Source organism: Alligator mississippiensis, chromosome 16 (genome assembly GCF_030867095.1).
Source record: "Alligator mississippiensis isolate rAllMis1 chromosome 16, rAllMis1, whole genome shotgun sequence".
Classification (NCBI taxonomy): Eukaryota; Metazoa; Chordata; order Crocodylia; family Alligatoridae; genus Alligator; species Alligator mississippiensis.
Window position 1 is genome coordinate 12,498,147 of NC_081839.1, and position 63,951 is coordinate 12,562,097.

Consider the following 63,951-nt stretch of genomic DNA (forward strand, 5'->3'; position numbering starts at 1 on the left):
AGAGCCAAGAGCCATGCAGAAGAAAAGGAGAGTGCCAGCTCCAGAAAAAGTGAGTAAATAGGAGTCCCACATAGACACAGGCTGAAGCTGAGAAGAAGGGTTGTAACCATCGGAGCAGGAGGCTCTGGAGCAGGTTCCCCGTGGGAGGGAACAACTCATTTTAAGAAGCAGATTGACAGATTTGAGCATGGGATGATATGTGGGATTGCCTGTGCTGGCAAGGGTGTGGGCATGAGCCAGGAGGTCCCGTCCAGGCCCGTGTTACCCTGTCTGCTCCAGTCCATCTTCAGAGAAAGATGACCCACCCGTTGCACACGGAAGAAGCCCCGAGATGTCGTTGGTGTCACACAAATCCCTTCCCTGCCCGGAGTGTGGCTGCCTGCTCTGTGCCTGCGTGTTACAGAGGAGGAAACTGGTCCGGGGGGCAGTGCTGGAGGCGCTAGGGTGCGGGCGATGTGCTGTTCAGCCGGGAAGGGGCTGGGGAGACGGGGGTGGGCATCGCAGGGAGCACAGAGAAGGCAGGACGCTGCCAGGTCTGTTCTGGGGGGCTGCTCCAGCATTTTGGCTGAGGCCATTCAATCTCTTCCAAAAAGATTTCTGGAGGCAGGAGCATGAGTATTTTGATGGGAAAGGGTCCTGCTGGCTCCCCCAAAGACAGCAATAGACTTAAAGCTCCCTCTCCATGTGCCTTAAATGTGGAGCTCCTTATAGGGCACCCACCAGGGTTGTTGTAGTGTTGATGGGAATACAGCAAGGCCTACACATAAAACCTTTGTGATCAAAGAGAAAGGACTGTACAGAAAGGACAGGTTGGGGAAGAAAGGGCGGGGGGTTGCGCTCTATTTCAGTGAGCAATATACATCAACCCTCATCAAGACAGAATCCAAGGTTGAGGAAGTAGAAGGATTGTGGGTTAGGCTACATGGGGGGCAAGGAGAAAGGGATTTGGTGGTAGGGGTCTGCTACAGACCCCCACACCAAGGGGAAGAAATAGATGCGGGACTCCTGAGGCAAATCTCGGAGACCATAAAAGCTAAAGAGGCGGTAGTCATGGGGGACCTAAACTACCCGGACATCTGCTGGGAGTCACAGACAGCAAAGTCCCACCGCTCACGCAGGTTTCTAACCTGTGTACAGGACCTCCACCTGACTCAGGAGGTACATGGTCCCACTAGGGGGAATGCCATACTGGATCTGGTATTGGCAACGGGAGATGACATGGTAGCGGACCTCCAGATCCGTAGCCATCTGGGGGACAGTGATCACCTAATAATACAATTCCCCATAAGACGTCGAGTGGGTAAGGTAACTAGTAGGGTGAAAGTGCTAGACTTTAGGAAAGCTGATTTCAATGAACTCAGGCGATTAGTCAAGGATGCACTGCAGAGTAGGAGATTTGAAGGGATGGAAGCCCAAGAAGGGTGGCTGTGCCTTAAGGAAACGATCCTTCGGGCACAAAGCAAGACGATCCCCGAGCGAGGCAAAAGAGGGAAAGAGGCCAGGAGGCTTCCCTGGCTGACCAGAGAAATCCAGAGCAGCCTAAGGGACAAAAGGGAAGTACATAAAAAGTGGAAACAGGGAGAGATCACCAAAGATGAATGTACCTCCTCTGCTCGTGCTTGTAGGGAGGCAGTTAGACGGGCCAAAGCTACCATGGAGCTGAGGATGGCAACCCAAGTAAAAGGCAACAAGAAATTGTTTTTTAGATATATAGGGAGTAAAAGGAAGGCCCAGGGAAGAATAGGACCCCTGCTAAATGGGCAGAAACAATTGGTGACGGACAGGGGGGACAAGGCTGAACTCAATGAGTTCTTTGCCTCAGTGTTCCTAAGTGAGGGGCACGACAAGTCTCTCACTGGGGTTGTAGAAAGGCAGCAGCAAGGCGCCAGACTGCCATGCGTAGACCCTGAGATGGTGCAGAGTCATTTGGAAGAACTGGATGCCTTTAAGTCGGCAGGCCCGGATGAGCTCCATCCAAGGGTGCTGAAGGCACTGGCCGACATCATTGCAGAGCCACTGGCGGGAATATTTGAAAGCTCATGGCACACGGGCCATTTCCGGAGGACTGGAAAAGTGCCAACGTGGTCCCCATTTTCAAAAAGGGGAGGAAGGAGGACCCAGGCAACTATAGACCTGTCAGTCTCACCTCCATCCTTGGCAAAGTCTTTGAAAAAATTATCAAGGCTCACATTTGTGAGAGCCCGGCAGGGCAAATTATGCTGAGGGGAAACCAGCACAGGTTCGTGGCGGGCAGATCGTGCCTGACCAATCTAGTCTCCTTCTATGACCAGGTTATGAAACGCCTGGACACAGGAGGAGGGGTGGATGTCGTATACTTAGACTTCAGGAAGGCCTTCGATACGGTATCCCACCCCATACTGGTGAACAAGTTAAGAGGCTGTGACTTGGATGACTGCACAGTCCGGTGGGTGGTGAATTGGCTGGAGGGTCGTACCCAGAGAGTAGTGGTGGATGGGTTGGTTTCAACCTGGAGGGGTGTGGGCAGTGGGGTCCCACAGGGCTCGGTCCTTGGACCGATACTCTTTAATGTCTTCATCAGCGACTTGGACGAGGGAGTCAAATGTACTCTGTCCAAGTTTGCAGATGACACAAAGCTATGGGGAGATGTGGACACGGAGGGCAGGGAACAGCTGCAGGCAGACCTGGATAAGTTGGACAAGTGGGCAGAAAACAACAGAATGCAATTCAACAAGGAGAAATGCAAAGTGCTGTACCTAGGGAGGAAAAATGTCCAGCACACCTACAGCCTAGGGAATGACCTGCTGGGTGGCACGGAAGTGGGAAAGGATCTTGGAGTCTTAGTGGACTCCAAGATGAACATGAGTCGGCAGTGTGACAAAGCCATCAAAAAAGCCAATGGCACTTTATCGTGCATCAGCAGATGCATGACGAATAGGTCCAAGGAGGTGATACTTCTCCTCTATCGGGCGCTGGTCAGACTGCAGTTGGAGTACTGCGTGCAATTCTGGGCGCCGCAATTCAAGAGGGATGCGGATAACCTGGAGAGGGTCCAGAGAAGGGCCACTCGTATGGTTAAGGACCTGCAGACCAAGCCCTACGAGGAGAGACTGGAGAACCTGGACCTTTTCAGCCTCCGCAAGAGAAGGTTGAGAGGCGACCTTGTGGCTGCCTATAAGTTCATCACGGGGGCACAGAAGGGAGTTGGTGAGTATTTATTCACCAAGGCGCCCCCGGGGGTTACAAGAAATAATGGCCACAAGCTAGCAGAGAGCAGATTTAGATTGGACATTAGGAAGAACTTCTTCACAGTTCGAGTGGCCAAGGTCTGGAACGGGCTCCCAAGGGAGGTGGTGCTCTCCCCTACCCTGGGGGTCTTCAAGAGGAGGTTAGATGAGCATCTAGCTGGGGTCATCTAGACCCAGCACTCTTTCCTGCTTATGCAGGGGGTCGAACTCGATCTATTGAAGTCCCTTCCGACCCTAACATCTATGAATCTATGAAAGACGACCCACCCATTGCACACGGAAGAGGCCACAAGAGGTCATTGGTGTCACGCAAATCCCTTCCTTGCCCGGAGTGCGGCTGCCTGCTCTGTGCCTGCTTGTCACACAGGAGGAAACTGGTCCGGGGGGCAGTGCTGTAGGCGCTAGGGTGCGGGCGATGTGCTGTTCAGCCGGGAGGGGGCGGGGAGACGGGGGTGGGCATCGCAGGGAGCACAGAGAAGGCAGGATGCTGCCAGGTCTGTTCTGGGGGGCTGCTCCAGCGTTTTGGCTGAGGCCATTCAATCTCTTCCAAAAAGATTTCTGGAGGCAGGAGCATGAGTATTTTGATGGGAAAGGGTCCTGCTGGCTCCCCCGAAGACAGCAATAGACTTAAAGCTCCCTCTCCATGTGCCTTGAATGTGGAGCTCCTTATAAGGCACCCACCAGGGTTGTTGTAGTGTTGATGGGAATACAGCAAGGCCTACACATAAAACCTTTGTGATCAAATTAAAACAACAGTGCATCTTGCACAAAAATGCAAGTGGCAGCTGGGACCATGCTAAATAGTGCAACCCCAATTGGTCTTATTCTCTGTGCTAGATTATGTCAAATCAAGGAAATGGTCAACAGAGAACTGCCACGCTCATCACATGTACGCGTGTCTCAGAAGCCAGTAAAGGCAAGAAAGCTGCATAGACAGACAAAAAACTAGAGCTCTTCCTTCCAAAATGATATCTTTCATTACACCAACTGGAGAATCACAAGAAAATTGTCCTTTTCTGCAAGCTTTCGGGATCAAAGTCCCTTTGTCAAGCTCTGGGAAAAGTATAGGTGGTACAAGATGGTAAGGAGTCCCTATAAGTAGGAAATCAACTTCATTTTTGCACAGAGGGAGTTGGAGATGGAAGACTGTCCCTCTGGGTCCGTGAGAGTGTCTTTGTGAGCTGTGCCAAGTAGCTCTTTGCTGTGTTGATCAGGTAGGACTCCTTCCCTGGAGGTGTCAGATGGCAAGCAGGGAAGTAACAAAAACTTCCTTCTTATTCTGCAATGAAGTTTAAAACCCCAAAAAGAAAGCTACATACACATTTCAATTGACATAGCAGCTACAGGGAACAAAAGGCTAAATACGCATCTCAACAGAAACTTGTAAAAGATACAGAAAAAATGTTCTGTATGTGACAAACACTTCTCCCAACAAACATCCTAAGGGGTAAGGTGTTCAAAATGTCTGAACCATTCAGTGCAGGTGTGGAGTTTGAAAAACAAACCATCGCCTGTACACGCTACTGCAAATGTGCCCAGCTGATATACAGATACCCCAAGACAGGTTTGGTGACACCTCTAAGTATCCTGTCCAACTGCTCAGGCCCATCCAAACGCTCAGACCTACAATTATAGGGTCTGCAGAGATGCACAAGTTTTACCCCTAGACAATGCAAGAATAGGAGCCAGGCAATTACTAGTTGTGATATGATGATCAACACCCTTTTCTCCCTGTTTGTCTGGACTCTAAGTGGCCAACTATCAAGGAAAAATGATTTGAAGTTATACAATGAAACAATATAAGAACTAACAGAATTTGCCATCAAAGTGTGCACTCCAGGAGAAGCAGAGAGAGATCACTGCTACATCGCAACCAGCTTAACCAGCAACGGATCCTGCATGGGGAAAGCTGCAAAACTGGACCAACTTCCTTCGCCGGCATTGGTGAGAGAACCCTATTGCTGCTAAATATGTACTAGGACTTTGTGCAGTAGCTCCTTTTATTTTGGGAAGGAGTCTTTTTCTGTCATTTGGTTTGATAAGTTTGCTTGTGGTATTGTTATTAAAGCCTTTCTGCTATTGAACAACCGGGTGTTGTGTCAATTCTTGGGGCACTAGGTCTAAAAACCTGCTTTCTAAATGCAACAGTAGTAATTCTCTCTGTACCCGTGGTGCGCAGGTACCCATCTGGTTCCCAGAGATCAAGCCATCTGGGACACGTATGGTGCCTGCGATCCCACAGGGCGCGTCTCTCTATGTGCAAGGGGATCGATGGCTTCTGAAATGGAGCCTGCTGCCGCGTTCGAATGAGAGCAGCCCAGCAGCCTTGGCATCGCATGTATGTAGTGTCCTCACATTTCAAAATGGTTGTGGGACCCCTTTCACTAAAATTTCTTCAACAAGGTTTACTTAAAGAGCCCCTGTTGCCATTTCAAAGGCCAGGATGCTGACTATATGAGACATTGCTGGTGTTTTATTTAGGGTGGCTCTTGAGAGCCGCTCTAATTCAAATCCTTCCTCCCCCACCACTCCATTATCCCAGGGCACATATAAAGATGCCCAGGTGTCATCACATATGCAGTCAGGTCTGAGAGAATTGGTAGACTCCAGGGCCATGAAGTCTGAAATGGAAAACCAAAGCCAGTTCATCCCAAAGATCAGAGCAAATAAGACCCCTGTTGGCCCCATTTGAATGAGCTGTCTCAAGTCCTCTTCCTTCAAAGATGGCATTTCCTAAATTCCTTCTTGCACCAGCATGTCTCCCTTGCTCTCACCACTGCGAAGGGCTGGGGCACATCCCCTTTCTGGGATCATGGTGGGGTCCATGCTGGAGCTTTGCCCCTGGGATTTTTTCCTACCAGGAAAAGGTGTGAGTTTGGCCACTTGTTTAATATGTTGTATTTATTAATTTATTAGATGTAAATGGCGCCTCTCTCAAAAAAGACTTCAGGCAACTTACATAAAGAGGAAAAATCCTCCCGTGCTCCACAGGACGGTGCAGGGCTGGGATCTTGCCTCCATTCAGATCCCCACAGATGCACGTACCCTTCTCTGCAGAGTGGGAGAGCTTTCTATAAGCAAATCCCTGGAGCCCATTAATGAGAACATAACATCAGAGCAACAGATCTGTGGGGAGGCATGAAGTTTCATGTCAGATCGGACATGCTTCTGTTCTGACTCCCTCTCTGAACCACTTCTCTGCCCACAGTTGGTTTAAAGGGAGGTAAAATGGGTGGGCGTGGGTTGCTGCATGGCACTGGAATGGCAAATTGTTTCTAAGCCAAGAAAAAAACAGTCAAAACACGCAGTGGTGCCCTGAGCTGTACACCTGTGCAACACACCTCTGTGAGAGCTTGTCCTGATGGAAGATGGGCTTTGGTTGGCCAAGGTTTTGGGAGGCTATGCTTGAATTCAGTGCAAAGGTGCAGGAAAGAAGCAGGTAGATCTTACTCTATGGGTAGTCTTTGGGGAGAGGATAGCCTCTGGATAATGCATGCATCTGGCTAACCAGCTCTTGCACTCTGTGTCCTACACTGTCATAATACCAGAGTTTGTTCCTATTTTCACAGTAACATGGAGGCATTGGTGGTAGTTTTAGGAGTAAGAGCAGGGAAGGACTGGCAGCAGCAGCCAGTGAGCAGGGGCAGATTTGCACTAAGGGGCTGATCTCAGCGGTGGGGATTTAACAGATGAGAAGAGGGTCCCAGCCACAAACCCACTTGGCTGGGGAAGCCGAGCTAGTCTGGATTCCTGCCATGGCCTGGGCCCCGCTCCTCCTCGTGGTGCTCATGTACTGCTTGGGTAATCCATAAAACACTTCTGCACATGTCTGCATTGCTTTGCTTAATTAATTTTCATTGTTTCATGCCTTTATCCTATTGTAATGTGCTGCATAATAGAAGTGTAATTATGATAATAGATTAATGGCTATCTTCCTTCCAGGTTCCTTCTCGCAGCCCACCCTGACACAGGCGCCCTCAGAGTCTGTGACCCTGGGAAACACCTTTAAACTCCCCTGCACGCTGAGCAGTCAGTACAGGAGTTACAGTGTTGGTTGTACCAACAGAGACCTGACCAGGCCCCACGATTTCTATGCTATGGTTCAGACAGCAAAGGGGATGGAGCCTCAGATCGATTCACTGGCTCCAGCTCCGGTGCTATTTGCTATCTAACCATCACCAACGCCCAAGCAGACGATGAGGCCACTTACTGGTGTGGTGTAGATGATAGCATTAGTGGCAATTTTGGGTTTCACAGTGCCACTGTGAGAAACCCCTCCCCTGCCCTCCCTGCGGCTGTGCTCACATCAGAGCTGGGCTCCAGGCAGAGCTTCGAGTGTCCACAAAGGAGCTGTATCTGGATCCTGGCATGCAGCTTCTCACCCCGCCCAGGGCCCATCATGTCCACGTCTGCTGTTGCACTCCCTACGTGTGGGCAGAGCTGCTTATTAGTTTTGAGTCTCCCAAGATGTCTATCAGGGCCTTACGGAGACGTGTCCTCTGCCAACTTGCCTGCAGAAATCTGGAGGCTCAGGAATACTTGTATCAACAAGCCACAGATGGGTTTGTGTTACAGAGAGACACAGCTCAGATTCAAGAGTCATCTCTGCTTGGACCAAACCTTGCCAAAACCTTCTCCACTCTTCTTCCCTGAGACATGAGTTCCCTTGATGCAAAAGTTAAGATCTGCTTGTGTGCCAAGAGCTGGAACTCAGGGACCCATCTGTGAGCACAAAAAAATCCCAGCACGAGACTACTGGGTATAAAGAAGGTCATTGCTCATCCATCTTGCTTCCACACTAGGTGAGGTACCGCTGAAGGGACTGGTGGTTTGGGCAGAGATGTCCCGTGCTGCTGAAGTCAATGCTGACTGTCACTAAAGAAGACTTACCTGCAGGCCTGGCACTGGCTTTTATCTATGGTGCTCTCTATCCATCACATAGGGGTGAAGGTAGATGTAATATTTGAAGCATTTCACTGTGTAGCTGCACTCTAAAATACTCTCAAAAATGGGGTGTTTCTGCTGGGAACAGAGGCAGAGCCCCTGCTGTGCTTTAAAATGTCTCAGGTGCCCTGCAGCGGCTTGCTGTCTGCACTGGGATGCAGCCATGGGATGGAGCGACCTCTGGCTCTGTCCAATGCAGGGAATGGGGGAGAAGCAGAGTGGCCTGTCGTTGTGGCTCTGCCACCGCTGGTGTCCTGGGGACAGTGGCTCTGTGCGGCCTCCTCAGTGGCTGAGGGGGATCATAGAGCTGATGTCTGTGAGCAGTCTCCTATCCGCTTTGCCTCCATTGTCTTGGGAAACCCCCATTGCCAGATCTAGGAGACCAGGGGACAGGAGGCATCCACTTCTGGAAGGATGGCAGCCGTGTGCGACTGGAGCCCCCCGTGTGCCAGAAGTGGAACGAGTCCAGACAAGACTTCCTGGGCTGATCAGGGAAATGTGGAGCTTGCTGAACGGAAGAGAGTGAAGGTACTGGCTTGTTCATCCTAGTGAGAGGCAGGCTGAGAAGGGAGCTGACTGCTCTCTGTAAAGCCATCTGAGAGGGAGGCGAGCCATGCAAGTGAAAGGCCAATGCCACTGGGCTCAGTGCTGTGGTGGTGGGACGTGGCGGTGGCACAGCTGGAGCCATGTTTGTGAGACCTAAGCTATGTTAGCCCCGGCCTTCCACCACCTATGACGATGGGAAAGGGTCCTGCTGGTTGCCTCACTGACACCAGTAGAGTTAAACCTCCCTCTCCATAGCCATTAAATATGCAGCTGTTTCCAGGTGCCCTGAGGGCACGCTTCAGAGCCTGTCTGTGCACCTGGTTGCGAATCACCACCTTCCACAGAAGATGTACTACAGATCTAGTATGTCTCTAGCTACCTGGCTGGTGTTTGCATGGCCTATGTCACTGATACATGAGCTTCTCCTGCTTTTACAGACTTCTTGAATTGTTTGTGCATATTTAGGAGTCAGAGCGGGAGGGACTGGCTGCAGCAGCCAGTGAGCAGGATCAGGAATACTTTTATCAACAAGCCACAGATGGGTTTGTGATACAGAGAGACACAGCTCAGATTCAAGAGTCATCTCTGCGTGGACCAAACCTTGCCAAAACCTTCTTTGCTCTTCTTCCCAGAGACGTGTTCCCCTGATGTAAAATGTAAGCTCTGCTTGCGTGCCAAGAGCTGGAACTCAGGGACCCATCAGTGAGCACAAAAAGATCCCAGCGCGAGACTACTGGGTATAAGGAGGATCATTGCTCAGCCGTCATGCTTCCACCCCAGGTGATGTAAAATGGAAGGGACTGGTAGTTCAGACAGAGATGTCCTGTGCTGCCAAAGTCAATGCTGGCTGTCGTTCATGAAGAGTTTCTTGCTGTCCTGGCTTTGTCTTATAGACAGTGCTCTCTAGCCATCACGTTGTGGGTGCAGGCAGATGTAGCATTTGAAGCATTTCCCCGTACATGTGTACACTGAAGGCCTTCAAAACCAGGGTGTTTCTGAAGTGAACAGAGGTATGAGCCCTGTTGTGCCTCCCAGCTGGAGAGTTTGAAGTCGCTCAGTCTCCCTGCAGTGACTTGCTTTCTGGACCAGGATGCAATTGTGGGATGCAGTGACCTCCAGCTCTGCCCGATGCAGGGAGTGGGGGGAGAGGCAGAGCAGGCTGTCAGCGTGGCTCTGCCACCCTGGTCTTCTGGGGGCTGTGGCTCCACGCAACCTCCTCAGTAGCTGAGGGAGAGATCAGAGCTGGTGTCTGTGAGCAATCTCCTCTCCGCTTTGCCTCCAGTCTCTTGGAAAACCCCCATTGCCTGCAAGTGATGTGCTAGCTCGATGTACCTGCTGTATGTACATGCTATATATACGTACAAGTGATGTGCTAGCTCGATGTACCTGCTGTATGTACATGCTACATATACATGCAAGTGATGTGATAGCTCCCCTTCACACACAGCATAGGCCTGAGTCCCCAGCATTGGGAATGTACAGCTGAAAAGCATGCGCACAAAAGCAGAGGCAGCAGTGCAGGCAGATGTGAGACATCTGTTTGTGGAAGGAAGTCGGTCGTGTGTGATTGGAGCCCCCACGTGCCAGAAGTGGAACAAGAGCAGCAGAGACTTCCTGGGATGAAGCGGCTTGTTCATCCTAGGGAGAGGCAGGCTGAGAAGGGAGCTGACCGCTCTCTGGAAATACTGCTGAGAGGGAGAAGAACCACACAAGAGACAAGACAATGCCAGCCCCAGGAGAAGTGGGGACATAGGGGTCACACATACAAATAGGCTGAAGCTCAGAAGGAGGATTGTAACCATCAGAGCAGGAGGCTCTGGAGCAGGTTCCCCGTGGGAGGGAACAAGTAGTTTTAAAATACAGATTGACGGATTTGAGCCTGGGATCATATAGTGGGATTGCCTGCACTGGCAAGGATATGGCCAAGAACAACGAGGTCCCTTCCAGTCCCATGTTTCCTTGTCCTCCCCAGTCCATGGTCTGAGAAAGCCACGGGTCAACACACCATTTACACCCAACCGAGGCCAGTAGATATCACTGGCGTCAGACAGATTTCTTCTCTGCCCAGAGTGCAGCTGCTGTCTGTTAAATAAACCCCCCCCGGGCATTGCTGCAGGCATGGGGGTGATGTGCTGCTCAGCTGGGTGGTCATCACGGGGGGAGAGCACAGAGAAGGGAGGATGCTACTCAGTCTGTTTTGGGGGTGTCTGTTCCAGGATTGTGGCTGAAGTCACTCGATCTGCCACAAGAAGATTTCTGGAGGCGGTAAAGTGACTCTTATGATGAGAAAGGGCCCTGCTGGCTGCTCCAGAGACAGCCATGGAGTTAAACATGCCCCTGCACAGGCCTTAAATGTGGAGCTCTTTCCAGGTGCCCTGAGGGAAAGGGGCTGGGGCTGGAAGTCCTCTTTGTGATGCGGACAGGGCAGCCGCCAGGTTTGTTATAATCATTCTTGCTGCAGCCTTGGGGCCTGAAGATCCCTCTGATTCCTGGACATCACGTCATGTGGGACAGGGATGGTACCTGGGATCCTGCCGGGAACATCCTCTCTTATGTGCAACATGGTAAATGGCTTCTAAAAACCACCGCCAGGCCCTTACTGAGGATTTTATTGCCAAGGGAAGACCTTTCAGGTATGGGCTGAGCCTGGAATACACTGGAGCAGACGAAATCATGTCACAGGAGTGGAGGGATCGCCAGGGCCTTGCAGAGGATTTCACTGCACATATCCAGTCTGGTCCCGTCTCCGCTTGAAGACCCCCAGGGTAGGGGAGAGCATCACCTCCCTTGGGAGCCCTTTCCAGATTCTGGCAACCCTCACCATGAAGAAGCTCTTTCTAATGTCCAACCTAAACCTGCTCTCCATCGATTTGTGGCCGTTGTTCCTAGTTACTGGAGGGGGTGCCCTAGTGAATAGAGCATCTCCTAGTCCCTGCTGTGCTTCCCTGATGAAATGATAGGCGGCCACAAGATCACCTCTCAGCCTGCTCTGATGCCGGCCGACGAGATTCAGTCTCCAGCTCTCCTCGTAGGGCCTTGCCTCCAAGTGGGACACTTGTGTTACAGGTTGGCTTAGGGCTGTGTGAGGCTTCGGACCATGCTTCAGATCTGGAGAAGCTTTGGACGCTTCGGCATCCGAAGCAGCATGTCCGGATCGAAGCGCTGGCTTCGTTAGGCTTTCCAAAGCGCTTTGGAAAAGCTTTGGAGATCCGGCCATAGGGTATCATGGGGAATCAATGAAATATCTATAACGCTGTTGTTTTTTGTCTGATTTGGATGTAATGTGCAGGGACAGTACCCTCTGCTAGGACCATAAAGCCTGCTACGTTTCAAGGAGGTAGGTGCAGGGGTTTGGGGGGAACTGCACCCCAAATTCGTGAAAGCAAACTTCTGTCATGTGCACGTGTTGCACCACAGGGCAGTGAAAAGTGCAGGGGTGGTGGCCCCTGGGGAGGCCACAAAGCCTGCCAAGTTTCAAGAAGATCGGTGCAGGGGTTTGGGGGAACTGCACCTCGAGCTGCAGACAAGCCAAACTCATGCCATGGGTGACAGTGTGTGTGTGAAGGCGCAGCAGGGCGATAGCTGCAGGCCTGCGAGCCCCTGCTGCGGCCACAACGTCTGCCAGCTGTGGAGGAGGTAGGGGCAGGGGCTTCTGGGACCCTGCACTCCCAGCTGCGGACAGGCAAAACTCATGCCGTGGGTGCTTGTGGGACTGACTGTCTCAGTCTAGGGGCAGTTGATTGTATTGATTATTCCCTCTCCTTAGTCTGCGGGTTTTTAGGTGTTAATGGTTGCTAATTGACTAATTATCTAGTAGCTACTAGTAGCCAGGTCCTGTGTATTGAGCTGGTCCCTGAGTGAATCATGATTGATTGGTAACTGGTAAGGCAGTAGGTTAGCAGCCAGGACTGCAGTAGTCCCCCCACCCCGTGCCACAAGACAGACACGATTGCACAAGCACCCATGTCACGAGTTGTGCCTGACACACGGGAGGACACTCTCCTATCAAGACTTGCTCCAAACAGTGGAACTGAACAGTTCATCAATTGATTTGTATTTCTCTTATTAAAACAAGGACTGATCACACAAGATAAGGAGAAGATCACAATCCTGAGAAAATGCTCTTTATTTAATGAAACGAAAAGGCTCTGGGGATATCGGTCAGAAAGGACCAGGAGCTGCTGGCAGGATCAGACAGGGAACACATTTGCAAGAAGGAGCTGATCTTCTCTTTGGAGGTCTAGGAGACTCTGAGTTTCCACCAAAGACCACTTTGCCTCGGGAAACGCAGCCTGGGTGTGCTGCCTTGGTCTTAAGCCATTCTTCTTGTGGCTGCGTGGTAGCAGGAAGAGGGTGTCTGCTGTTAGATTTAGTGCCAGTGACTTTTCCAAGCTCTTGGGTCCGTTTCTGATTGCCCTGTCTCAGCAGGATGTATCGCCGCTTGGCTCCCTGCCCTGAGCATGCAGAGGCTTCTTTCTTTCTAGCGTTTTCCTATTTTCCATGGCCCCTGAGTGTAAAGGCAATGTCTCCTCCCCTTCTCCTCCCCCAGCACATACAGTCCATCTAATAGACTCTCATAGCTGCAGTATCCTCCAGGTCATTTTTCGGGGGTGTGCCTCGTTAGGATATTCAGCTTCTGCCCAAGCAGGAGCCTCATTGTCTCCACAGGCCCCCTCATCTATGTCCCAAACACAGTGGTCTGGCCTCTCTTCCACCACCTCCTCCTTTAGGAGTGCCTGCCTTGTCCTCTTCTCCAGCCAGATCCTTCTTCGCCATTTCTTCTCTCCAAGCCTATGCTCTGCCCTCCGCACCTGTGGCGGCCCCTCTCTGCACCAGTCCTTCTGCCTCATTTCCCCCGAGCCATTCGCATGTGGTTTCTCTCGTGACAACTCTACTGTCGAGGAGCTTCTCGCTTTGATGGGAAGTGCTTGGCTTCAGAGAGGGGCTCAGCCCTTGGGCCCTTTTATAAGGGAGCTGCTGGCCAGCCTGGTCCCATGTCATCACTCACTGGGGGCCAACCAGACTTGGCTTGTCCATATATGGCCATCAGAAGGGTCCCCATCCAGTCCAAGCGCCCATATAGGGAACACACAGCTATTATGACTGTGGGCATTGCCCTTACATGGGCATGGGACTCCTGAGTGGTTTTTATGGCCATGTTTGGCCATGTATGTGTGTTTTCTTATATGGCCAAAGATGGCCAAAAGCCATGTGGATGCCTGGGACTAGGACATGGGAGCAGTGGAGACAGTGGATCTGGTGCTCTGGAGAAATATCAGATCCCCTCCTTTCAGTGCAGGAGCACTGCATTCAGCCTCCTGAATCGGAGAAGTGGGGGAGTCAGTGGATCCCCTGAGATGTCCTCTTCTGTTCAGTCATCGCTCCTCTCCGTTCTGATTTCAGCAAATCCAGACGCTTTCTATGGCCATGGTCAGTGCTGACTTCTCACGGGCAAGAAGCCTGCTGCCACTTAAATGATCCCCGTCACAAAAGAACCGAAATGACGTTCCCTGTTGTCACCAAGTGTGGTTCACCTACGCGCTCATCTCTTGCTTGCATCTGAGCTCTCCCTTTACCCCTATCTCACGCCGAGGTCTGTCCTTACCGGAAGCACAGGACGTCCCCCTGCCACAACGTGGCAGCCGCCAACCCCACCTTAGCAAATCCACACTACTACCCTCTGCTTGTCCCTGTCTCCCTAGACATGCCATGTTGTGCTCTTCTCAGGCTCAGCCTGATCCCCAAATCTGACTTGAGAAGTTGGCCAAGTGTCTCTTGGAAGAACAAATGCTAAGAGGGGTTGTGAGGGAAAACCCTCGAGGGAGGTCACTGCAGAGGGCTGCGTGAGGTTGCTTTACTCAGCTGGGATGCTTTGTGACGTACATAAGTGAGCTCCTCTGTTGTACTCAGCTGGCCCGAAGACCCAAGTGTCTATGAAGTCACTGGCCCTGTGTCTTGACTTAGGGGTCTGATGTCAGAGTAGGCTTTGTGAGGAAACTGCCAGGGTGATCTCATAATAGACGAACTTGTGAGGTGTCTCACTAAGGACTGACGGATGGACTGATTTCCTCAGGACTCTCATAACTACATTCAAGTATAAGTCTCAGTAAAACAGCTCACATACCACTGACATATAGGGGCAGAAAGAGGAGGGAGGCAGTGACGGCTCAATGCCAGCTCTCCTCTTGACTTGAGAGAGACCAAAGAGTTGGAGCTTCGTGCTCAGTCCCAAGTCGGTTTGTGCCCAGAGAGGAGGTGGTTTAGGGAAAGAAGAGCTCGTGGGCCCAGGCACGATCCGGGAGGGAAGGGATGTCCCCACAAGCTGAGGGGGACGATGAAATGAATATGGCCAAGTGGGATTTTAGCGTGACTCTCCTGGGAGTGGGTGTTTCCTTTCAAGCCCCAGCTCCTGGAGGCCTGTGATTGTGGCAGAACCGCGCTGCCAATGAGGAGTGGGGGCTGTGCCCCACATGTCTGGAGCACAGCAGGAAACCCCAAAGAGGAGAAAGCCAAAGACAAGGACATTTATGATTACAAGTGTTGGTTGCAGCCAGAGTCCTGATTTTGCAAGGGTGAAAGACGGGTGTGGGATGCACCTGGGCTTTCCCCATTTTCTCACCTGCATTAATTGGGGAGGAGTTGTCCAAATGTGAACAATCCATGGTCACCATACCTGATGGCCATATGTGGACGTTTGGATGGCTATAGGACAGTTTGATGGCCATATATGGATAGAGCCTATGTGATTGGTCGGCTGCAGTCAGCAGCTCCTCTATAAATAGGGCCAGCTGAAGCTCTGGCTAGTGACCCGAGTGGGAAGCTGCTCCCAGACATGGGGTGCTCCCACTGCTGGGGCTTGGTGGCCGTCAGGAGCTTGTCCGCTCATGGCAAGAGGCTGTTGGAGGCAAGACAGAAGTGGAAGCTGTTGCAAATGGTGGCAGGCAGAATGCATCGTGGGAGGCCATCACTGCGGCTGTCCCAGAAGGCTTCTTCCATCTTGACTCTGCAGCAACCGAACAGAGGTGTTGGCAGCATAGGGGAGGAGGACAAGTCCGGGGATCCCATGTCATCTCCTCCTCTTCCTCCTCCAGGAGATCAGTGACTCCACAGCACCGCTGCTTGTCCTCAGGAACAGGGAGATCCAGTGTCTCCACAGCGCTGCTGCTCCTTCCCTGAAACAGGAGGATCCAGTGTGTCTCCAGCACTGCTGTGGCTTTCTCTGAAATGAGGTGATCCTGTGTTTGTGGTGAGACACCGGGACATTCGCTGCCTCTGCTGCATCTCTGAAATGGGGCAATGCAGTATTCCCACAGCACCGCTGCTTGTGGCAAGAAACCAGGACATTCGCTGTCTTGTGCTCGTCCTCCAGGAATGGCCCATGTAGCCACTTGAACTTCTCCTGCTCTGGCAGGTCTGCCCTCCGCCTCCATGCCCTGGGCCATCCTCCATAATGCTGTAGTTCTGTAATTAAGAGAATTAAGTTTAATTAATAAATAATAAATATTTATTTAAGTGCATATCCAGGTGTGTCTTTGACTCGTTGTGTTGGTCTCCACTTGGGCTCATGGGTGGTGCTTGGACATGCTGTGATTTCATGCTTCCCCGTCACTTTGAGTTTGGAGCTGATGGAATACAGTATTCTCTGTCCGTAAAAAGGAGTGAGGCACATCAGTCCCCTTTAGGACCCACATGCTCTGCCCTGGGCTCAGGCCCTGTTTCCCTAGAAGAACCCTCATTCTTTTATTCCAGGGCCAGAGCCAGATCCTTCAGCAGAAATTATCCCATTGCCCATTGGATTAAAGGATTGCAGGCATTGTGAGGCTAAGGTCCAAGAAGCTGCTGCCTGCAGAGTGCTGTGTGAGGTTGCTTGTTAGGAAGCTTTAGTGTGCTGTAACAACCCCACGGGGACAGAGCTTTCCCATGATCACACCCAAGCTCTTCTCCCTTGTGCTGCAGATGTGATGACACTGCTGTCTGTGAGGTTTCTGGTGCAGCCCCTGGAGTTAGCTGGTGCAACGTCCAAGTCCAGGCTTTCTGACCCGCCTGCCTGGGCTGATCTCATCCTAGCAGATGAGTCTGAGAGGCAATTGAGTGCAGAAAGGAAACTTTCTGGTTCTCAGCTAACAGGCAAGGTGATGCTGTTGCTCTTCACAGCAACAGCTGAGAGGGAACATAAAATACTGCCCTTGTTGTGTCCTGAAGCTTTGCACATCACTGTGTGCATGGACCAGGAAAAGGAGTCTGTAAGCAGTCAGGTCCAGCACTTGCTCCACCTATGAGGGGCCTAGGCGGATATCAAGGCAGGAGGATCTGCTCATGCTTTCCTGGTACTCCAACCTACTCCTCCAGGGGTTTTCAACCTTTTTTCGTTTAAGTTCCCCCAGTGGCTGGACATGGAAACTGAGGCAGCGTCAGAAGGTGGAGAGGGATCAGTGGGGTGCAGGGGATGCCAATATTATTTGTGGGATGGACAGAGACCTCCACACTCCCCACTGCACCGGGGGAAGAGATGTAACCGTCGCCCGTCTGCAAGGCTGAGAAGTAGGACTGTGCGAAGCTTCAGTCTTTGATTCGATTTGGTGGAGATCCAGACTGCTGCAGGAAGGTCTATTCACAGTATATTTCTAGGCCCCAGCTTTAGTGCATGTCCCCAGAAACGCTCCCCTAGTATCTCCCGAGCACCGCTCCTTCAAAGGACTCTAACCTGAAAGGAGCACATGTCTGTCTAGTGACACAGCTTAACCACTGGAGAGTGAAATGATGTTGTCAAGATGGGAATTTATGGCCAGTCTCCTGACATTTGGTGTTCCCTTTCAAGCCCCTGCCCTGGCATTTTGGGATGTGGCATGAGATGTGCTGAAGCGAGTGGGAGGGAGGGATGTGTTTGAGAGTGCAGACACAGTGCAGGGGCAAGGCAGGGATGCCCCAGATCAATCTGTTTTAGCTGAACCAGTACAACTGGATATGTAGACAACCCTTGCTTACAGAGAACACAATCGCTTTGAGATTTCCTGAGGCCCGTTCTTCAGACTGCTCATAACCTTCAGGAAAGGGATGCTGAGCCCAATTCTTATCTCACTAAGGGCTGGATTAAAAGCCTAGTGCAGTCAAGGGAGACCTTTAAATCAGATCCGTGCTCGGGTGCACATTAAGAGGGCTAGCATGCAGTGGAGCATGCATGTGCAAGTGCTGGCCAGCTCCACAGCTGCAATGGAGAATGAAAACCTGAACTGTTCTAGGCTCAGCCTAGTCCTTTTCCTTTGTCACCTTTTTTGTCCTTTGATAAACTGAGTCTTTTGTCCATTGATAGACTGATTGTAATGATATCTATCCAGACTGAATATTTCTCGATCTCATTTCAGTCAGCACAACAGGGCCCTGCTCTCAGATGGGTCTCCAGGTTCTTAAACCAACCTTTGAGTGTAATATTAAACATTTTAAACACGAGAGGCAGCCACTCCCTGTGCTGTTCAACCTGCATTCTTTAAGGTACATAATTCCTGATTGACACAAGGCCTGTGTGAAGCTGCTAGTGTTTGCTTCGGATTCGGACTGGGCCAATTCGGGGGGCGGTGATTCGATAGAGTGATTCGAATCACCGTCCCGAATCGATTCGGCTGCTGCCAAAAGAGCCAAATGTCCAAGTCGCATACGCCCCATCCCCCGCCTGCACTCCCAGCCCTGGCAATAGATGCTCACCCGCCCCAGCTCCCAGCTCTTTGAAAAAAAAGCCTGTACTCAGTGGGTGCTGCCCAGTGCGGGGTGGGGGGTCGATCCGCGCTGCCCCCAACTGCCCCCGACTCGGGCAAGGAGCTAAGTACCTGCAGATGGAAGCTCAACTCCTTTCACAGCCTCAGTTGTCCTTCCCACCCCTGGGGAAGCAGCGGTGAACAGGCTGCGCGGACCTTACTCTGGCTACTTAACCATCACCAATGTCCAGGTGGAGGATGAGGCTGATTGGTACTGTGCTGCCCAAGGCAGTGATGTACAGCAGCACAGCGCGAAGCTGAGATGCAGGACTTGACCAAAAACTTGCTCTGCCCTTCCTCCGCCTGTGCTCTGCTTGAGTTCAGTCTGTGCCCGTGCCCCGTGCCCACCAGGGTGATGTCTTGTGTCTCCATTGCTTGCTCTTGCAGTCCCCCAGTCTGGTGGTTTCTAGGATTTCTCAGTCCTTGCACATTTAGGGCCACATTTGGCTCCAATGAAGTCCCCGGGAGATTTCCCATCCACTCCTATTGGGTTAGACTCTCCCCGGCTCTGCTCTTCCTGTGGTGACTGGGTCATGTGAAAACGTGGAAGAAAGCATTTTAAATGTGAGGTGAGAAGGCTTCTCCGGAGTCAGCGTGCGGACGTGCGTGTCTATAATGTTGCCTTCAGGGGTCTGGTCTCAGCCCGTGGTGATCACGAAGCCCTCCGTGTCTCCAGTGTCCCCAGGAGGGGCTGTCACTCTGTCCTGCGGCCTGAGCACCGGAGCCATCCCCAGCAGCAAGTGTCTGTCCTGGGACCAGCAGAAACCTGGCTCTGTCCCTCAGATGCTTACTTGTGAAGTGAAGAGATGCTCAGGGATCCCCACCCAGTTCTCGGGGTCCAGATCTGGCCACAAGTTCACCTTAACCAGGGGCCCCGGGGGTCCAAGCTGAGGCCGAGGCGACTGCTGCGGTGCTGTGTGGTGCAGTGGCAGTGTCGCAGTGCCGCGGCTGGATGCAAAGTGAGGAAAAAGCCTCTCTTGCCCTCCCTCCCTCCCTCCCTCAGCCTGGGCTCTGGGCTGCTGCACAGCTTGGCTCCTGCCTGAGCCAAAGGAGTCGGTGTCTGCTCCTCATCAGGAATGTCCTCCCCTGCGCTGCTCGCCCCCTCCTGCTCCTCCAGCTCTCTGGGACAGGCCAGCAGCTCTGTGCCCACGAGAGCACAGCGCCCGCGGCCCAGGGGCACTGCCCAGGCACCTGGGGACTAGTCCCACCTGCCGCTATGAGAGCCATCCGCCAGTGCCGGTGATAGAGCTGCTGGGAGCCAGAGCAGGCGCCTGCTCCGACCAAGCCTGGGGCTGTCCTGGCCGAGGCATGTGCTGGCCGCTAAGTCAAAATGCAGCTCCTGCTGCTCTTGGCCCTGTCCTGCACACCTCACCTCCATCTGCACTTTCTCTTCATCCCCCATCAGCACTCAGCTTGCAGCAGGATTTGGGTCCTGGCAGGGAAGCGCCTGTGCCCGCCTGCCCGCGGGCGTCCAAGCGCAGCAGCACCAGGGGAGGGACCCAGGCGGGGGGTTGAGTGGAGCAGGCTCCTGGGCACTGCCCGTGCAGACATGGCCGAGCACGTCTCCGTTTCTCTCAGCTCTTCCAGAGCTGCCTTGTATGTCAGCTCCTTCCCCGTGCCCAGCTCTGGGGGGCCTGACAGGGCTCTGTCCTCATCCCTGTCACCATTACCTCCACCCCGACCCTTGGGGTTCACCCCTCCAGAAGGCCTCCAACGTCCCCCTGCTGCATACGGCTCTTTGCTGCTCTCCTCTGCATCTGAGCGGGGCCCACTGCGTCTCCCCCTGAGGACCTGTGCCTGGGCACAGAGGTCTTCCTGCCGTCGCTGGTTAAACATGGCCATGCTGGGGTTTCACTTTGGGCGCCTCCACTTGTTTCCCTTCCCTTCTCACCCCAAAGGCAGGGACCACGGTCAGCATCATCTTTGTTTCGTGCTCCCACCATCCCCTCCCTCCCAGCGGTGCCACCATGTTCCTGCTTCAGCTGCAAAAGGGCTCTTCTTCTGCAAGAGGCCGGTGAAGGGGAACTCGCCTTCTGCGTGTGCTGCATTGGGCTCTGCCTGAGCCCTGGAGGGAGGCTGTCCCAGACGCGACACCCTATTTGCAGTTCAGTCTGGTCCCCGACAAGGGGATGCCGGGCTCAAAAGGCAGTTTGGGAGCCGGGGAGAAGTCTAGCCCAGGGATTGGCTGGCGCCTCCCCTTAAATCGGGATTGTCTCCCCACCCCGGGATGGAGAAGGAGAGGTGCGTGCTGTGTGAGAAGGGCTGGGAGTAGCGGGAGGTGAATTTAACCCCATCAGTACTGCTCTAGCCTTTTCGGTCTGCTTTCTCCAAGGGGATTTTCCCAAAGCAGTCAGGGACGGCCTTTCTCGGTTTCCCCTGAAGTCATTGGTCTCCATCTCAGCCCTGGGAGACTCGGTTTACTTCAGTGGAAACATTTCTGTTAGAAATCCCAGACACAGGTCATTTGGGAACGTAGCTGAAAGATTCAGAAGCCAACCTGCATGCCCCAAGGCTTTCCCAACTTGTACTGCCCCAGGGGTCTCCATTGCCAGAAACCCTTCTCCAAAGGGAGCCGATCATCAGCTTTGCTTCCAGCCGTGCTGGTCTGGTGGCACGTCACCCAGACCGTGGAAACAGAGGCCATGTCCCCCTCCAGAGAGGGGTGGCTCTTAGCGGACGGGGATGTTGGTGTCTGAAGTGCCTCCGTGCAGGGTTGTCCTCATCTGATCACGGAAAGATCATTTTTTCCAGGAGTGATAATTGTGTTCCTACCTTTCTGTACACTTCAGTCTTAAATGACTTGCTCAGGTCCTGCGAGAAGAAGGTAAGGCGTCCGGCCTGGCAGTGCTCGGTGGACCGACTCGTGAGCCAGCAAAGGCAGAGAGAGTGCAGCGGTGCCACGCGCGTGTTGTTTCTGCTAGCAATACTGTTTTCTCCTCTTCAGAATAAAGTGCACGGAGAACTACAAGCCCAGAGACTTGAAAGCCTTGTCGGCAGAGCTGTTGCTTGTTTTTCCAGCCTTCTAAAAGGGGCGGCCAGGTCAGCTCCGTGACGCAGAAACCTCCGTTATCTGGGACGCTGAGACGGTGTCCGCCAGCAGGGACGGCACATGCTCCTGGGAGTCCCGGCAGGAGGGCCAGATCCACAGCGATGCCCACAACAAAGATGCCCCGCCACCGCAATCATCTCTGGACACGTCTTCCTCACAGGACGAGCTAGGACTCCCACCTTGCTGGGTGACTCTAACCACCGCCGCTCTGGCCTCAGCCTTGAGGTTTCTCCTAGACGCTTCGAGAGCTGTTCCCATGGTCTCCTTCTTACCGTCTTGAATGCAAAAGCAAGTGGAGTGGGGCCTGGTCTCCTCTTTCTGGGTCTGGAGTTGAGCCAAAATGTTCCCTGCTGGCAGAAGAGCAGAGATGTCTCCAAAAGCGTAAGGCAAACTGCAGTCCATCCTCACGTGGGCTTGTGCTGTCCACACTCCCGTGAGGCAGGGACCTGGCTCCACGCACGCTTCCTTTGCAGGAATAATTGCAGCAATTCCTTGAATGACGAGTATCTGCCGTTCCTCGTGTCGAAGACTGTATTTGTAAAGATTAATATATAGGGGCTGTGCATGGACAAGCGTAGCGCCTTTCCCCAGTGTTGTCACCATGCTGCTGCGAAGCACTGACTCTTGTAGGTTGGGGGGTTTGTGCCCCTATCCCTGAAAGAAGCTGCAGCTGTCGTGTGTGCGCGCGTGCAAGGGAGTGGGGGTCCTTTCTTTTTCCCTTTGAAAGGATCAGAGTCCAGATGAACGTGTCTTTCCCAAGTGGCCACCTCTGTGTCAACACCAGCACTTCTCAGCCTTGTCTGTGATGTGCCCTGCCCGAGTTCAGGTTTTCTTTCCTGTCAAAGTAGACATTGCTGAATCCCACGGGCCCAGGGGAGGAGGAGGGTGCTTGAAAACCCTGAAACACGTGTACGGGCTCTGGAGCCAAGGCCTTAGCTTGAGAGCCGATGCCTTGGCTTACTAGCACTGAAAGCTAGTTCAAGATCCAGCGTGCTTGTCGCCTCTTATGGCATTTGCTTGTTGAAGAGTGAAGCAAAATCAATCCGATTTACTTCTTGTTTCTTGCAGTTCCTTCCCAATTAGTACATTTACCTAACAAACAGACAAAACAAAACCAAAAACCAAAAAAAGAGAAAAAAGAAAAAAAAAGCTTTCACTCACATGTATAAATCATAAAAAAATATTTCTATGCATTTGGAGCTTAACCAACTTGACAGTGTTCATTGAAAGGGAAAAAAGATGCAAATGTGACGTGTCAGCTCTGCAGGGCGTTGTTTGAGCCTCATGAGAAGTGTGTCACACCGGACAACAAGGCAACTGGGCGGTGCTGTATTTTTACGTCTGAGGAGCAAGCTTATACGTTTTGGGATGAGTTCTTCTATGCTCAGTATTGGCTAACATGTCAGCATGGTAAATCTTCTAGTTTATAAAGTGATCCCATAATTCAGATGATTATAGACTATATAACTTTGCTTTAGCTGATGATAGATTACGTCTTTTTCTGTGCAACATGAAGAGCTGAGGGAAAAAACCTCCTGGTTTTAAATGACTTTAGACCGTGTCAGCTGCAGGGTGATGGGTACATTTGAGTGTGTGGTGACTTTTTATTTTGTGGGGCTTTTTAATAATCGCTGATAATGTTGTGCTCCTTCCTAAAGAAGACATATTTCCTCCTATCAGCAGGTCTGATAATACCTAGATCTCAGATGCAAGGTGTTTGGCTGTGTGTCGTCTGCGTTTGCGTGGCATGGGCTCGGATACTTGAACGCCGGCGTGGTTTCCTCTGACTGAGTGGGGACCGACCAAGGATTGAATTCCCCACGCTGGTCTGGGCCCAACCCCCAGGCAGCATTTAACTACAGCATCTCTCAACAAAAGGAGCGCTCACAAATGGCAGGGAAGCATTTTGGAGCATGTGCGAGCTCTCGCTGCAGGGAAGGGAAACTTTCACTGGACTTTCCAGGGAAGCCAGTCCCAGGATGGGGTTGATTTTGTCTGCATCCAGGTCACACACCGTGCCCAGTCCCTATGCTGCGGACTTCCACATCTGCCACTGTCTTATGCAGTCTAATCCACCTTTTCAGACTCAAGTCACCCCTTGGAAAATGTCAGCTTATGTTTTGACTATGGAAAAATTGAGCAAATCTCTTGTAAAGACCTCAGGCAGACCACAGCAGGCCAGAATGCTTTTGTCACCGTTATTTCCTATATGAAATCTGGGTTTCTCCTGTGCAGGTGTGTACACAACTAAGAGTGGGAATAGTGAGTCACCCTCCAGACCCCTCCCAGGATCTCCTGACACCTTGGCTGAGAATTGCTGGCACGGGGCAGAAGGGGCGGGGGTCTTCCCCGGGCCGTAGTCCATGATTTTGGAGAGGCAGGGGGTTCCCCCTGGGAAAAACTCCATAGCCACAATCAGGGCTCGGTTTTCCAGCCAGCTGTGCTTGCATCGACTGCATCTCCAGCTGGGGCAGGGAGCGGGTGTCAGCGTTCAATAGTAAACTGCTTGCCTTGTAGCATGTTAGAGAACCCAAAAAGCATGAAAATGTATTCAAAAACTTAAATTGAAGCGAGTAGTCTTGCTAATCATGAGAAAGGGCCTGCATGAGATCAGGAGGAATTTTAATGTGGTCTCCAGGACGAGACAATGGAGGCATGTTTGTGCCAGCCACTCTTTAGCAGCATTGAACCAGAATGTCAGGTGGGAGCCCGAACGGGAGCTGAAACTAGGGGGCGGGATCATAGCCGCAAAAACGGGGGAAAGCAATGCAGAACTCAACTTTTTTGCGTAGAGTTGTAGGTATGAACATGGCATGACAAATATTTCACTTAATTTCAGTTTTCCCTCAGAAATGGGATGCCCTTTCAATGCAGGTGGCTTTGCACAGGACAAGTATGGAAATCTTGAGATCAGCACCTTTTCCATTGGGACCATCTCCGTTCCCTTTGGTTGCAGAGGTCAAGCTGCCCTTGGTGAGAACAAAGGCTAGGACACACTGTAGGTTCAACACATCGCCCCTGTACATGTTCAGGGCTGGCACGTCCCCTTCTTGAGGACAGTCAAGAAAACAGAGACCTAGTGCTCTCCCCACCGCTCTCTAGGACACTTATTTCCAACTGCTTTGCCACGACCACTGTCAACCTTCAGTAGTTTTCAGTTCACCTTTCCCTTTCATCATGAAACCTTTAATTGCAGAGAAGGATGTCTTTTGCATTTGTGGATCATGTCTGGGGAACCATTGCTCTAAGATAAGCTGCACTTCCTCTGAATATAGCAGTTGCTGTTGTGAGTACGTATGAGTCCAACGTAACTCTTATTCCTTCCCTAGCCACTTACCTTCTCTCATTGTGTTTGATGATAGCTCAGGCCTGAAGTGCCATGCAGCCATAGCCCCAGGTTGAATGGTTTATGATGAAGGCTTGAACAAATCGTATGCCGTGGTACAGTGCACATAGAGATACTGCTTTGCAACCAGTGGACACTAAGCTATGTGCACTTATTTCCCAATGTTTTGCAACGACCACTGTCAACCTCCAGTATTTTACAGTTCACCTTTCCCTTTTCTCATTCTGCATTGGGGCTGGCAGAGCTTCCCACGGTTTGATCCACTCTCTGGTGGGCTTGAGAGACAGGCAGGCAGGGCTGGGGCATCCGCAGGGGCTGCTCAGGCAAGAGATGAAGCATGGCACAGGCATGTACTGCAATGAATGGCACCCAGCAGGAGACGGACCCCGGGGTGCCACCTCAGCAGCCCCTGCTGCCATGTGCTGCAATGCCCCCCGGTCCTGCAGGCTGGATCCCAGCACGGAGCGGGCTGGAGGCTGCCAGCCCCTGTCCTGAACACCAAGACCCCAGGGGCAGGTTTCACGATGCACACGTAGTCGGTCCCCCAGGCCCTGCACAGCAGGAGACGAGCTCAGCAAGGATGTCTGCTGTTGTGCGTGGATGTAGGACAGTGATTCGTGCCCCTTTGAAGCCTTGATGCCAGAGCTCGCCCGCAGTGGGAATTGGCCTGAGTCAGGCCAGCAAGACGAGGCTCTCAGTGAGACAGGAAGATCGCTGTGTGGGCTGTGCTAAATACACTTGAGTGACCAGAGAAAACTGCCTGATCATTTCTTGGCCATGATGTAAGTGCCTGCCTTACACACTCATGCACACAGCACACGCAATAACCTCTGGAGCACGACTGAGCTCCCTGCTCTCTGTCAAGGCAGAGGTTTCCCACCATGGTCTGCTCAATGTGCTGGACAATGGGAGGCCTCTGGTTTGGCAAGTCACATTTTAAAATTCAGGCTACACGGTGCACCCACCTTTGCATGTAAAACACTTCATGTGGAGAAGGGGACCGAGGTGGGATAACGTGTGATAGATGAAGACCAAGCTGTTAAAAGGGTGAGGAGGAGTCTTAGTAAGCATAAAATTATAGCTGTTAGTCGTGTTTCAGCTCTTGCAGCAGTCGTGCCTTCCTAAAAACAGAACTTTTAATGATCCTTGAGAAATGTCTGTTCTCCATTCCCATTACAAGGATGGGAAGGACATGGGACTGTTTAATGCCAGGAAATGAAAGATCTAACCTTGTATAATTTAACACAGAAAAGCACTTACTCTGTGGAAATTTGATTAGGGAAATCCTGCAGTGCGTCTCCACCTCTCCCTGCAGAACGGCACCGATTCTTCCCATACTTCTCCCTAGTTCATCTACTAGCTGAGTGGGAACAAGGACATCTCCAGAGATGATGAAGTGCCAGGATGCAGGACAGGGACATTTCTACCTGGGAGAAGTGGGACAATCTGTGCCTTCTCCTTTGCCTGAGGAAGGGTGAGGGAGCCCAGTAGCTTACAAATAAAGAAGTTTTTTTTACAACTATTTACTTGGTCTAATAGAAGATACCACACTGTAATAGCTGGTATAAGCAAGTCTTTTGGGTCTGGACCTGTGGTTCTGGTCATTAGAGACCTTCATGTAAGCACCAAAGTTCATCAAGGATGAGCCTTTTTGCAGGTAAGAGTACATGGATTTGGAAATTGTGGGTGGGTGCAGCAACCAGGCCACACTTTAGAGGTCAGCTGAACTTTGAGATGACTTAAGAGTTCAACATGTCCACTCCAGACACTTCATAGATGAGAAAGGGCCACGGGGTGGTGGGGACAGAAGAAAGGGAAGGTGACGATTTTACTCATTCCAAAACTAGGTCTTACTTTGTAAAGCTGTATTTCTGCTAGGAGTCCCTACCCTACTCAACCTTGAGTATATCTATATCTGTATCTGTAGCTATATCTATATCCTCCATAATGGCCCAAAGAATTGTGGAGAAAACTCAAACGAATTGGAAATCGTTGGGTATTCGTTTCTCTGAAGTCTCATAAGTAGGCTGCTCGTTCTCCATGCCCGCTTTCTGCTGGATTTGTGTCCCAAATACCAAGTGTTATCTCTGAAAAATCTGAATAGGAACACATTGTAAAAAAGGTTCTCTATTTTCTTCATTTCCTACTGCAGTTTTCTGAGCAGCGGGTTGGGGTCCTGTCGCTGGAGTCATTCAAGAGCTAACTGTCTGCTTTCATAGCAATTCTTTTCACTTTCCTGTGGGATGCCTAAACACCTGATGGCTACTTGAGCATCCCAGGGCCAGTCATGTAAAAAAACACCATCTAATTCCTAATTCATAGATTCATAGATGTTAGGGTCGGAAGGGACCTCAATAGATCATCAAGTCTGACCCCCTGCATAGGCAGGAAAGAGTGCTGGGTCTAGATGACCCCAGCTAGATGCCTATCCAACCTCCTCTTGAAGACCCCCAGGGTAGGGGGAGCACCACCTCCCTTGGGAGCCCATTCCAGACCTTGGCCACTCGAACTGTGAAGAAGTTCTTCCTAATGTCCAATCTAAATCTGCTCTCTGCTAGCTTGTGGCCATTATTTCTTGTAACCCCCGGGGGCGCCTTGGTGAATAAAACCTCACCAATTCCCTTCTGTGCCCCCGTGATGAACTTATAGGCAGCCACAAGGTCGCCTCTCAACCTTCTCTTGCGGAGGCTGAAAAGGTCCAGGTTCTCCAGTCTCTCCTCGTAGGGCTTGGCCTGCAAGCCCTTAACCATACGAGTGGCCCTTCTCTGGACCCTCTCCAGGTTATCCGCTCCCTCTTGAAGTGCAGCGCCCAGAATTGCACGCAGTACTCCAACTGCGGTCTGGCCAGCGCTTGATAGAGGGGAAGTATCACCTCCTTGGATCTGTTCGTCATGCATCTGCTGATGCACGATAAAGTGCCGTTAGCTTTTCTCATGGCTTCGTCACACTGCCGGCTCATGTTCATCTTGGAGTCCACTAGGACTCCAAGATCCCTCTCCACTTCCGTGCCACCCAGCAGGTCATTTCCAGGCTATAGGTGTGCCGGACATTTTTCCTCCCTAGGTACAGCACTTTGCATTTCTCCTTGTTGAATTGCATTCTGTTGTTTTCTGCCCACTTGTCCAACCTGTCCAGGTCTGCCTGCAGCTGTTCCCTGCCCTCCGGCGTGTCCACTTCTCCCCATAGCTTTGTGTCATCTCCAAACTTGGACAGAGTACATTTGACTCCCTCGTCCAAGTCACTGATGAAGACACTAAAAACTATCGGTCCAAGGACCGAGCCCTGCGGGACCCCACTGCCCACACCCTTCCAGGTCGAGACCGACCCATCCACCACGACTCTCTGGGTGCGACCCTCTAGCCAATTCGCCACCCACCGGACTGTGTAGTCATCCAAGTCACAGCCTCTTAACTTGTTCACCAGTATGGGGTGGGATGCTGTATCGAAGGCCTTCCTGAAGTCTAAGTATACGACATCCACCCCCTCCTCCTGCGTCCAGGTGTTTTGTAACCTGGTCATAAAAAGTGACTAGATTAGTCAGTCACGATCTGCCTGCCACGAACCCGTGCTGGTTTCCCCTCAGCATAATTTGTCCTGCCGGGCTCTCGCAAATGTGAGCCTTGATAATTTTTTCAAAGATTTTGCCTCTTATGGAGGTGAGACTGACTGGCCTATAGTTGCCCGGGTCCTCCTTCCTCCCTTTCTTGAAAATGGGGATCACATTGGCCCTTTTCCAGTCCTCCAGGACTTGTCCTGTGTGCCACGAGTGCTCAAATATTCCCGCCAGTGGCTCTGCAATGATGTCGGCCAGTGCCTTCAGCACCCTCGGATGGAGCTCACCCGGGCCTGCCGACTTAAAGGCATCCAGTTCCTCCAAGTGACTCTGCACCATCTCAGGGTCTACACGTGGCAGTCTGGCGCCTTGCTGCTGCCTCTCTACAACCCCAGTGAGAGACTTGTCGTGCCCCTCGCTTAGGAACACTGAGGCAAAGAACTTGTTGAGGAGTTCAGCCTTGTCCCCCTTGTCCATCACCAATTGTTTCTGCCCATTTAGCAGGGGTCCTATTCCTCCCTGGCCGTTCCTTTTACTCCCTATATATCTAAAAAACAATTTCTTGTTGTCTTTTAATGTTATCATAATTTCAGTAAAATATTAATAAATGTTGAATCGAAGAAGCATTCTGCCTTTTGAAAAGACATCTTGTTCAGGAGAGTACAACTGATTAAAAAGATGACCTTTAACAGGACTTTTTAACTAATAAATATTTAATTGTCTTAAATAATAGGAACATAAATGTTTTAACTATATACAATTTGTCATCTCAGGAATGGAGGTTGTACAGCCATTCTGCAGACACTGTCCGGGTGCACGTCTGTGCTTTTGCCACGTTTAGATGAAAACTGGAACTGACCCAGGCTGGGGGCTAAAAACCTGATCCTGCCAAACCTTCCCGGACCCCAGAAATCCCCTGCAGATCCTGCATCCCCATAATCCCTCCCATGGATCATGCTTGCCCCCCATCTTCCCACAAATTGTGCCAACCCATTCCCCACCCAACCCCCCATGGACTGCACCTGCCCCCCCACCGGCACCCCCCTGCAGACACCCCCTGCCCCCTGCCCCTCTGCCGATACCCCCCTATCTAGGGTTACCAGGGGGAGCAGGGAGCTGTGGGTTGGGAATGAGGAGCACCAGCAGCGCTGGGGGGTGGGGAAGGGGCCACGTTAGTCAAAATTGTTCTTGGGAATGCTCCCCGGGGGAGACGTGGGTTCATGCCCATTGTGTTCTTGGGAGCCAAAGACCTGGACCCTCCAGTGAAGAGCCAGGAGGTAGGAGCCGGGTTGAGAGAGAGGGCGAGTGAGCACAGGGGCGCTTGTAGGGGGCTGAGGAAGTGTGAGCGTGTGTGCGAGCATGTGTGTGCATTTGTGCTTGTGGGGCCGTGCTGGGCAGGATATGTCAGCTGAGTGGAGCCCGGGAGGGAAACCCCCCTGCCCAGGTCCCTACTTAGTTGAGCCCCCCGGGACCCCTGCGAACAGAGAGCACAAGCAGGTGCAGCCCAAGTAGGGAGCAGCGGTTTGCACGGGAGTTCGTGCAGAGGGGCGTGCAGAAGGTGCCCAGAGGGCTGGGCCGAGCAAGCGGCCTGAGCCCAGAGGCCTGAAGAGCAGCTGATGGCTGATCTACGCACAGAGCTTTAACCTGACTTTGCAGGGGCCGGGGAAAGGTCAAGTGGAGCGTGCCCGGGGACTTGAGCACAGGAAAGCTCCCTTGTGCAGGACACAAAAACAACTGTTTTTCAAAAGCTAATGCAGCGGTTCTCCCACAGCATCTCAGGACATCAAGGGGGTCAGCTGGGACCTCAGCTGCCTGTACAGCAATGCCAGGAGCATGGGGAACAAGCGGGAAGAGCTAGCCTGCCGGCTCTCTAGTGGGCAATATGACCTGGTAGGGATCACAGAGGGGAGGCTGCAGGTTCTGCACGGGACAGACGGCAGCAGCAATTATCTCTGGTGCTGGGCGCACCCCGTGCCCAGTGCTGGTCCCAGGCAACAGGGCAGCCTCCTCTCATCCAGGGCACAGATCCAGGGGCTCAAACTACCGGGAGGGCAACTGGGCTGTGCTGGACTCCTAAGAGATCATGTTCACACTTGAGCCTGGCCTCTTGAGCTTTATGCTCTCGCTGGTGCTGGACCTCCTTGTGCTGGTGCTGGGCCTCCTTCTCCATAATCTGCATCTGCGTCAGCTCCAGGTCATGCTTGAGATTGTGCTCCTCAGCTTCCAGCTGCAGCTGGGATTTGCACAAGTCCCACTCAGAGGACGGCCCCTCGGGTTCTGCATGGACACACGCAGGTGATCTTGCAGCCTGGTCATCATCACACAGGATCTTAATCAGGTCTTCTCTCTTCTGCTCCCTCCTCTCTCTCTCTTCACCTCTTTCAAGTTGACCGCAGTCATGTGGTCATACTCGTCAGCCACCCCAGCTATCTACACTGACCACTTGACCCGATGCCAAATTAGAGATTGTTTGCTCAAGGGTTTCCAGTGACTCTGCTTCCTTCCCCAAATGATGCCTTCAAGACACAGGTTGTCGGATCCCACAGCTACCATCACACGTGGTGGGCCAGTAGGGGGTGCTCCTGCATTGAGCCATGTGTCTCACTGCACCCAACCACCTTCCAGGCTCCAAGTGCCTCCGTGGGGGCACCTCACGTCCAGCCGCCCCCACTCCTGGAGCACACCTGCAAGCCTGGGGTAATGAAGCCACCATCCACAATCTGGTCTGATCTTGGTCCTGTGCCCCATGGGAAACACAGGCCTAGTAGTCCTTGATGGTATTTAATCCAGTGCACAAACTTGGGGTGCTTCCCTGTCTGAAACAGATATAGTGGTTTCCCTTACTCAGCCAAACCAAGGGGATCCCAAGGCATCATCTACACCCTCTCCCAATGAGTCTCCCATGCTAGGTACACAGGAGAAACGTATTGGTTAGAAGAAGTAGGTTTGGAATATGGCACAGGATAGAGCAATATCAGAGAAATCCCTTAGTGCAAACGGTGGCATGATAGCCTTTGATCACGCATCTGAGTTCATGCAGGCTATCTATTTAGTTAGTGAGGCTGTGCAAAATTTTGCGGGGTGTTTCATTTCAAAGCTGTTTCAAAGTGTTTCAGGCTCAAAACAGTGAAACTGAAACACAACAAAAGGAGTCAAAATGAAAGAAGGGCACTTGTAACATTTCAAAAGCTTGAAACCATTTTGAATTTTGAAACAGGGCTTACTTGTTGTCCCCGACAGCAGCGGCAGCCTTGTCATATCCGGCTCACAGATCTGGGGGCTTGCATACCTGGGAGGAGTCTGGCACAGCGCAGCAGCCCTGCCAGGGGTGTGAGCCCCCAGATCAGTGTATCAGATGAGGGGAGGCTGCAGCTGCTGCCTGGAACAGGAGACAGCAGCAATTCTCTCCGGTGCCGGGTGCACTCCATGCCCAGCAGAGATCCAGGGGCTTGCACCCCGGCAGGACTGCTGGGCTGTGCCACACTACTCGTGGGGGACCAAGCTCCCGTATCTGTGCCGGATGAGGGGAGGCTGCAGCTGCTGCCTGGGACAGGCAGCAGCAGCATTTATCTCCAATGCTGGGTGCAGCCTGTACCCCCGGGAAGGCTGCCAGGCTGTGCTGGACTCCTTCCAGGGATGCGAGCCCCAGACCTGTGAGCTGGATGAAAGGAGGCTGCCCTGTCACCTGTGACTGGTGCTGAACCCGAATAAGCCCAGCGTCGAAATGCAAAATAGTTTGAAACTTTCAAAATGTTCTGAGTGCCCTCGTTTCATTTCGAAGCTGTATCAAATCCTTTTGTTCTGTTTCAATGTCACTGTTTTGAGCCTGAAACACTTTGAAACAGCTTTGAAATGAAACACCTGGCAAAATTTTGCACAGCCTCACTAACTAAATAGATAGCCTGCATGAACTCAGATGCGTGATCAAAGGCTATCATGCCACCGTTTGCACTAAGGGATTTCTCTGATATTGCTCTATCCTGTGCCATATTCCAAACCTACTTCTTGTAACCAATACGTTTCTCCTATGTACGTAGCATGGGAGACTCATTGGGAGAGGGTGTAGATGGTGCCTTGGGATCCCCTTGGTTTGGCTTAGTAAGGGGGACCACTATTTCTGCTTCAGACAGGGAGGCACCCCAAGTTCGAGCAGTGGATCAAATACCCTCAAAGACTACTAGGCCTTTGTTTCCCATGGGGCATAGGGCCAAGATCAGTCCAGATCGAGAATGGTGGCTTCATTTTCCCCAGCCTTGCAGGCATGGTCCAGGAGTGGGGGTGCCTGGTCGTGAGGTGCCCCCAGGGGGGCACTTAGAGCCTGGAAGGTGGTCAGGCTCAGTGAAATGGGTGGCTCAACGCAGGAGCACTAGCTACTGGCCCACCATGTGTGATGGTAGCTGTGGGATCCGACAACCTGTGTCTTGAAGGCATTATTTGGGGAAGGAAACAGAGTCACTGGAAACCCTTGAGCAAACAATCTCTAATTTGGCATCGGGTCAAGTGGTCAGTGTAGATAGCTGGGGTGGCTGACGAGTATGACCACATGACTGTGGTCAACTTGAAAGAGGTGATGAAAGAGATAGGAGGGAGCAGAAGAGAGAAGACTTGATTAAGATCCTGTGTGATGATGACCAGGCTGCAAGATCACCTCCACACGTGCATGCAGAACCCGAGGGGCCATCCTCTGAGTGGGACTTGTGCAAATATCAGCTGCAGCTGGAAGCTGAGGAGTGCAAGATCAAGCATGAGCTAGAGCTGAAGCGAATGGAGATGGTGGAGGAGGAGACCCAGTGCCAGCACAAGGAAGGCCAGTGCCAGCACGAAGAGGTCCAGTGCCATCATGAGCATGGTGCCCAAGAGGCCAGGTTCAAGTGCAAACACCACCATGCAGTACTCAGGATGCAGTCAAACCCTGGAGTTGCAGGCGCGTAGCGAGCCCCAGCTGCTCTCCTCAGGCTGAACACCCCAATCTTCCCTCACAACAAACATGGAGATGATCTAGAAGCCTTCCTAAAAAAAAGTTTGAAAACTATGCATGCCACTGCAAGCTGGGAAAGGTCTTGAGCATATAACTAACCTCGTCTCCCAAGAGTGCATCACAAACTGCTGGGGATCAGGCTGGGACCAGGCAGCCAGTGAACAGGGACTGCCAACAGCGGAGCAGTTTGCGGCAGTTCACAGGCCAGTCGTGGGCAGGAGCACGTGGGGGCTTATGCCAGAGATTCAGGGAAGTGAAGGAGGAGGGGTGCTACTATGGGGTGACACGGAGCGCAGCCAAGGCCCCTGCCCTGCTGCTGCCTCCGGCCCGCAGCTCCTGTGAGGCATCCACTGAGACAGGCCCCTTGGGTGGGTCGGCAGTGCCCTCAGCCCTGTCTGCGGGGGTTGCTGCGTGGGACCTGTGAGGCCTGGGGGTAGCGTCAAGGCCGGGAGTCTCTTGCCTGTGCCACTTGTGCCCGGATTGAAGCCCTGGAGGGGCAGGAGAGGGGACTCCATGCAGAGGTGAGCAGGCTGAGGGGCATCAGGGCAATTGAAGAAGGGATTGATGGTTACTTTAATTCTCCTGGATAAGGGAGGAGCACCAGGAGGTATGTGGGGGTGGGAGAGAAAGGGGCTGTGGGATGGGAGTGAGGGGCACCGGCAGGGCTGGGGGGGCAGGGGGAAGGGTATACACCCCTTCCCCCACCCGGGTGTCTGCTTCTTTGCAATTGCAAAACCCTACCCCCATCCCTGCCTTGAAACAAACCTCCCTCCCATTTTCCCCCTATCCCTCCCACTCCTTGTGCCCAACATCCCTCCTGAACATAAATTATATTTCCTTCTGCTCCCCATTCCCACCTGACCCCATCCTTCCCATGCCTGCACCCCAACCCCCCACAGGTTCCCAGTGTCCCCCAGCCTGACGGTGTTATTTATGTCAGCTCCCTTTTAAAAAGCTTCCATTCAGGTCTGAGCCTGCTGCCTCTAAAGAGGCAAGGTAGGCGCCTCCTCTTTTTCTTGATTTCAGCAGGCCCTGGGGTGACAACAAAAGTTGGTTTTCTTCTTATACTGAAGTCTGCATTGCCCTGGCTGTTCATTTCAGAGAACACGTTTGCTCCCTGTGGGAAGACTAGCTCTGCAGAAAGAGAAAAGCAAAGAAGCATCGAGTGATTTACTCTGGATAGTAGCACTGCAAGCAAGCGTAGAAAACTGGTGAGCAGTCAGAGGTGCATGCTGGCTGGACACGTACCACTTTGAAGTCTAAATAAGGTTCTTTCATTTGGTTTTTACTAGTTATAACACCTCCTTTCCCACCAACAGCAAAAGTATGAGAAGATGTTGGACCATCCAAAGTCATGCTTCTGGAAGTCTGAGAACACCAAACTTACCTGTGCACTAAATGAAACAGTTTTCTGGCTCAGAGATCATTGACTACAGACAGTAGCACGATGTATACACACAGGGCTGTACATTTAGGTTGAAAGGCAACCATTTGATTTGCTTCCTTAATGCATCATTTCCATGTGTGGTTGTCTACAGCTTGCATGTGTTGGGTTCTTTATTCAACAAAAAGGTCAAGGCAAATTCCTTTCCATTCAGCTGAGACAACCCCTTTACCTCCTCATGCACCAAGAGCAGGGGTTGAACTTTGCCTTTTGGCAGCAGAGGAGATTGCTGCTCCCTGAGCTCACAGATACCTGTCTGCTAGCAATGGGAGACAGCTGTTTTCCAAAGAGGTGCGTGTGTGGGGAGGGGGGACACTGGGATGTTGGGTTGCTGGGTGCCAGAGGTGAGCAGAAAGAAGCCTGCTCAGCCTGGCTTTCTCCCCTCCCTTTGCGTCTTCCCTCTCTTCACTGGCTCTGAAAGAGGGCTGGTAAATCCAGGGCAGGGCCTGATACTGCTGCTGATTTCATGGTGATGATAGTTTGACCTTGCAATGGTCAGGGATTGATGGTAGACTCAAGATACCCAGCAGGTTTAGGGCTTGCCAAACACTGCAAGTGCAATGCCTACAATCCAGTAGCCCTCTGTGAAGGTGAAGCTGTTCTGTGGGGAATGCTCTGGATTTATACAGTGCTTTCCCCAGTAGGGTCTTTGACCATAAGTATGGCTTTAGGCATGACAAGAGTACAAATAAATAGTAAAGGTTAGCACGGGCATGCAAAACCTCAAACAACTGGTGGCCAGGATCCCAGGGACAGTACCTTTAAAGAAAAAAGGACTCGGGGAATTTGGTTGTACCTTTGAGGGAATATTAAGGGCACGAGGATACGTCATCCCTGTGTGAGGAAGGTTAAGAATCACGTCAACGGACTGGCTTGGCTAAACAGCAAATGCTTTTGTGACTTGAAACTTAACAAGGAATCTCTCAAAATGTGGAAGCGTAGCTACAATACTACAGATGGCAATAAAGGAAAAACCCGGGCAGACCAAGGCACTTGTAATACAGCTACTACGAGACACACAAGCACCCTTTGAAGTTAGATGTCAAGGACCAAAGGAAGTGTAGGTCCATTACTGATTGGGGAAAGGGAATTAAAATTGCTCAATGTGGAAAAGGCAACGTGTTTAATGACTTCTTATCTCAGTCCGCATAAAATGTGTCCTAGAGGTATCAGGACACACCTGATAAGAAGTTGCGTTCATGTTCTGTTCTTGAGCCTGAAGCAATCCAAATCTATAAAACAGGATTCTGGCATGGCGCTATTCTGGCTTTTATAATGTTGGGTTCCAAAATGAGGAACGTAACTATATCCAGGGGATTTTAACTTAATTCTTCTCCTTAACAAATGGATGTTTTTCTCTGGTGTTCTTTAAAACAAAATGTCCTCATTTGAGATGTCAAAACAAATGCATGATGGGGTTGAGGGAAATTCTATCCTAACCCATAAGTCGGAAAAAAGTCGATATTGTCCTCTGTAGAATGAAAAGGAGAGTTATAATGAACCTGATGTGAGAGGGGCTGAAAGGGAGGAACACAACATGCCACTGTTCAGGTCCAGAAAGCCGACAGATAGAACAGGGGCTGGCTACCTGTGGAGAATTTCATCCTGGGCCAGAAACAGATCCTAGACCCAGTTTGACTGTGTGACTTCCAGTACACAGATTCTGGATAGGGGAATGTCTGTGCTTTCTGCTTCTCTTCGTGTCTGTTCTTCATATTACAGAATCGGACCAAGAATGTGCAGATGATGTTTCAGAATGGCTACTACAATCTGGCCATCATAGAGGAACCTGAGATTCAAGTGCTCAAACTCCCCTACGGTAAAAAAGGAGAAGGAGAACTGAGTATGTTCATTTTTTTACCAAAAGATATCAAGGATAACTCCACTGGCCTGGAACAGGTAAATCCTCTGATCTCTGAGGGTGTGTATAAAAGGCTTATATACGCTGCCTATGAATGCACTGATATCTTTGCTCATCTTCAATTACCTGGGCAGTACAGACAGAAGAAAAGGCAATAGTAAAGGTTCTTTATATTTTCTCCCATTTACTGTGGATTTTGAAGATGCCCGTTATTAGACCGAGAACATTCTATTTCATTTCCTTAGACAAAATATACATGGTAAATTGCTAATGAATAAAACTTTGGGGATTTAAAAAAAAATTCAACAATGAATCCTGAAAATATGACTTTTTAGTGACAATCTAAAAAATGTTACTTTGGGTTTTTTGAAAAATGTTACTTAGTTTTTTGAAATTTTGCAAATTTGAAATGAGAGACTTTTGAATGCAATGGCTTCGAAGAAAAGTCTCCTAATACAGTGGCCGCAACCATACGGCTCCAGTCTGGTGTGGACCGAGTGCCTTTAGCAGCACGTTGGCAGTGGGGAGTTTTTCCTGAGCCCAAGCCAGGGTCAGGCATCTAGGAGCTGTGCCTGTGCCACTGCCACTGCTTCTCTCGGCCCCCTACCCTCTGGCTGGGGGGGAGAGTGCAGCTTCCCACTGGCTGAAAGCTTTGCCTATGCTACAACTGAGGGACGGTGGTGGCGATAAGTGGCAGAGGCCCGGGTGCAGCTAGAAACTGCCCAGCTCTTGCACAACCCCTTGCTGCCTGACCTTGACATGGGGGCAGGTGCAGGCACAGGCAGAGCTCTCCACCGCCAGTGGTTCTGCAGACTGAATCTGAATATGTTGCTGGCCCCTCTTCTATGATGTTATTGTCTTTTGCCTTTATATTACTTAGAACTTATTGTCTTTATATTGGTTATTATAATGTAACCAAAGCGGCTATCTCCTAAATTTGAAATCATTTTGACTCCATTACGTGTTCTTGTTTCCATGTGTTTTAAACTGAGGAAAGTCTGAGTAAATCAGGTGGCCAAGTTGATGCCCCTGTTCATACAGAATGTGGCTGGAGACATTTCCCACAGTGAGTGAGCTGCAATCCTATTTTCTGGCTCCCTGGAGCCTTTCTTATAGAAAACCCAATGTTATGCCTTCCCTCACATCCTGGCATTACTCCTCCAATATAATCACATCAGCACTGCTTTAAAGAAGGGGTGCTTTCATGTACACTGAAAATTGGCAACAGAAGTAACTGGATAAACCCTCAGGTTTATGAAGTTTTGTAGTCACTCACCATATCGACAGCTACCCGGAGACCTTCTCCTTCACCATCATCCCCGTCCCCACCCTGGCCTTTCCCTGAGCACAGGGAAGGGGGAGATACTGTTGCACAGGTAGCTGAACTTCTTGCTGTGCACATGAGTAAAATCTCCTCCTTCCTTCATCAATCAGGTAGAGATCTCGGAAAAATTCTACAAATGTGGCAAGCGTTCCCATCTCTCTGCCCAAACGCTGGGAAGCAGGATGCCGCCTTCAAAATAACCCAACTTTCTGTCTGAGGACACCTGGGCATAAAGGTGCCTAGACCTAGACAACAGGAACCAGAGAGTTGTCTCTGAAATCCTGCTCCTCCTTAGAGCCCAGGTGCCTGACTCAGGGTGCTATGTCTGGCACTAAAAGGAGCCTACCTCTGAGGGGAAGCTGCAGTCATGTCCACCTTTTGCATAAGCTTAGTGGTTAGAGCACTCTCTCAGGAAGTTGGAAACCTGAACTCGAGGTCCCCCTCAGACTGGAAAGATTGCACCCTCCATTTCCTACTTCCCACAACAGTGAGCTAAGCCCTCACCACCAAGCTGTAGGCAAGGCTGGGATGGGAGATTGGCGACACCCTCGACATCTCCCGAATGTGGCCAATGCGCAGAAAAGAATTCATGAATGACAGGATGGGAAGGGGTCACAGTGTAGAGAGCACTCATCAGAAGCCCAATGTTGAGCACACGTCTTGCAGAATGGAGAGACAAAGGTTTTTGCCTGTTCCAAGGACTGGTCGAGTATTATACACTGGAGATTCCCTGGATAACATGGAGGGAAAATAACTTGCGGAGCCTCCCTCCACCCTCGAACTTTTCTGGAGAGCTCCAGCCCAGCCCAGGTGGTATGCAGGGTTTGGGGCTGGACCGCGTGGCTCCGGGGCCGGGGTGGGGAGCGGGCTGGGGCTGCAGGCAGCTCATCCAGGAGGCAGGGTGGAGCTGGCTCCCCACATCTGTGCGCGCTCCCAGAGGGGTATGGGGGACACATACTCCCAGATTTGTGTGCAGGGTGGGGGCAGGTGAGAGTCGATGATTCGGACATAGACACAGCTTTATATATTTTTTCTACATACCTCAAGGTACCAGGTGGCTCGTGACCATCGGGATGGTGGGGCTGACGGAGCATCCCACGGGAGCGCAGGGGGGTCCCCAGCACGCTCAGCGGTGCACCCGGAAGTGGACAAGAAGCACTTTCGGTTCACTTCCAGGTCTGCCGCGGAGCGTGCAAGTGACCCCCCCTACCCCTGGCTTGACAACGAGTGCCTCCTGGGTTGGGGGGGCACCCGGGGTCTACTTGCAGCTGCTCACCGAACTGGGAGATGCGGGGGAGAGGGGTCCCCCACGTGCTTGGCGGCGGACCCGTAAATACTTCTGGTCCACTTCCAGGTCCGCCGCTGAGCACGTGGGCCACCCTCCCCCACGCTCCTGTGGGACGCCCCATCTGCCCCACCATCTCGGCGTTCACAAGCCGTGCCTGGTACCTCGAGCTATGTAGAAAAAACATTTAAAGCTGTGTCTATGGCTGAATCGCTGATTCTCCAAATCAGCACTGAATCTGCAGATTTGGGTTCAGCCAAATCAAATCGGGACAATGATCCAAATCAACAAATCGAATCAGTGTCCCCTGAATCAGGCCGAATGCAAATCCAAATCAAATACGGCCTGCTTCGTACACCCCTAAGAGCTAACCTCTGGGATGAAATCCTCAGGGCTCCTTTAAAACAAATCACCTAATTTTCCCAAGGGGTCTTTGTCCCCTCAGTGATTCAAGACCAGAAACAACCCTCTGCTTGGTGCTACCAGTCCATTCCTTTTTTTGGCACCCTCGCCTTTTGGGTCCTGAACCCCCCCAATTTCTTCTCTCTGGCTCCCGTACCTTCTGGCTTAACTCTGGGAGGGGACTTTCCCTCTTCAAGGGGACGGAGCGCACCCAAAGCAAGCGGCTCTTCTTCTTCTTTGCTTTAAAGAGAAAGCAGTGTGTACTGGTCAGCTACAATACACCGGGTGAACCCTTGGGCCCCAAACACCTGGCTACCTTGCAGGCAGTCTCTTTCAGGAAACATCCCTGCTGGCTTCTCACTTGTGCTCTCAGCTTCCTCCCCTGCTGCCTTTCTCTCTCAGTCTCCGTTTGCCTCTAGCATCTCCATTTTCAAAAGGGTCTTTTTTCACTGCCCTGCCCTTCTCTCAGGTGCCTCCCAGGCACAAGAAACAGCGAGGAGCAGGGATCCTAGTTTTCTCTGATTTACAAAACATCCCCAATTTTCAGTTTAAAAAAAGGAACTCCAAATCCACATTTTTCCGTCATTTAAATGAAACACCACTAATATAGAGATGTGTACACAGTGGTGTTGCATTTTAATCATGGAAAAATGTAGATTTGGAGTTACTTTTTTTTAGCTGAAAATTGGGATTTTTTTAAATCCGAGAAAATCAGGATCCCTGGTGGGAAGACTCTTACGTGCAGTTAGGTGGTGGCTGAAGTCCACTTGATGTGGCAGCATTGGCAAATGAGCTCCTTGTTGCTTGCAGGCCCGTTACCTACCGAACACCTAGGCGTATCTCTACAGCGCTGGTTCGAAACACAATTAATCCCTTTTTTCCCTGTGCACAAGCTACTTGGGGAAACTTGCATTTTGCCAGCTACAACTGAGCACCAGTTCACCATTTCCCATCCCCCCCGCCACCTATTTGTCTCACACTTATTGTCCCCCATCCCTTCTGATCCTCGCTGCCACATATTCGCATATTCACAGACCTGCAGTTTGCATATTGACTTCTTTTCCACCATGGAGAACACAAAGCGCCAGCAGATTGTCCCTATGCCTGAAGAAGGGTGTTTGTGCCCGAAAGCTTGCAAAGAACAGTTTTTCCAACTATTTAGTTGGTCGAATCAAAGATCAAGCAGCGTCCTTCCATTCGCACCGCAGCTCAGACTTACCACAGGAAACACCAGCAGCTGGTCTGCGCCTCCATGCAAGCCCCAGGTAAGTACCTGGGGTTTACCCTTTCCCAGGGGGAGTCCATACTCACTGAGAGAGGGTTGGTACTCCTCAACCCCGTCACCCGCAGGGTCGTTTTGCCGACCCCTCTGCAGAGCGCTCCTCGATGGCATCATCATCACCGTTCTCCCCCGCGTGTCCCAGGCAGCAAAGTTGTTGGGCTCCTGCGCTGCATTCCCGTCACACTGCCGCGTGGACCAGGCAAGCCTCCCTGGCTTGTGAGGGACAGCTTCCCCTCCATTTTGTGCGATGCTGAGAGGCAGCGTCCCCTCCGTTTTGTGAGGCCGCAGAGCAGGCAGCTGCCCCTCCGTCTGGGAAGCCTTCACAACCCCTGTTACTGAACAGGACAACTCTTGGGCTAATTACCTGAGAAGAAGCCAAATCCAGAATATCTTCATTTTAATTATACAAGGACTCTTTAATTAGTTGTCATTAGTCAGTTATACGTATAGCGAAGGCCACTTTAAATCTTTTAGCAGTTAGGAGATAGATTGTTGTTTCCTGAAGGCTGAGGTGCTCAAGAGGTTGGCTATATAGTAACATTGTTTTTACCTCTAGACATTTCAGCACAGGCATTCAGGGAAGTATATGACATGACATGACATGACATGACATGACATTATTACCGCTTGCCTTACTGCTTTGGTTAGTGGATTTTCGTACCTTAGTGAAATTAGTAATATTAACACATGGTCGATGGTGCAATAACAATCTGTTGTAACTATTTAGCGTGTGGAGCGGTGAGTGTGGTCGTGTTAGTTGAAGCCATCAGGGACCTGGATGTGACCAAGCAGTGAGATATTGCTCTGGGGGTTTCTTTGTTACGTCTTGTCTTTCTTATGTCTTGTCCCTCTTTGTCCCCAGGAGCTTGGCAACTTCATTCAATGTACAATGGGGAGAACTAATGACAATGACTGTCATGTCATGCAATGGGAGAGCATTGAATGAGCCCACCGAAGGGACGAAAGTGCTCAGACCATTACCATCTCTGGACAGTCGGATTGCTTTTCTTACTAGAAATGCTTTGAAAAGCTGTATCCCACTCTTCACACAATTCTTGAAGCAGAGGTACAGCTATATTCGTTCACAAACTAATTGCTTTCACATTCATTAACAGATGGGGCGACTCTGAGGGGAGGTAAGAGTAGTGGAGATGCTATCTTTTTGTCATACAGTACCAATATGTCAGCAACAAAGTCCAATCTTTTGGGTGGTGATTGGAACTGCGTATTGGATACGGTGCTTGAAAACTCAGTTACTGTTAACAGAGTCTATCAGAAAACTGAAAACAAGCCCTCTTATTTATTAAAAAGACCTAGGATTGGTAGATATCTGGAGGCTTCACCAACCCAGAGGTGAGAGGCTAGACCTGTTTCTCACCAGTTCACTTGTTGTACTTCAGGATTGATTATTTTCTCATACCCAGTCTCTGGTTCCTGCTTGTTTAGGTGCAGAAACACAACACATCTTAATTTCTGACCCAGCTCCCATTATAATAGCAATGGATTTAAATCATTGTATTAAGAACAAGGGAAGCTGGAAGCTTCATACTTCATTGCTTAAAGATACTAAATTCTGTGAGCAATGGAGAAATCAATCGCATAGTTTAGTGAAGACAACAGGCATTACATGTCATCTGCTGTGACTGGTAAGGGAACCTTGAAAAGCTACTTTTTAGGGGGAAATAGATAAAGTGTGCTAATGAAAGGGCAAAAGACAGGTCTCAAATGTTATTTGCAGCAGAGCAAGATATTTCACATCATGAAAGAGCACATAAACTAGTTCCACAAAATGAAAATATATTTAGATCCCTCAGAAAAGCACAATAGAACTCCAACTAGCTGAAAACCGCAAAACATTCACACTTAAATTTTTATTGCAAAAGTATTTCTTTAAATACAGGATTTTTAGTAATCCTTTGACCAAGTACTGCTAAATGATTTCTTCAGTCAGCTTCGAAAGGTTGTTTTCTTTCTTCAGCCAATTCCTTTTTCTCTTGCTTGCCTGTTTCGCATTCTGTCATATTCATGTTCACTAGATGGACTTCTAAGTCTTCCAGACTTCTTAAATTTTCTTTCCTGAAATCTTCTTATTCCATCATTTTAAAATTTTCTATTATAATGCCCTGCTTATTCTGCCTGTCATTAACCATTGTGACTGACTGCCAAGAATCGATAGTCTACTGCAATCTATTACTGGCGGGGACGGTGCATGGGGCACTGGAATACCACCAAAGCCGAGCTTCCCTGAGCATGGCCAGGCTTCCGGCGCCCCGTGCACCCTTGGATCCAGTGGGTGCTGCTTGTGAGCTGGGGCTGCACCAGTGCGCCTAGCTCTCAGCCGGGTGGCTGCAGGGGAATCGCTGCTGCCGAGGGAAGCACCTGGACCCCGCAGCGCATGTGTTACTTGCTTTGGTGTGGTTTCTTTGGTGTATTTCTGTGATGACATGAAAGAAATCTAGAGTTTTACTTCTGTTTAAATATTGCAGTAAGATCCCCAAGGATGTAAATTAAAATAATAATAATTCAAAACTAGATGAAACCAACAAAACATTTGTCATTACATTTTTATTGCAAAATTATTACTTTAAATACAGGATTTTAGGATAGTGATTGACCGAATACTTTAACAGAATCAAAAATTCTCACCCTTCAAATGGCTACGTAAAGCTGTCCATGTGTAAACACAGGCTTAGGAATACAAGCACATATTTTGTCAAAAGTTTGACCTTGTGACTTGGTTACAGTCATAGAATAAGAGGGCCCTTGTATACGTGACTAACAGCTCTTGTATATGTGAGGAAATAGCCCATTTAAGTGGCTTCGTTGCCCATTTTTAACCATTTAAATGTGTAATGATGTACAGGTTCGGTGGCATGTTAAGATTTAAATGAGTTTTTACATAGCAAAGTAAAACACATCCCATGTGTATTAGTTTTCTTCATAACATATTACAGCGCTATTCCTCACATGTACAAGGGCCCTATCTGGAGGAGGCGATGGGGATGGTACATGGGGTGCTGGCAGCCTGGGGGTGCTGGCAGCCTGAGGGTGCTGGAGGAAGCTTGGGCTTGGTGGGTATTCACTGCCCCGTACCCCATCCCTGACACCTTCTCTGGCTGCCATCACACCCAGCTGCCATCCCACTACCATCCCGGGGCAGCCAGCCCATTCCCGGGTGGTTCCAGGTGGTGGGAAGGTGGCAGGGACGGTGCACGGGGTGCTGGAAGCCCACCAAGCCTGAGTTTCCCTGAAAACACCCAGGCTTCCAGTGCCGCATGCACCATTGGTTCTGGCAGATACTGCCTGAGAGCTGGGGCTGCACCCGAGCAGCTAGCACCCTGCCCAGCCGGCCCAGTGGGGGTCTGCCACCGCTGCGGGAAGTACAAGGCCCTCCTACAGCTCAGGGGCTGTAAGACCCAGTGGCAACTCATGCAGGCAGGCTCTGCCAAGTAAAAAACCCCACAAAAACAGTGAGGGGCCTGATCTTCATTTTTTTTCCTCCCGGTCCCTGCCTGCATCTCCCGTGGCTGAGGAGTGAGCTGCCAGTGGTTCATGCAGCCCCTGAGCTGCAGGGAACTCCAGTGCTTCCTGCTGTGGTGGCGGCACTGCATGGGCAGCACCCACCCGCTGACACCCGGCCCGGCAGTCCTGTGGGGCACCATCACCATGCAGGGAAGCACTGGAGGCCCCCAGCAGCTCAGATCCCACTGGCAGCTCACCCTCTGGCTGCAGGAGAGGCAGGCAGGTTCTGGAGGGGAAAAATGGGGAACGGGCCCCTCACTGCTTTATTTCCCCACCTCTCAACCCTGCCCCCTCACCCCCGTGCCCTCGTCGGACCCTACCCACTCCACAGCAGAGCGCCCCAGTGCTTCGTTCTACCTCTAAGTTGTCTACATATCTGTCTGAAATGGTCTTATTCTGTCTGCACTTTTGGTTGTTTCAGTTTCAGCATTGCGATTGGCTGCCAAGACAACTAATCAGAGTGCTCCAGACAGACAGAATAAGTCTCTTGTGATGATACATAAACATTTTGACATGGGATTGCATGTCAGGTCAAGAGAGTTAACATGACTATGAGTGGCGTGACAAGGCAGGTAAGTTATTGGCTAGAAGACTTTAGGCAGAGGCATCAAATAGCAGATCTCTGCAATAATTACCTCCAATGATAATACAGTATTAGATTAGAAGCTATATGAATTAGATTTGAATATGTCAAGCAATTGAACTAGAGAAGGAGATCACGTTACAGAAAGTTACGGAGGTGCTGCATTTCTTTGAGAGGGGAAAGCTCTGGCAGTTTTCCATCTGAATTTTAGAAACCTTTCCGGAAAAGTCTGGCAACAATTATTATAAACTATGTACAGTGAAATAGTTGAAAATGGAATTCTGTCTAGAGAAGCAAGAACAGCTTTATCTATTTGTCTACTCAAGAAGTGAAAGAAAGGTTTAACATGTGGAGCCTACCGCCCAATCTCAATATTGAAAGTTGATAACCAGTTTCTCACAACATGATGAGCTCTAAGACGTAGTAAGGTGATTCCATTCTTGATACATGCCGTACAGGTAGGTTCTATAAAGGGTACTTTGGCCTCGGATAGTTCACACAACTGCCTGACTCATCAGCAGCTGTTCTCTCACTACACTGGCAAAGGTGCTATGATTGGAGTTGTGGGAGAGCTGTGCCTGGCTGCATCTGATTCAAAGAGACTGGTGAGTGTAATCTCTGCTCCACATGGAGGGTGAGAGGCAATAGTGCTGAACAACCCAGTCCCAGGTGACCTTCCAAACTATTTGAACCACCTTGGATTGACAGACTGGTTTCATCCTCTGGATGCCATAATTTTCTGCCCTGTTCTTAACTGTCTGCTTCCTTGATGCCATTTTCCATTTTCCTGTTATTTCATTTGGGCCTTCCAGCTGATTGTGATATTTAGTAAAGTACTGCATCGGTATTATTGTGTGTGCTTCCCATTGTTTACCTGCCTTGTCATTATCATTCTTTATCCTCTTTATTCTCATGTTCCTCTTAGTCCTAAAGCAGTCCCTTTTATGTTTTTGAACCCTTAATCTAATTTCAGTGCGTCTCTCACAAACACCAACCAAATTCAGAGGGGTGTCCCAAGCAGGAGTCCCCCGCAACACCAGTGCTGCTGGTCAGTCTGGTTGAACCTTAATCCTCCTGTCCACTGGTAACAAGTGGGCATCCTGGGGCCGGTCAAATCGTTGACCCACCCACTTGTCTCAGGGCTAACTGCCCGCCTCCCTCACCTGCCACAACCTTGATGATACAGGTGAAAGATGAGAACGTGGCAGGAAGCTGCCCATTTACTTGCACTGTGTAACAGGAGGCCCTTCCTGACCACCTATTTCTGGGCTAAGCGCCCGCCTCTCTTTCCTGCCACACCGTGGCAATACAAAAGGATGGTCTTAATTAAGCGGTAGGCTGTCCATTTCTTGCCCGAATGCCTGGGGATGTTATCTGCAGCTCCAAATCCTCCCCTATGCTGCAGCTCATGTCTCACAGCTGGCATCCCAGTTCTTAGCATCTTTGGCCCCATCCTGGGCCCCATAATCCTCCAGTCTGGACCCCAACTGGCTCCTTCCGATCAGGCGGCCTACTCCGCCCTCATTCTGGGCTGTCTACCTCCCTGCACTCTTCCCCCTCTCAGGTGTGCCCCACACCCCGGGACCTTTGGCCACACAGGCCCTGGCCTCCCCTCCAAGGCCAGTTAGAAACCCCAGGCCCTTGGCTCTGGGCGTCCCTCACAGTGGGCCCCTGGCCCTTTTGACCCTTCTGGTCCTGGCCCCAGCACTGACCAGTTGAGGGTGCCTCAAGTCAGGATTGTGAGCATCTAGTCCGCTCTCTCACAGGGGTCCGCTGTCTCAGGCCTACTATGGGGTTACCCACCTGGTTGTGGGAGCTGGGGTTATAAAGGCGCCCCGACCCGCCTTTCACCGGGGTGGTAACTGGCCTGGCATTTCCTGGGGGCTCCCACGCCACTAGGAGCCCCACCAGGCCACCCATTCCCGGCAGGGTGCAGTTTTCGGTCGTGCCCAGGACCAAGAGCCTCCTAGCCATCCCCATAAGCTCTTTCCCTTACCGCCTGGTTGTTCCTGCTGCAGCTCAGCGAGGCAGTGTTTCTGCCTCGGCTGGCAGCAGCAGACTGCAGCCTTTATATACAAAGTTGTCAAAATGACTGCTGCCATCAGGCACTTGCTGGATGCCTGACCCAGCCCTTAAAGTGGCAGGCACTAGCAGTGCCCTGCCACACGCTGATACCTAGGGCTTATATACACGGCTCCGACCTTCCCTACACCGTGTCCCATGCCTCGCAATTGGCATCCGTGGCCTCACACCCAGCCTTTGCTTGCATCAGGATGGATGGCGCTGCTGCGGAGAGATGGGGATCCTTGAGGCACTCTCCAGATGACTGTGCCTCTGCAGCTCTTTGGGCAGCTGATGGAAGCATTTCAGGATTAGGAGCTTCCTCAGTACCCTGACGGGAATTTCCTTCTCCTGCAAGGGTACAGAAACCAGTCAGGGACTCCAGGGCCACCAGGGACAGTCAGGTAATGACATTGGAGCCAGCACAATCCCAAACCAGCCCGGCTTTCAAAAACAAGAATACTATATACTCAGTCACAATAATTACAATACTATATAAAGAATAATTATGATATAGCAGTACTGCAACAATAACGATTAGCTGATGCCCAGCCCAGGGTTTCTAGCGCCCATTCAACTGTTTTAGAAGCTGGATATGCAGAGCGCGTTTTGCAAGCCCAACAGATTTTAAAAGTAATTTCATTAATGTCATAATACTGTTAAAAATCATCTTATTAACGTCAGGATAATCATGCACCGTTAGAATGAGAAATAATTAGACTAGTAAGCAACATGAACGTTAATTAGCACTATGTAAACTTACAGTAATTAGTGAACAGCCACGTGTAAAAGGTAACACTAAGCACCCGGAGGCGCCGAGGAGGGGGCTCCCCGGATGTTTTGGGGCTGGGGTCGGGATGGAAGGAGCAGGCGGCCCCGGGGCTCCTGCATGCCGGCTCGGGGCACGTGCAGCGCCGTGTGGGCGGGCGGGCGGCTCCGCGCTGCCTCCCCGGGCGGATCTCGAGCCCCTCCTCCTCGCCCGCACAGCGGGTCCCGTGCACCCTCGCCTAGGCCACGCCCCCTGGGACAGAGCTCCGCGCTCCTCCGCGGCCGCTCCTGCACTGCGTGTCCCGCGCACGGCGCAGGCGCGCCTTAACCCAGGCCACGCCCCCGGGCCGGCAGGGCGGGGGCGGGCCAGGGAAGGGGCGGGCGCTTAATCTTTCCATGCCGGCGTTCACTGGCTGGGAGGCGCTGCGCGGGCCGGCAACCGATTGGGTATGGTGGACGCCCGTCTGGGCTGAGAGCTTTTAAATACGACTGTAGGTCGCCATACCACACCACGCGGTCTGGGAAGCTGGTTGCGGGTGGTTGTTGGAGGTGTGCTCCAGCGGCTCCGGGGCCCTCGGCTCGAGATGGGCTCAGGCCTCCAGGAGCAGAGTGACCAAGTGTTTCCCCAGCGCTTGAGCCTCCCCCAGCCCTGCTGCGGCAGCGCGGCTGTGCGGAGGGCGCTTTCCTTAGTCACCGCTGCAGTTAATTCGTGGATTAAACTCTTTACTCCCGTTAGATGCTGCGGCCCGGGGGGGGCGGAGACGACAGTCGCGGTGTCAGCTCTGCACGCCCGATTTGTGAGCTGGGCTGTCGCGTAGGAGCTCAGAGAGTTCAAATCGGTCTGAGCTGTCGGGGCTTTCTTTTCCTTGTCAAAAATTCAAGTGAAGCGAGTGTTTTCTGAGGGGGGCTTCCCTTGAGCCGCAAAGAGGGGATGCCCTTGATCTACAAAGCTGCGGGGGGCGCTGGCTGAGCCGCTGCTGTGGAAACCCCCAGTTGCTGCGGTGCGCGAAGGGACTTTGCTCTCCACTTCCGTGATTTGAAAGAGACCCCCTTGACTCTTAACTGCTCACTCCAAAATGTGCGTGCCAGTGTACCCCAGCCGTACAGGGACTGTTTTGCTTGTGCGTCGCTCAGGGGAAAGCTGCTTTTAAGGGAAGGAGCCATGGCTTCAGCGTGCAACCTCTAACACAAGGCATTGCTATTAATGAGGACCTTGAAGCCATACCACGAAGCAAATCACAGATAGTAACTTACGTTCTGAGAGGATTGATTTTTATTTATTTATTTACTATTTTTAAGTATTTCTTTTCAAAACGTGGAATGGAAGTTTTATCTAAACCAGACGGGCCAGAACGTCCTGTTTTCCCCACGCCGAGCTGTAGACGAATAAAGAGCAGCCAGGAGAAAAATGACTTTGTGGGGGGGATGGGCAATGGAGAGTGGCATTCTTGGTAGTGCCAGGGACTAGTACGATCAGAGGACCTAGATGATAAATGCCTTTGAGGTAATGACTGCAAGCTCGTATCAGGTGTAAAGGTGAAGCAGTGCGAAGCCTCTAGGGAGAGAGAATATGGTCAGGGTTACCCAAGCAACAAAGCTTTAATGCCAGAAATCAGGAGGCTGCAGTACATATTGGGCCATGAAGACCTAGACACCAGTCAATAATGTGGGTATCAAAGTAAAAAAAAAAAAAGGTTTTACTGATTACTCCAAAGAAGGCAGCAGGTTTTGCCATGATCTGATACAAGGGTCCAGAACGGCAGTTCTGAACCTTTTTCAGTTGACATACCCCTTGGTCTCCGAGTGAGACTTCACGTACCCCCTTTCTATGGGAAATTAATTTTTATGTCAAACTACATGTACTCGTGTATTATAAAAACAGCAAGATACTCATACAAAGACTTCTTCATTTTAAACAAGGTTCATTTATTCAATGCACATAAAAAGTTGTGCAAAAAAACACCACTTGGTGTCAAATGCCAAAACATGCCCAAACTTATTAGTGCAAACAGTGCTGCTGCTTACTATCAACCAACATTTTAATTCTAGGCGACATTTTCGAGACAGCCACATGCACAACATGTTCAGCTTTCAGTTTGTTCCTCGCTTTGGTTTTTGCAAAAAGCACTTAAAATCCCGACTCGCAGAGATGCGATCTGACAAACGGAGCTAGAACTTGGTAAGCTTACTTGGTCCAAGTGGGATATGCCTCCCCAAGTCTGCACCAGAATGGATCCAATTTCATTGATTCAAAATCGACACAAAGTTTCTGATTATTGCACAAATCAAGTAGCTCATCTTTTGCCAGGTCGGCATCACTGATTTGTTCAAGAGAAGCGGCAAAGAGGCTCCTTACCCAAATGTCAGCTACCGGAATAGTTGTGATAATGCCTTCTGTGATGACTTTCAGATTTTCAAGATGCATAACAATACTCTCGGGCTGTAGGTTGTATTCGTGTTGGTCTTCCTTCATTCCATCCAGGAAGAGCACACACCAATTGCTGAAATGTCCTCAAACCGACAAATGGTTTTTGAACCCAAAAGCTGACTTAAAATTTTTTTTCCATCTATTTAACTTGGTCTAACAAAAGATCAGATTCACCCAAAGAACCTTGTCTGCCTAATAATACTCTCACAAACTGTTGGTTCCCCTGGATGCACTGGATCTAAAGTGATTTCATCGAAGAGGAAAATTGGCCAAGTTACTGGAATTCCCTCTTCTTCCCCAGAGAGCCAACTTCTCTTGAAAGCATTTAACTTTTTTGTCCACCAAGATAGTCACTTCTCCACCTTGGACTGAAATGTTCAATGAGTTTAGAATTGTGAACACATCTGCAAGGTATGCCAAACAACCCACAAAGTTCGGACCTATGAAACGCTGAAGCAGAATTGATCCATTTTCATGCAGAAACATTTCAATTAAATCTCAAAGTTCAAAAGCTCTTGTCAGAACGTTTTGTGTGGATAACCAGTGTACTTCTGTGTGAAGCAGAAGTACGGTATGTTCAGACCCAATCTCTTCCTTTGCACAGCGCTTTGAACATGCAGTGTTTCAATGCCCTTGCTCTGATCAAGTTGACGGCCTGGATGACAACATCCAACACGACTTCCAAGTAAGAGGGAGGAGAATGCAATGACTAGAGATCACATTTGGATTCACCTTTTTGACGAGAGCGGTGAACTCTGAATATTTCCCCAACATAGCAGGCGCACCATCAGTACAAATAGCTCCTACAAGGTCCTAGGAAAGGCTGGAAAAAAGAAAAAAATCATTCATCATAGCCATAATGTCTGCTGCCTTGGTTGTTTCTTTCAGCACTTCACAAAAGAGGAATTTTTCTTTGACATGATTCTCACGCGCATATCGAGCAAAAATGAGAAGTTGTGTGCAATTTGAGACAGTTGATTCATCCAACTGCAAGCCAGTTTTACCAGACTTTTCTTGACTTGCTCCACTACTTGTTTGCGTATGTCTTCTGACATGTCCTTGATTCGGTCGTGAATGGTGTTGTATGGGGGATCTGTGCTATTTTTAGATGTGCATCTTTACCAGACATCAGCGTGGCCATTTCCATGGCACGGTTTCACCAGGGTCTCTGCGATGGTATACAGCTTTTTTTTCTGTGGCCATCCTTAATGCCACGCGATAACTTGCCTCCAGCGCTGGCTTCTGAGGAGTAAATCCATGATGGGAGAGTGTGCTCGTTTCAAGTTGTGATTGCTTGATTTTTAATAAAGCTTCTGGGTCTTTAGTATTTTCGGAGTGAACAGTCTGAAGGTGCTCTTTAAGTTTAGATGGCTTCATATATCCATTGCAAAGTACCTTTTGAGCGAAGGAAGCATTGTGCCTTCTGTAAATCATCTGTATCAAGCATAAACGTAAGGCCAAACTGCACATGCGGATCCTAGTAATAACACTTCTTTGACATGATAAATCGATGGACGAAGCAAGAATTCAGTCCTTGAAAAATAGTGCAAAGTAAAACCCTTAAAATATACATCACAGGTTGGTAACAATTTAAAATTGAACAAAGGTACTTACCAAAATGAAAGGAAAAAGCAGATGCATACTGTTACTTGTGTGGAACTGCCACGTGCATAAAAAAAAATGACGTAAAAAACTCAAATGCGAACACAACAACTTCAAATGCACAACTATGTTCAAAGACTTAACTGTACACGACTGAGTGATGGGTGCTTGGAGCAACGTTTCTGGTGCAAGGTTGAGGCATGGAGCAGAAATAGGATATCTGGTTTCCGTGCGCATGTGCATTTTAACGGCACTAAAGCCCTAGCAATTTCAAATTGTCAGGGCATTTTTTAGGCCCTTCGACCTGTGTTAGACGGTGTATGAAATATATCTCACGTACCCCCGCTGAGGCTTCATGTACCCCTCGGGGGTACATGTAACCTGGTTCAGAACCGCTGGTCTAGAACTTGATTCTCAGTCGGGGGCCGCAGCAAACCCAATTCACAAGAAAAAACTAGAGGTTTCAAATGGGGACCTGTAGTATTAAAAACAGCTCTGCCCTGTCTGTGGCAGTTGATCTTTCTGAGCTCTTCGCAACAGAAAAATTATTCTTCCTTACGTCAAAAAATGAGTGAAAATTTATCGCTGGCATCCTCCATGGGAGGCCTTGAGTCCAATGGCCAGTACTTGGGCTTGTGGTGTGTGAGGTACTTCAAATTGAGACAGGAGATGGGGAGTTTACAGATCTTCCAAGCAAACTTTTTAGACATTCCTGCAAGCTAGCTTGTGGTATCATACCCCGTGATGGCATGAAAACCCAGCAGTCCGTCCCCACACACAACGAACTGGGATCCTGCACTGAACAGTAGGGTTTTTTTACATTTTATACACCTTGGTTCATGCCTGTTAACATTTACTCCACCTTGGTTCCTCCTTTGTTCCACCCGTATCTCCTCCTTTCTCAAGCTCCGCCTCTGTTTACTTCATTAGCATGCAATTACCTATGCATTTCATGTATTTACATTCTTGAGAAAAGCTGCTCACAGCAATACGTGTTGCCAAACAGTGCAGTGAACCGAAGTGCATGATTCAAGAGATTTGGGAAAGAGTGCCATGGAACATATTGAGTAGAAAATGTCACTAGGTCACGTTCTGCAAAAGCTCTCTTCAAGGCACCGTTATTTGGGATGTCAATTAGTGCCATTTGGAACGTGTCAGGAGCATGGGTGGCATCCGCTCCAAATGGATCTGCAAACAGCTTCAGCTCATCGCTGTGTTCCCTGAAACCCACACATCTTTGTTTGAATTCATCCAGCAGACGGCAAAATTTTGCACAGCCCCACTAACTAAATAGATAGCCTGCATTAACTCAGATGCGTGATCAAAGGCTACCATGCCACCATTTGCTCGAAGAGATTTCTTTGATATTGCTCTATCCTGTGCCATATTCCAGACCTACTCCTTGTAACCAATACATTTCTCCTGTGTACCTAGCATGGGAGACTCGTTGGGGGAGGGTGTAGTTTATGCCTTGGGATCCCCTTGGTTTGGCTGAGTAAGGGGGACCACTCTTTCTGCTTCAGACAGGGAAGCACCCCAAGTTCTTGCAGTGGATCAAATACCCTCAAAGATTACTAGGCCTTTGTTTCCCATGGGACATAGGGCCAAGATCAGTCCAGATCGAGAATGGTGGCTTCATTTCCCCGAGCCTTGCAGGCATGGTCCAGGAGTGGGGGTGCCTGGACGTGAGGTGCCTCCAGGGGGGCACTTAGAGCCTGGAAGGTGGACAGGCTCAGTGAGGTGGGTGGCTCAACGCAGGAGCACTAACTACTGGCCCACCACGTGTGATGGTAGCTGTGGGATCCGACAACCTGTGTCTTGAAGGCATCATTTGGGGAAGGGAACAGAGTTGCTGGAAACCCTTGAGCAAACAGTCTCTCATTTGGCATCGGGTCAAGTGGTCAGTGTAGATAGCTGGGGTGGCTGACGAGTATGACCACATGACTGCGGTCAACTTGAAAGAGGTGATGAAAGAGAGAGGAGGGAGCAGAAGAGAGAAGACCTGATTCAGATCCTGTGTGATGATGACCAGGCTGCAAGATCACCTCCGCACGTGCATGCAGAACCTGAGGGGCCATCCTTTGAGTGGGATTTGTGCAAATACCAGCTGCAGCTGGAAGCTGAGGAGTGCAAGCTCAAGCATGAGCTAGAGCTGAAGCGAATGGAGATGGTGGAGAAGGAGGCCCAGCGCCAGCACAAAGAGGTCCAGCGCCAGCATTAGCATGGTGCCCAAGAGGCCAGGTTCAAGTGCAAACACCATCTTGCAGTACTCAGGATGCAGTCAAACCCTAGAGTTGCAGGCGCATAGCGAGCCCCAGCTGCTCTCCTCAGGCTGAACACCCCAATCTTCCCTCACAACAAACACGGAAATGATCCAGAAGCTTTCCTAAAAAAGTTTGAAAACCATGCATGCCAATGAAAGCTGGGAAAGGTCTTGACCATATATCTAACCTCGTCTCCCAAGAATGTTTGTGCATCACAAACTGTTGGGGACCAGGCTGTGACCAGGCAGCCAGCGAACAGGGACTGCCAACAGGGGAGCAGTGAGGCCTCCACCCAGACAGGCCCCTGGGATGGGTTGGCAGTGCCCTGAGCCCTGTCTGTGGGGGTTGCCTGGCGGGCCCTCTGAGGCCTGGGGGGGTAGCGTGGGGGCCGGGAGTCTCTTGCCTGTCCCACCTGTGCCCGGATTGAGGCCCCGGAGGGACAGGAGAGGGGGCTCCAGGCAGAGGTGAGCAGGCTGAGGGGGATCAGGGCAATTGAAGAAGGGATTGACGGCTTCTTTCATTCTCCGCAGGACAAGGGAGGAGCACCAGGAGGTATGGGGGTGGGTGGGAAAGGGGCTGTGGGTTGGGAGTGAGGGGCACCGGCAGGGCTGGGGGGGCAGGGGGAAGGGTATATACCCCTTCCCCCACCCGGCTGTCTCCTTTTTTGCAATTGCAAGCCCTACCCCTGTTCCCCTCTTGAAACAAACCTCCCTCCCATTTCCCATCCCTCCCATGCCTGCACCCCAACCCCCCTCAGGGTCCCAGTGTCCCCCAGCCTGACAGTCTGATTTATGCCAGTTCTTGGTCAGATTCTGACTCTTGTGAATCATCTATGTAGATGCTGCCTCTTTTTTGTGTGTTCAGCAGGCCATGGTTCAAATTGAAATGTGGCTTTTTTCTGAGTAAGAGGGCTGCCCGGCATTTGCTGCTCATACCATAAAAGATATTTGCTCTCTCCGGGAAGACTAGCTCTGCAGAAAGAGAAACGCAAAGAAGCGTCGAGTGATTTACTCTGGATAGTAGCACTATAAGCAAAATTGGGGAGCATTCAGAGGTGCATTCTGGCTGGGCACGTGCCACTTGGAAGTCTAAATGAGGTTCTTTAATTGGGTTTTTACTAGTTATAACACCTCCTTTCCCACCAGCAGCAAAAGTATGAGAAGATGTTGGACCATCCAAAGTCATGCTTCTGGAAGTCTGAGAACACCAAACTTACCTGTGCACTAAATGAAACAGTTTTCTGGATCGGAGATCACTGACTACAGACAGTAGCACGATGTATACACACAGGGCTGTACATTTAGGTTGAAAGGCAACCATTTGATTTGCTTCCTTAATGCATCATTTCCATGTGTGGTTGTCTACAGCTTGCATGTGTTGGGTTCTTTATTCAACAACTAGGGCAAGACAAATTCTTTTCCATTCAGCTGAGACAACCCCTTTACCTCCTCATGCACCAAGAGCAGAGGTTGTACTGTGCCTTTTGGCAGCAGAGGAGATTGCTGCTCCCTGAGCTCACAGGTACCTGTCTGCTAGCAATGGGAGACAGCTGTTTTCCAGGGAGGTGCTTGTTTGGGGTGGGGGGACACTGGGGCATTGGGTTGCTGGGTGCCAGAGGTGAGCAGAAAGAAGCCTGCTCAGCCTGGCTTTCTCCCCTCCCTTTGCATCTTCCCTCTCTTCACTGGCTCTGAAAGAGGGCCGGTAAACCCAGGGCAGGGCCTGATACCGCTGCTGATTTCATGGTGATGGTAGTTTGACCTTGCAATGGTCAGGGATTGATGGTCGACTCTCCTTCTGCCACTGAAGATACCCAGCAGGCTTAGGGCTTGCCAAACACTGCAAGTGCAATGCCTACAATCAGGTAGCCCTCTGTGAAGGTGAAGCTGTTCAGTGGGTAATGCTCTGGATTTATACAGTGCTTTCCCTAGTAGGGTCTTTGACCATAAGTACGGCTTTTGGCATGACAAGAGTACAAATACATAGTAAAGATTAGCATGGGCATTCAAAACCTCAAACTACTGGTGGCCAGGATCCCATGGAAAATAAGTGTAAAGGAAAAAGGCATTGGGGAAATTGGTTGTACCTTCGAGGGAATATTAAGGGCACTGGGATATGCCATCCCTGTGTAAGGAAGATTAAGAATCACATCAACGGGCTGGCTTGGCTAAACCACAAATGCTTTTGTGACTTGAAACTTAAAAATTAATCTCTCAAAATGTAGAAACGTAGCTACAATACTATAGATTGCAATAAAGGAAAAACCCAGGCAGGCCAAGCCACTGCAATACAGCTAGTACGAGACGCACAAGCATCCTGTGCCGTCAGATGTCAAGGACCAAAGGAAGTGTAGGTCCATTACTGATTCGGGAAAGGGAATTAAAATTGCTCAATGCGGAAAAGGCAACGTGTTTAATGACTTCTTATCTCAGTCCGCATAAAATGTGTCCTAGAGGTCTCAAGGAACTGAGCATACACTTAGGAAATCTGCAGATGATGCCAAGCGAGGTAGGACAGCAGATGATCTGGAAGATAGGTTGAGGATTCTCAATGACCTTGAGCCATTGTTAAATGGTCTTAAATTAATGAAAGAATAATATAGTAGTTACAGGAGTAGAGCACAAGCTAAATCTGAAGTCATCCCTGTAATATTGTTACAAAAACCGAAAAAGAACAAAAGCATGTAGGGCTGTATTAATACGCATGTTGTATACAAAGTAAGGGAACCATTTTTCAATGATATTCAGCATTGGGGAGGCCTTAGCTGGAGAACTGTGGCCAATTCGAGGCATCATGCTTCATGACAAACAGATACATTGGAAAGAGTCCAGAGAAGAGCAACAACGAGGAAAGGTCTAATATTGTCCTAGACAGGAAAAGTTGGAAGACCTGGATTATGTAATCCTGAGAAAATGGAGGCGGTGCTACAAATCTTCAAAAAGGGTTGCTACTTGTAAAAAGGATCTCTAGTTGTCTGTGATTATAGTAACGGGCTTACATTGCAACAGGGGGCATTTAAGCTGGAAATGAGGAAATACTTCCTAACTCGCAGGTGGTGAAGTCATGAAACAGATTGCTGAGAGAGATTGTCAGGAAGGTGGGGCTGGGCACTGGGTCTCCTGCTCCCTGCATGAGTAGCCTTCCTGTTATCTTCAACTGTACATTATGGGAGGGCCCTCATTCTCCTCCCACCTCTCCAACGAGTTTTTGCCCAGCCAACATGTCATGACTGATAGTACGTCCTAATGGGCGTACCTGACCTGTTCATGGCTCCAAACATGCCAAGCTGGAGCACAACCCCACCCAAAACTGCAGCACTGTGGCTGTGGCCATGCTGTTCAGGCACGCAACGTGAAGAGGGCTATAGCCCTGTGACTCAGTTCACCTGCATGGGCAAGAAAGGAGCTGTGCCCATTTCAAACATCTAGTAAACTTCAGTTTTTTCCAGGAATTTGTTGAAGGCATGGATGTAAGAACTCACTAGGGGACTGGACATATCAGGACAAAAAATGGCTTTCAGCCAATCCTGGAGGAGAGGGAGGCTGTACTGTGCTGCACCAGAATTAATACTGTGATGCTGAGTTTACACAAGTCATCACAAATTCCTTGCGCAGAGGTCATAGATTTTTTCAAGCAGGATGGATTTCAGGGAGTGGATCTGGACTGTGTCGTCCCTGTGGCTTTCTGGGCACCAGTCAGTGTATGGGTGATGCTCCCAGTTCATTCTTCTGTTTCATTTGGCCCTGACTTCAGACAGCTGGACACATGTCAGCACTGGATCTCTAATTGTCAGTCTTCCCCAGCTGCACCCATGCCATCCCAAAGGGGAGTAGAGGTGTGCTGACTCCTCCAGGTAATCCAGACGGAGGTCTCCTCCACCTGGCTTTGAGATGAAACAATGCGCTATTTCTAAAATGGATTCATAGGCATGTTCTTCTGCAAACATGAGGAGGATATTTGAACCGGCAAAAAGTTTTGCTCTCTTACCTTTGTGCTCTGAAATGACCTGCACAAGCTGGTAGTTTTCTACTTCCTCCACGTCCAGTTGGTACTTTCTCATGATTTTTGAGATGACATCTGTAGTTGTGTCTTGGCCGGTTCATTGCAAAATGCTTTTTCCAGTTAATGATTTTAATTCCTTGTTTCTTGACATTTGTTTTCAATGCATCTATCTGGCATGTTGGTTTGGTGTCTCATGGGTGAGGTGCAGACAGTGCACGAATAGAAATTACAGAGATGGAAATAGCCTCGTGCACAGCACATCCTAGCAAAGGGTGACGGTTTCTGTGTGTATTTTACTCTACCAAGCTGCGTCACTAGATTTGGTTTGTCCCTGGTGTAAAAAAGACCACTATGAATGTCCTTTTATTTTGTCTCTCTCTCAGAAATCTTTCATTCCCGTGTGATCACCCACATGTCGCAGGTGTCCCAGAAGCCACTGGGGTGGTCCTATGCCATCAAGGCTTTTTTCGCCTAAATCTACCTTGTGCCAGTGAGATGGCACAAGCAGCAGCTGCATCACTATGCATCTGGCCCAGGGTTTCCCTCTAAACCGTTTCCCTTTCACTGCAAAGTCCCAGGGTTTATCTCTTAACGGTTTCCCACACAACCGTCTCACAAACAACTGGGAGAAACATGGGGAAAAGAGAATGACTCCAAAGCAGATAGACAACTGGCTCAACAGCCACAAGCAAAGGTTTTCCTGAGCAAAGCTGCAGACAACACAGGACAGGGAAGGACAGCAAACGCACTGGGAGCACTGTCTGTTGGCTGCAGGTAGAGCTGGGGATTTGGACTCGGGTGTGCTGATGTACTTGCTAGAATGAAAAAAACCTACAAGTTCCTGGGTTTTGCTTCTATGCTCGGGGTCCTACCAAGCACCACATTTCGGATGGGGCCTTTGCCTCCTTGCTTTAACTGTAGCGGGTTACGGGTATCCTTGGTGTTTGGGGCATTGAGAATAGTAGTTGTGTGGGAGGTTGGTTCGTGCAGGATTAAGAATAGGTCAGACATAACTTGAATGGAAAGGTTTAGTCAGGAATCATCCTGCCGTCAGCAGGGGGTTAGATTAGATGGCCTCCTGAGGTCCCTTCAGGCTCTACTTTTCTATGAGAGAAAATGAAGGATAATACACCATGATATTTAGAAGTGTATGCCCTTTGGGATCTTTGTATAACTACGTACTATCTATTGCTATACAGCATCTTTCGGTGACTTGCCTCCAAGCTGTTGTTCAGTGTATCTGTCTGCCTACCTGTGCACACACGCCCATTTGTACAGGTGGAGTGCACGTTTTCTTGGTACCTTAGTCAATGATTGAGGGCAAGTGGTGGATATTATCCAGCTGAAAACCCAGGGAAGAGGTTGGAAGGTGAAATGTACTTTGACTACTACTATGCCAATGTCGATTCACCTAAGAATCAAGGGCATGATGTGGCCTCTAATATTTAAAAGCTTTGTCTTGGTTGTGTATCGGAGCAGCGGAGAATTTACATTGAAATTGTCATCCAGAGTGAAAACGCATCCAGTAATAAATCTACACAGCTCTTCCACATCACTTAGCAGGATACTTTTGTACACGGCGCCTTTGTTGTTGTTCACTCTGCTCCGGATGATACGGGCGTCTCCGTTCTTCTGGGAGTAAGGTGCAGATCCAGCGTGTGTCATGGTGCACTTATCAATCTTGGGATCAGAGGTGGAGGAAGGAGGAAGTGATGGTGTGTCTGTGGAAGGTACAGATGAACAAGACTAGTGAATGAATACTGAATTGTTTCCTCAAGATGTAAAATATAGGACACTTATAACTATATTTAGCTATATCAGCATCCTCCAATTTGATCCAGTATTATGGCAAACAAACTAGAGGAGACTCAGGCAAAACACGAACATCCTGCCCCAAACACCACCTTTACACAGCACACAAATCGCCTGGCTTTTCTCGCTTTCTACTTTTCTTGCTTTCTTTTTTTCTTGCTTCATTTGGGCCACATTTTGCAGTATTTCTCTCCTAGTGTCACACACACAAGAAATGCCTGTTTGAGCGGGTAAACTTCAGCTAAGCTGTTGCAACACATTTGAGGTCTGCCAGTCTCTCCCCTTGCTCTCCCACAGACAGGCAGGTATAATTCCCATTCTTCTGTACAGACATGGTACATAGGAGTGTAAGAATTACAATCTGGGTCAGAGCAGAGGCCCGGCTGTCCCACAATACTGTCTCCATGAGTGGTAAGGAGCAGTTGTTTTGGAGGACGGGTAGAAGAAAGAGAATAGAGAGATGCATCCTCCGTCACGATGCTTGCTAAGTCACTACGCATGTGGACATCCCTAAACCCTATGACTGACAGCCCCAGATTGACACCGTTAGAAAAGGTAGTTGCAATCTTTCACTGAACCTGGTTATAGTACTGGCCTCCACAACATCCGGGGGTGATGTGTTTCACAAATTAGTGAGGTGTGAAAAAGTGCTTCCTTTTGGTTGTTTCAAACCTGCTGCCTCATCATTTAGCGAGGTGGCCCTAAATTCTTGTATTAGGAGACCGTAAATACAGGTTTCCTTCGATTTCTCCTGTACGCGCATTCCTGGAGCACAGCACATAAATCGAATTCACATAAAGCAATCCCACTTTACAGTTCATAGATTCATACATGTAGGGTGGGAAGGGACCTTGTAGATCTGCTAGTCTGACCTCCTGCCCTGGGCAGGAGAGAAAACTGGGCTCAAATGACCCCAGCCAGGTAAACGTCGAGCCTCCTCTTAAAGACCCCCAGGGTAGGAGCCAGCACCACTGCCCTTGCAAGTTGGTTCCAAATCCCAGCCGCCCTGAAAGTAAAGTGGTGCCTTCGGATGTCCAGCCTGAACCTACTCTCTAGCAACTTATGGCCATTATTCCTTGTTACTCTGGGAGGTGCTCGGGGGAGCAAGGTCTCTCCCAAACCCTGCTGGTCCCCCGTAGTAAGTTTATAGATGGACACCAGGTCCCCCCTCAGCCTTCTCTTGCAAAGGCTGAACAGGTTCAGGTCCCCTAGCCTCTCCTCATAGGGTCTGCCCTGCTGTCCCCAGACCATGTGGGTAGCCCTCCTCTGGACCCTCTCCATGCTCTCCACATCCCTCCTGAAGCGTGGCACCCAGAACTGGACACAGTACTCCAACTGCAGCCTGACCAGTGTCGCATAGGAGGGGGAGGATCACCTCCTCGGCCCTGCTTGTGATGCATCTGTGGATGCACGACAAGGTACAATTTGCCATACTCATCGTGTTCTCGCATTTTCGGTCCATGTTCACCTTGGGGTCAGTAATGACTCCAACATCTCTTTCTGCCACCGTGCTATCAAGAAGGGAGTTCCCTGGCCTATAGGTATGCTGCTGGTTCCTACTGCCCCAGTGCAGCACCCTGCACTTGTCAGTATTGAATCCCATCCTAGTTTAATTTGCCCACCCCTGTAAACTGTCCAGGTCCCACTCTAATCTGTCTTTCCCTTCTAGCGTGCCCACCTCACCCCAATCTTGGTGTCGTCTGTGAATTTAAACAGGCTGCTCTTCACCCCGTTGTCCAAGTCTGTAATGAAATTGAACAGTGCGGGCCTGAGGACCGAGCCCTGCAGGACCCCACTGCCCACTTCCCTCCTGGTCAAATATGACCCGTCCACCACCACTCTCAGGGTACGACCCCTCAGCCAATTTGCAATCCATCTGACTGTGTAGGCATCAATGCCACAGTCACCTAGCTTTTTAATGAGAATGGGGTGGGAGACAGTGTCAAAGGCCTTCCTGAAGTCCAGAAAGATGATATCCACCTGCGTCCAGTGATTTTGTGACTTGATCGTAGAAGGCTCTCAGGTTGGTCTGACAGGACCTGCCCCTAATGAACCCATGCTGGTTGCCCTTGAGCATCATCCCTGCTGCTGGCCCAGCACAGATGTGCTCCTGGATAATCTTCTCATAGAGCTTCCCCAGGACTGAAGTAAGACTAGCGGGCCTATAGTTGTCCGGGTCCTCCCTCTTCCCTTTTTTAAAGATGGGGACCACATTGGCCCTCTTCCAGTCGTCCGGCACCTGGCCAGAGCACCACAAGTGCTGGTAAAGCCATGCCAGGGGCCCCGCAATAACACCTACCAATGATTAAAGTAGCTGCTAATTGCGGGTCTAGCAGTCCTTGGGTATTAAACCTTAGAAGCCCAGGGCCTGCGAATTTGGAGGCCTGAGTGCTCATAGTTTCATAGTTTCATAGTAGCTAGGGTCAGGAGGGACCTGAACAGATCATCTCGCCTGATCCTCTGCCACAGGCAGGAATGGATGCTGGGTTCACAAGACCCCAGAAGAGGTGATCGTCCAACCTCCTTTTGAATTTGCCCAAGGTAGGGGCGAGGACCACTTCCCTGGGAAGATGGTTCCAGATTTTGGCCACCTTAGCTGTAAAACATTGCCTTCTGATCTCCAACCTAAACCTATTCTCCATCAGCTTCTTATCATTGTTCCTCGTCACCCCAGGTGGTGCTGGGGAGAAAAGAGCTCTACCTATTTGCTGTCGATCCCCCCTGATGAGCTTGTAGGCAGCCACCAGGCCCCCCTCAGCCTCCTCTTGCTGAGGCTGAACAGGCTCAGGTCCCTCAGTCTCTCCTCGTAGGGCCTGTCCTGCTGCCCTCTCACCAAGCGGATGGCCCCCTTCTGAACCCTCTCCAGGCTGGCCACATCCCTCTTGAAGTGCGGCGCCCAGTACTGGGTGCAGTACTACGACTGCGGGCTGACCAAAGTTGCATAGCGGGGGAGGATTGCCTCTCTGGACTGGCTTGAGATGCACCTTTGGATGCATGACAAGGTCTGGCTGGCCTTGCTGGCTGCGGTCTGGCATTGACGGCTCATGTTCATCTTGGACGCAATAATGACTCCAAGATCCCTTTCTCCCTCTGTGCTTTCAAGAAGGGAACTCTCTGGCCTGTATGTGTGCTGTGGATGCCTTCTTCCAAGGTGCAGCACTCTGCATTTGTCTACGTTGAACCCCATCCTATTCTCATCTGCCCACTTTTGTAGTCTGTCTAAATCTAGTTGCAGCCTCTCTCTCCCTTCATGTGTATCCACCTCGCCCCACATCTTAGTGTCATCAGCAAACTTGGGCAGCGTGCTTTCCACCCCTCATCCAAGTCACTGATGAAGATGTTAAACAGTGCAGACCTGAGGACCGAGCCCTGGGGTACCCCACTGCTCTCATATCTCCAGGTTGAGTTCAACCCGTCCACCATTACTCTCTGTGTGCGCCCCATCAGCCAATTTTTTTACCCATCCAACTGTGTAGGCATCAATGCCGTAGTCACTTAATTTATTGATGAGGATGGGGTGAGAGGCAGTGTCAAAGGCCTTCTGAAGTCTAGAAAGACTACGTCCACAGCAACACCATCATCCAAGGATTTAGTGACTTGATCAGAAAAGACAATCAGGTTGGTCTGGCAGGACCTGCCTTTGGTGAACCCATGCTGATTGCCCCTGAGCATGATCTCCCCTGCAGCCCCCCACAAATGTGCTCCTTGATGATCCTCTCCAAGATCTTCCCAAGTGCCAAGGTGAGGCTTACAGGCCTATAGTTACTTGGGTCCTCATTCCTCCCCTTCTTGAAAATTGGGACTACATAAGCCAGTTTCCAATCCCCCGGCACCTGGCCAGATGACCACGAATGCTCATACAGGCGGGCCAAGGGCTCCGCGATGACCCCTGCCAGCTCCCTCAACACCTTTGGGTGGAGGG

At 50.4% G+C, this 63,951-nt stretch overlaps 1 long non-coding RNA gene across 1 annotated transcript; it reads right to left on the reverse strand.

The window, feature by feature from the left end:
• Positions 1-43,535: 43,535 nt before the first annotated feature.
• On the reverse strand, positions 43,536-48,203 carry LOC132246447 (uncharacterized). The gene is made up of 2 exons (XR_009457731.1): positions 47,920-48,203; positions 43,536-47,507 (listed from the first exon to the last, which is right to left on the reverse strand). It is a non-coding gene; the product is annotated as an uncharacterized LOC132246447 (long non-coding RNA).
• Positions 48,204-63,951: the final 15,748 nt, after the last annotated feature.